Consider the following 72,089-nt stretch of genomic DNA (forward strand, 5'->3'; position numbering starts at 1 on the left):
AGCATGATCAAGTTGGCTTACACCAGAAATGTGGACAAAGAATCCATCCACGACGGTATAATTTACGAACAGCGTTTCACTTATTTTGTATCTTATTCACGTGAAAGCGTCAGCGCATGCATATTTATTTTATCAAGTCGCCTTTTGCTATGCTTCCTAGCTCGAACTTTCATGACGGCACACGGCCGTTAAATCCAGCTCAAATTGAAGTTCTGTTTACTCAAATTCGTAAAAAACGCTGGGCACTCATAGACTGCGTAAATGTTCGACTCGATTTTACGAGTACCTATATTCATAGACTGATTAAAATTTTCTTCATATTTGAGCAGATTTTTTTTAGGAAAGTTTACCCGGTTTGAGTGACTTCCGATGTAGCTTATAATTTAGCAATGAAAAAAGTTTCATTCAGAAACCGACAGTTGATAAATTACTAACTGCATTTCATTTAAGAGATCGCTCTGCAAAGAAGTAGCCCCTACTGTTTGCGGTGGCAAAGTTAAATAGCAAGCTATCCTGCTACGGGACGATAGAACCATCCGATCCAGGATTTTCTGCCCAAGCCAATCACAGCTTGCAGCGTAAAGTTTTCATCCGATTTATGATTTAGTGCGACCATTTCCCGTAAAACTGCGGTGGAATTTATCATCCCACCACCCGAATGATGGATGGAACTGCTGATGAAAGCTTTCCCAGTTGGAAAGGCTAAGTTTCTCGACCCACTCAGGAAATTGAAATTGTAATTTTTATTTCGTGTCTAGTAAACTTTATCTTTTTCCCTCAAGGAAGATGCTTCAGTTTGCTAGTTTAATTTTCAAAGTTTTATTAGCAAAACAATGGAATATGAAAACTGAGTATGAACATTATAGGATACTTTTAATCATGGAATGTGAGCCAAGCCCAAGTTTGTTGCTGTCCATTTATGCTGGCGGAGCATTTTCACTCGTTCTCGATCCAGATATCGGATGTACAATCACCACCAGGGTATCTGAGGGAGAGGTTTAATTTAGTTTTTATGTTGCAATCAATCAAATTAATTACTCATGGCCCACCCACTCACCTCATTTCGTGTGGTAGCGACGGACCATACGGCTCGTTTCCGAAATCAACCAAAAAGTTTTCGTTGATTTTCATGCCACCATTGACCGTGTCAATATCAATTTGTACAATTGTTCCACCCGCTTTCACCATTTCCGGATAGAACTGCTTGTCCCAAGGAGAGAACAAGCTAGACGACACGTACAGGCGCTTACCATCCAGTGACAGTTGCAACATTTGTGGTCCACCCAAAAGCTTTCGGCCCTTAATTAACGTTGGGTCTGGTTGTTTTGTGAGCTCCTTGTCTTCGACGACTTTCACCTTGGAATCACTTAGGATTGCGCCACCAAGGAATACCTGCCCGGTCAGTTTCGGTTTCGAACGGTCTGTTATATCATACTGACGAACATCTCCGTGTAGCCAATTACTAAAGTAAAGGAATCGGTCGTCCAGTGAGATGAGAATGTCAGTCATCATACCATTGATGTATTGCCCATTCCATCCTTCAACCTTCTTTTTTGGAACGTCAATCACTTTTTCAATCGAATATTTATCGGAGCCTTCATCTTTGAAAAATCTGTAAACGTTAGCATACAGAGCACATCCAACGTAGCCCTGATTTTCTCTAGGGTTATGCAAGAATCTTATCTCAAGCGGACATGTCCCGTCGGCATCTAACTCTATGGTTTGGAACAATTCTTGTTCATTCCATTTGTAAAAGTTTAAACGTCGACCGTACTGAACAGTGTCCTCCGCGTCAGAATCTTCATACCCACGTCGGAACAGCTTAGGCGCGCCCCACTCAGAGGACACCATCACATTGAAGCATGGCTGGTACCAATAGTCATAGCCACACATAGCGATTTTTTCCCCTTTGGTCCACGTACCAACGAATTCAAAATTCTTATCAAATATAATAAAATCGCCTTTTGCATTTCCCTCCGCATCGCCCATTATCGAAATCATAATGTTTCCATTTGGCAAACAGTGAGTGGTATGGGGAGCCGTTACGTTGGCATTCTTTAGCACGTCTCCCTCGATGATTTTAGCAAGGCTTGGAGCTCTAGGATCCGTTCCAACATCGACAACGAAGATACGATCGGAATTCAAACACGGAAGAATCAGTCGATCACGCTTTGGAGCTTTTGATTTGTCGTCAATAAAGTGACAACTGGAACAAGTATTCCACCCACTGTGGTGCATCTCGTTGCCCGTACTGTTCGTGAAGGTGCGATAAATGACCTAAATAAAACAGTGCTCAAATTTCGCTAATCTTATCTTTGCAAATAACAAAACAATTACCTGACAGTAGGTTGGACTTTCTGGATCTACATCCACTGTCGACAGATAGTCACCATGGGGCTCGTCTAGATTGGGCTGCACCGTTACCACATATAGGACTTTTTCCCGAGGTCCATTTCGGACAGCATCCATTGGCGTTGCATAGCCTGGACCACAAAAGCATTCTAAACGGGATAAGAACTTATCAATTTAAACAACTCTTAAAAATATACAATTCACACTCACTTGATGCATTCATTCTGTTTTCAAGACGAACAGTAGCTGGCAAGACCGGTTTGAGTTTATACGTGCGACTTGATCGGCTAACGATACGAAGACGAATGAATGAAGTACTGTTCGGGTAGTGTGCCTGCAGATCAGAGCAGTGTTACGTACACGACTTTGTATTGATCAAGCGAACTAACACACATTCAAATCAGTTAAATTCATAGGTGATAGCAGCGTCTGTATAGTTAGGTGCACCCAACCGGGAAATGTAAGTTGTATCACAGATTTGCATGAAAAGTATGCAGAATTTGCAACGTTTCGCGACATGAACAGGATCTGTAATGTGATCACCGGAAGGTTTTTAAAACATTTTTGTATTTTTATGTTAGCTTATTTTTCGAACAAAGTTTGTTTCCCCAAATGCATTGCATCTTGAACATATTTTTTTGTGATTTAATTTATTGCATAAGTTCAATCGAATAAACTTTACCCTGGGCATTGGCATAACCTTGAGGATTGCTTAACTGTTACCAGGTCCCAGGGCTTGTCTGTATCTTTACATTTTGAAAGATGCACACTAGTGATGCCAGTTGTGATGCAGCGGACCAAAGTTTGTTTTGATTTAACTACTAGCCAAAATTAAATAATTATGTAGTTTAGAATTATAGTATAAAATATGAATTGTTTCTTTTAAATAATTGAGTCTAATAGTTACAAAAATGTAAAAAATTAATTTTCATTATTTGGCTCAAAACTTTTGGAATGCTACATCACAGATACTATCTTTGAATTTGGCTTGATCGAGTGGCGATTTTGTTTTTTCTTTTCTTTTATTTAGATCAATACGATGCAGTTTTGAAGAAAACAACGATATCAACTATATTCCTTCTCGGATGAAGACAGCGAAGATGATTTCCTTATGAGCGAATTTGAAGACGACGAGAGCGCAAACAAAACGACTGTTCTACCGCAAATCACTCTTTACTACTACTATTCAATATTACTTCCTTGATTTCTCGTAAAATAGTCAGTCATTCATCGGTTTCATTTATTAGCATTCAGTGGAGTTTTTGCTTTTACTAACAACTTCCCATACTTTTCACCAACCTCGATCATTATTAACAGGTAAATATTCATTTTATTAAATTACTATATTATACTGTCATTACTGTTAACACTATCATTGCAACTAATTCAATTAGGCATATTCAATTGACCTGCATCGGGTTATTATTTTGCATGTAATGATATGGGAAAAGGGGGAACTCACGATTCAGCATGGAGAGTGTATGGGAGCCGTTCTAGGGGTTGGTTGGGGCATGTGGTTCATTTTAGACATTATAGTCTGACGTGAGAACCATGTTCCACTCAAGTTCTGGAATTTGGCCTTGAGACTTGAGATCTGGCTTTCATAAGACCCCCTTCTGTCTCGCAAAATCAAAATCAAAATCAAAATCAAGTTCAATCGAATAAACTTTACAGAGCCAAATTATCATTTGCGTTATACACTATTAGTGTCATAAATCTAAAGTTAAAGGAATTGAACCGAGTACTCGCGGTCGTCTCGACTTGAACATCATCTCGTGAAGGTTTTACATAAAAATATGTATTCTGGAAAAACTTGCATGTACGCTGCAGTCCATTGCAAGAACTGTCATTATATTTATTGTATGAAACATATGTAGAGGATGTAATAAATCTAACTTTACATAGGATGTTAGAGAAATTTGTTCAGGGTGTGCTGATTAGGGTGCTACATTTTGCATAAAAAAAAGTTATATGTTGTCATCCACTTCCAATTAATTCATGAATTATTGCTAATAAAATAATATTACAGAGGAAATGGCTCTAATGTTGGCCTATGGATCTAAGATTGGGCCCGTCACTAAACATCTGCTATTTATCAATTTTATTTGGTTGAACCCATTATTGGGACGGTACTAATGGATATTTTTGGTCGCTATTGAAAATTTAGTCGATTGCTAAATTTATGTATGGGTCCATATTATGTACAAGCATTTAGGCCGGCATTAGATCCATTTCCCCTAAATTTAATATTTCGCTAATATCGCTCTAACTTGGATTCTAACAGTGAATGCTGTAAAATATTTGCAACTAGCATCAACGTTATATTGATACTATTCGTATTTTTTTTTAAATTAAGCATAAAAATAATAATATAATTTATACAAACTTAAAACTTCTGCATAACCCTAAAGCTTAAATCTTATTTTTTTTTCCAAAGGCTCTTATTTTTGGTTCGTTTATCAACCTGCAATGATTGCAAATTTATTTGTTCATGATAAAGCACAATAGAACTGATAACTTATTACGAAGTTGGATGGAGGTAAACATACAAATTTGCCTTTGGATTGCGAGCGCGCTTTAAGGTTCAATTTACTTTGATGCATTTAAAAAAAATTCAAATACAGTTTTTTTCGACGCATCATTTCAGATTGCAAGAAGCTCGCGTCATTCTATTCTTTTTGCTATTTTACACAAAATGATGCGAGCTTTTTGCAATCTGAAATGATGCGGCCAAAAAAACTGCATTCGAATTTTTCGAAAATGCATCAAAGTAAATTGAACCTTAAAACGTTTACCTGAATTGGTGTTTGTTTGTGAGGATAATCATTAAACAAGTTTTAAATGATTACATGATTATTAATACACGCTCTGTCCGTTGCTTTCTAGTTGGATGTGGTTAGGATTTGGGTTCTCGCATTTCTACGCCAAATAGAGAATCGGTTGGACAAGACTCTCTTAGATTTGAATGAAACTTTGCACTTAAGTTGGATGTCATCCAAGGTGGTACTTCCAAGAGTACCAGAGTGAAGATAAGCGTGAAGCCAAGTCTACCTATTGAACTGCCAAACCGGCTACCTATCGTACAAAGTAAACAAACCTTAGGATGCTTCATGAGTGCTTCACGAAAGGTATTTCAATAAAATATGAAATATAATCGAAAAAAATATCATAAACATTAGCTGATCATGGGATATCCGTACGTCTGGTAATTATCAGTAATGAGAATGTGTAATATTTGTTGTAAAGATAATTCGACACAATCACTGATATAATGATTTACTACAGCCACAAATTTGCTTTCTCGCTAGAAATCATTTGAAGTTGATGCAGAAGTCCTCTGTTGCCAAGTGAAAGTGATGTGATGATAATCTTTTGAAACCCGGGATGTGAGTTCCAATATTTTTCTCATGTCGTGACGCTTATACGCAGCCTCTAATATTTCACATGAAATAAATTGAAATGTTTTTTTTTCTTTGATTTGTTTTCCGTCGATCTTGTTTTTCGTACTGAGTACCAATGCTACCGACGCAAGGGATGCAGCTTCCACACCTGGACCCTACACGTAGAGAAACATATTTTAAGCGTAATAATATTTGACGTAAAATAATAAGAATTTCCAGTACCTTTGTTTCTAAGAACCAATGGATTGTTAAATCAAAAAGAAAATCTTTTCGAATTTACAAGAGCTTTCATGGTTTTGACGTTAGCTGTCAAATTTGGCAGCTGGGTCAACAACAAAATATGTATGTTATTAAAAGAGATTTCTTGTTGATTCAATCATATTTATTTTATTAAGGGGAAGTTCACCGCTTCGAAAAAAATAATTACGTTTTGATTTTTCTAAAAATATTGAAAAAAAGTATCAAAAATCTAAAAAAATCATATTTATTCTAATTTTTTAAAGAAAATTCACGTGCAAAAACATGTTTTATAAGTCATTATGGCATAAAGTTGGACTCAAAAAACCACAAAACATCAACTTTTCGGTTTTTCTGAGAGTCCAATTTTTTTCATGATGGGATAGAAAAAAATATTTTTACATGTAATTTTTGACAAAAATCTAAGAAAGAAACTGATTTTCTTGGATTTTTGATAATTTTTCCCAATTTTTTTAGAGAAATAAAAAGGTACCGAAAATATTTTTTTATTTTCGGGCCGGTGAGCTTCCCCTTAAGCCTGAAAATATACGCAGTACAAATAAAAATATGTTTATTGATTCAATAGTAATTTGCGATTATGTTTATGTTTTGTTTTCTTTTTGTAACAAACAGAATTACAATTGAATTTAAAAAAGAAAACCTTTCTGAGGCATAAAACCTCTCCGATTTATGAGTAGATGGGTCGACAGGTAGGGTCCAGGTGTGGGAGCTGCCTTCTTAGCGTCGGGATCATTGGTACTCAGTACGGAAAGCAAGATCGACGGAAAAAAAGATCAAGAAAAAAAAAACGGTTTATATTTAGCAACTGCAGCATACTTACTTACCTCAAGTCTCAAGGTTTTCGGAAATCTTGCACTTGTTTCCCGAAATTCACTATTAAAAACAATATTTACGTCGAACGCGGAAAAGAGCTGAATCAAAGGAGAACAGTTTTGTGTTATTGTTTACATTTTTGTCCGGGAACGAGGGAATGGTTGGTAGTTATTTTTGCGTTCATGGCCCGGGGAACGGACACAACAAATAAATGCTTAATTAAAATTAACTATTGTTGGCTTAATAAAAGAATATTGTAATTTTTACAATAGTTGCAGTTGAAGAGTGGCTTATTAAAACAAAAAGAATCTTATTTTGAATTTATTTGAATAAGTATTATCGAAACAATAAAATGCAAAATAATTTCAACCGGATTTGTTTGTTTAAATACAAATAAAGTTTTTTTTTTGTTCAATGCAAACAATTTTCTGTCCGTGTACCAATCGACCCATCAACTCATGAACCGGAAACCAACGATTTTACTTCCCTTTCGAAGGCGTGATCAGAGATTTTATATCTTAAAAAATCGTGGCAACACCCGACAGGGATTGAACCCAGGTCATTTGGGGTGAGAAGCAATCACGCTTACCACTACACCACCGGCGCTGCTAAATTGAAATATTTTCAGGCTAATTTGTATAAGGAGTTATGTTAAAAATATTAAGTTGAGTATGAGTAAGAAGTTGATGGTAATAAAATAATCTTCATGGTAAAAATATACACTGAGAGAAAATCACTGTTGTTGTTGTTGAAATGATGAAACCTGTGTTTTCTCCATGCTTTGAATTATGGATAGGCTATAAGCGAATAAAAAGCGCTCATTTATACTGGAGTCGCTTTTTACGCGGTTTTTTTTTTCACACGGTGTTTTTTACGCGGATTTCGGAATTTACACAGTTTTTTTTACGCGGATTTCGGAATTTACGCGGTTTTTTTTACGTGGATTTCGGATTTTTTTTAAGCGGATTTCAGAATTTATGCGGTTTATCGTTATACACTGGAGTCGCTGTTTACGCGGTTTTTTTTTACGTGAATTTCGGAATTTACGCGGATTTCGGAATTTACGCGTTTTTTTTACGCGGGACGTATCACCCGCGTAAAAAGCGACTCCACTGTACTTCATACTCTGTTTCGTATGCTTTGTCTGCTGAACGGGAATTAAAGAGAATCTTGGCAAGTGTGTCTGTCCGTTCTATCTTATAAATGAAAAGCTGCGTGTCACATCACCTGGAATCGGTCAGTTGCTTAAGCTTTTCATGCATTATTTTGATTATATCGAAGTAGTCTTGTTTTGGGAGAATTCTACATGAACTTTTGTGTAATGGTGGTAGAACCGTTTAAATGTTATAATCCCTGTATTGATAATTTGTCAGATGTTTGATGACATCAAACAAATTCATCCGAAATTTAACAGATCTTCTTTACAGGGGTGGTCATAAAACATTATCCGTCTTGAAGCGTACCATTAGCGTGTCTATCACATAATACAGGGTGGTTCAAAATATCCCAAGTCTACCTATCGATCGACAAAACAGTCAAAATTTAAGCTTATTTGGATACAAACCCATAATGCACTGACCCTTTGAAGTTTATGTGACAATTATCATGGGAAAAGTGAACTTTTTATTTCCAATGTCTAAGCCCTTCTCTATGATTATTTACGGCAAAACTCGCTATCTTTACTTAAGTGAAATTTTAGCAGTTACAATTTTACTGAAGACCACTTTTTGATTGAAGCAATTGTTTATTAATTGAATTAAAAGCCGATAACTTTCTGATATGATAACCTGATTTCTGGCAACACTGAATCGTGCACTTATGACATACACTGAGGCAAAAGAACGTAAGAATTCCATACGAAATTCTTATAAATTTGAGCCACGAGAAATCGGTATGAATTTCATTCACTTGCCTTATGAAAAATAATGTGATGTGATGTGATGTGATGTGATGTGATGTGATGTGATGTGATGTGATGTGATGTGATGTGATGTGATGTGATGTGATGTGATGTGATGTGATGTGATGTGATGTGAATGGAACCCACCACCAGTGCAAGGATTACCAATGTCTGCAGATACTTTACCGGTTGTAAAGTTCTGCCTGATGGTTTGTTGCAGCAGGGTGAATCAGCTTCATTGAAGACCTTTGGAAGACAAAACGACCAGATGGCCATCTGTAATCACGTGACAAGGGACTGGCAAATCCACGAACCCTCGTCCAGTCAACAAATCCTTTGATTCCCTTAGGCTGACCCCGCAGTATATAATATAGTGTTTTAATATATATGAATTACAGTAATGAATATGCCTCATGACAAATAATGTTGACAAAAACACACGGGTCCATGTATTGACAACTTGTCTGTCAACGCTTGGGAAAATGAAATGGTTAAAGGCATGTAAGAGTTACCTCATGTTAGACGAAAATCATTCATAAGTCACGCTTATGAAATTCATATGTGTCGTTCATAAGTCAAGCCTTATGAAATTCTTAAAGTTATTTGCCTCAAAATAGTACCAACAATCAATACGAAACTAACGATTTTAAATTGGTTCACCACTTTAGTAGCCTATTGGTCCCAAGCAAACGATTAACGTACCCTATTCTAGTTGAAATTCTAGTACTACGCAATGTTTGTTTTGATTCGCTATGAAAGTTTGATAGATAAAATGAGGGGTTATTGGTTTTTCCTATGTTTCGAGGGGTGCATCGATTAGCTTGGGACCGAAGAGAGTACCAGAGCTGAGCCAAAAAGTTGAGCACGTTATTTCGGGACCTTCTAGTCTTAGAGTTACCTCTATGATAGTACCCTGGATTTTTTTACCCTACTTCTAGTGCCAAGTACACTCATATATTTAGTGAGGATGTTTGAAGAACATCAATTTCATAATCAATTAATCACTAATTATCCTATGGTATTCAGTCCCATATAAACTTCAAAGGGCCAGTGCAGTATGAGTTCACATCGAATTGAGCTCCTTTTTGGGAGAATGAACTGATTTGAAATCGATTGAGTTTGGTGGAGATACAACGAAATTTTGAACTACCCTAATACGCATATTATGTATGGCTGCAACCGGGCTGCGTTGAGGAGTCTGGTTTGGTGGAGGTCAAATCTGATGAAATAGGCCTGTCTCTCGGAGAAAGCTCAGTTGAGTAGCGAATGACATACAGTTCTCTTGAACCCTGGTACTGAGGGCAGTGGCAGGTGAAATTTTTAACCGAATGATGGCTTCGGCATGCTGGACAGGAATTAAGGCCCACGCACATTAGATCCAGATCGGATGCGTTGCGGCAAAGTGACAGCTAAATCTATTGTCTAACTGTCAACTAAATCTATTGTCTCACGCAAACGGATCCAATGTGGGTGGGCCTTTATAGACTTCATCATTTTCCAGGATGTTATGATAGAGATGGGTGTGTCTGAATCTCAGTCTAGACATTGGAGGTACATATTGCTTGGTTGGTGGTGCTGGCGAAGAGCTGGTTATTCTTCTCTAGGAAGGTCACTCATATACTTGATCCGGTTGTCTTCTCTAAAATCTGACGGCTCGACAAAAGCGTGTCAGCGTGATGAGTCTGTAGAAGGGGAGGACGCCTCTCTCGACCTATTCAGTCAGGTCCGGGATGGAAGGGGACAAGCTAGATGTTGTGTAGAAGGCCCCTTGGATAAACTGGGGTTAGTTTTTCAACGAGGGTCGTTCGAGCCCAGCAGGTAAGCTCGATCCTGGAAGTGAGTTGTGTGTCCGGGTGACGTCTGGTGATTGAGCGGATGAGGTTGAGTCTTGTCCGGCAGTGGACTTTGACATCGTCAAACTATGCTCTAAACGAGATGCCACTGTCTATTCGTGTTCCCAAGATTTTGATAAAAGATAACTCAGGGTGTGGGGATGGGAGAAGTAGCGCTCCCGACCCACAAAACCTTACCCTGTGCTCTTGGCCTTTGCCCTCCCAGGAACCGCCCGAAAGCATTGCATTATGGGAGGGGGTCTGTTGTGCTATGGCGCATCACAGCTGTGCTCGGCCTTCCTCTTATTGTTCGCTGTTAATTGTTCGCCTGAGTTCTAGAGCAGACGTGATAGCCAGCCAACTGTCCACGGCAGCACAGGACAGATGTGACCGCTTACCAGCTGCGTGTGCTTAGCACTCTAAGAACCCGGTGTCACTCCTGCCTTTGCACAACGAGAGTTTGTGCAGGGCTTATCGACCTCCTGGGACGAGCTGGATGGGGCTACAGCGTCCTTACTCTGCTGTAGTTCGTTTAGCCGCAATATCTCTCGCTTGGGTTCGATAATTAACGTTTCCAGGGCACACCACGAGGAGGCGAACTACTTCATGCCCCATCTAGGCTTGGTTGTGTGCCTTTGATATGTCACCAGTTACAAGTGTTGATTGTTTTCAATGGCATCGTGGAGGGCTTGACCTAGTATCCCGAAGTATGTGTTGGTCCTGTGTCCTGGTCGAAAGGTGTGTTGTCGGTGGTCTAGTAGGTTGCGATCGTTGAAGAAGTAAATGAAGCGACGCGACGTTTTATCATTCTATAATTTTTGAGCTGCAGCACGTAAGGGAGATCGGGTGGAAGTCCTCTGGTGATCTTTCGGGTTTCCCAACCTTTTTTTTTATAGGGGCGTCCAAGCTGTGGCCTCACTGCATCGGAAGGGATTCTTTCAGCTACTTAGTTCAAGCAACTTGATATTTAAGCAACACACTCTGTCTTACTGATAGTACAATCTAAAGATTTCTGAGTGTCCATTCGTATAGAGTTTAAAATTTTTGACGATCTTTTGGGACACTTTGATAAAATTTTAAATAATTTGTTAAGTAGACTAATTAATCCATCCACAATTTTTAACTAACAATTCAGGCAGTTGAAACGTATGCAATGTATACATTCTAAGCATCTTCTGGCGGGGCATGAAGTAGTTCGCGTCCTCGTGGTGTGCCCTGAAAACGTTAATTATCGAACCCAAGGGAGAGATATTGTGGCTAAACGAACTACAGCAGAGTAAGGACGCTGGAGCACCATCCAGCTCGTTCCAGGAGGTCGATAAGCCCTGCACAAACCCTCGTTGTGCAAAGGCAGCAGTGACACCGGATTCTTAGAGTGTAGATGACTCTGACCAAGTCACAGCACACGCAGCTGGTAAGCGGTCACATCTGTCCTGTTCTGCCGTGGACAGTTGGCTGGCTATCACGTCTGCTCTAGAACTCAGGCGAACAATTAACAGTGAACGATAAGAGTAAGGCCCTGCACAGCTGCTCACTGTGAAGTAGCGAGTGTCACGTCTGTGACACACCACTATTGTGATGTGCCATAGCGCAACCGACCCCCTCCCATGATGTAATGCTTTCGGGCGGTTCTGGGGAGGGCAAGGGCCAAGAGCACAGGGTAAGGTTTAGTGGGTCGGGAGCGCTACTTTTCTCATCCCCACACCCTGAGTTATCTTCTCAGGTGTCTGGGAGCAGATTACCTCTGCATAAAAAAAAAACATCTTCTGGCGGAACTTGAATGGCACTTTTAGAAAATAAGTTAAAAAAAACAATTTTATATTTAGTTCGCACTTTTATGATAGTTAATTCTAACGTCAGATCTTTATGAAAGTTATTTCAAAAGCCACATATGGACGTGTATTGGTTTGTCAGTATTAGTAGTAATTTTAGAGTTGTTGGAATAATTAAACCCAGTCCTTCTGCGTGAGAGCCCCACCACGAACCGCTACGCCATCTGAGATATATTAAAGTAAGCTGTTTTCCCGTCTACTGTTCAAGTTTTGAGTGCCAGCTGACTCTTGTGAATACGAAACACAGCACCTTATGAATTTTAAATTGGTGTTTACCCACAGCATGCCGATTACACGGGTTTGAATCCAGGAAATTTCTCTTCTTTTTTTGTGTTTGGAAAGAATATGAATTATGATTTATCATTTAATTTTTAAGTACTTTACTAATAAAGACTTGTGCGGATTGTTTCATGTGCGCTTTGATGGACCTTTTTAGGAACTTTCAAGTTGCTAAGAAGTTCCACGGGGAACTTTAAAGAAACTTTAAAGCTGCTAAGAAGCTTCGCTGGGAACATCTTCGGAACATTGTTGGAGCCATATTTTTACCTTTGTCTGAAGTTCCTAAGAAGTGCTTAGGGATGCTTTTTGAAACTTTTTTTGAACCTCAAGTTGCTAAGAGCACGCATCGGAACTTTGTGGAGCCTTAAGTTCCTCGTGTGCTTTCTACACACTAAGATTTTGTTTTCGTGTTCGGTAAATTTTACCGAAATCAGAACAGCTGCATGTTCGGTAAAACTTTGAGCTTATTGTAAAGTCCATTGAATTAAAAAAAAAATACTTTCAAAACATGTTCAATCTTGTTTAAACGAGCTAATCTTGTCATTTTAATGTAGATTTAGTTTCAAAGTACCTGAAAAGCAATTGAACTAAATTGCATTAATTTTACCGAACAGGTCAGCGGTGCAGATTTCGGTAAAAATTACCGAAGTCGGCGATAATTTCTAAGTGTGTACACACTCACCAACGTTTTCCTTGTTCGGTAAATTTTTTAACCCAAAATAATCGGAAATGAATATTAATACAGATTTGTCGGAAATAATACTTTATCAACATTCGGCAATGTTCTGTCGAAGTGACGGTAATCTGGGTATTATATTGACGAACTCAGTAAAAAATATTATAGTAATAACTGTAAAACGAGGTAAATGCGGAATTCGGTAAAAATACCGAAAAACTGCAAATTACAAACACGTTTACCGAACTTCTGTAACTAATTCAAGGCTGTCAAATCAAAAGACGGTCAAGTGAAGTGTTGTAGTGAAAGTGCCAGTGAAAATCAACCGGAAAATCCAATGAAACAGTGCAGGTATGCTGCCAAATACAGGTGCGTGCATAATGCATCTACTGGAATCGGCATGAAATCAGCCACCTGCAAAAGTGACACTTCTGCGAGAAATGTTCTTACTATCATAATATACGATTACTATTTAATAACATCTCACAAATATTAATGTATAAAAAGCTTTAAATTTTAATCCACCGAAAAAGAAACAAAAAATACAAAAGATCGACGATTTTCATTAATTTCAGTAAAAAATTACTGAATCGTTCGGTAAAAAATTACCAAATTGTTGGTAGTTTTGACAATTGATACTATAGATTCCATAGATAAGCGGAGGCACAAAAAGTTGTTTTGGCGACCATGAAAAATAAATGATCTTACTGGCATCCGTGAAAAAGTTTATGCCATCATAGAGCTCTTCGTCGTGCAGTTTGTTTTGTTTCGCGCGTAAAAGTTCAAAATGAAGTGCAAAGCAAATCTTTGCAACAATGTATCGAGAAATGGTTTGCTTTATCTTTCCTTCTTCCGTTGTCCACAAAATAAATCGGAATGTGGAGTGTGGAAAGCGTTTTGTGTTCATAATATTACAATACTTCTCTCTCCAACAACACCATGATGACGTCATGCTCGTTTGGCTACACTAACTGACAGTTCGTTTGTCTGCATTATACTTTTCCTCTGCTTATCTATGCAATCTATAGTATCTATACCCAACAAACATTGCATGCTGAATAAGAGCTTATTAAGGCAAAAATATGCTTCATCAGCTCAAAAATGGCTTATTCAGCCATTATTCAGCTCAAATTGTTTGTTGGGTAGTTTTGACAGCTCATCAAAAAATCTGTTTACCGATCGTTCGGTAGTCATTTCGTTTACCAAAGTTCAGTTGTTGAAAGTTTGGTAAAACATTACCGAATATGGCTATTATTTCTAAGAGTGTGGCTTCTAAAGTAGTCAGAAAGTTCTGTCGGTAAAATGCCTAAAATCGAATACAACATATCAAGAAGACTGACAACACTTCCATTTTCTCAAACGACCGATATGAGATAAACAACAATCGCGTCATCTGCCGCTCAAAGGTAACTGCGCCGAACGAATTGGATAGCAAAAGTTCCATCCTCAAAAGAAAGATTCGTGTATTCGCTCATTTTTCTATGCGTTGCTTCCACCTTTGCTCAAGCGCAGCGCTGCTATGTTTGTCACTCAGATTCAGTCAAAGTTGTCAGTCTTCTTGGAATGTTGTCTTCGCTAAAATGGTCGTTTTTGTTTAATTTATTCAGTATCTGATATTTATTCACTATTAAATACATCCACTCATCTATGTTAATGGGTCAAACTTCGCAATTGCTTGTTTTAATAAACATAAATTCATTGCTAGAGACAATAAATCTGGAAATGCTTTTTCAATGAAACTTTTACGATTGCTAGCAAAGCAGTAATGTTGAAGTGGTTTTTATGGTGTTCAATCACAGATAAACAGGCGTAGTACTTCATTCAGGATCATAGTTCACGCATTTAATGATTTATTTATTAGGTCTGTTTGTCTGTGTTTCAATATTGTTCACCAATAATTTTGTGCATTCGATTGCATGTAATTGTGCTATGCTTTAAAGAACACTAGTAAGTAAATACAGTGAAAGTGTTTTACCTAGGAAGTTTTCGTTCTAAAATCATGAAATGGGGGGAATTCCTCTATGTCCGGACCCTAGTGATTTTTCGAAAACAAAGAGTGACGTCACTATCTGCAAAGGCAAACAAATGAGAGTTGTCAAAAGTTTCGACCTGTAAAAAAAAATAAACGGGAAGTGTAGTCGCGTGTTTGCCTAGTCTGCCTAGTCTGCCAGAAATCGGACAAATAAGGTTTTATGAGGTGTTCAACGTGCAAAGCCTGGACTCACAAGACTTGCGCAGGAATATTAAAGCGTCCCTTGACTTTTATGAATAATTGGTTTAAGCTTTAATAAAGAAGATCATCGTTTCCGAGCATATGGGACATTTTTTGTTCTGATTTAATTTCCACACTAAATGTTACCCATCATTAATTTGAATTGTTAAACGTTGATTCGTATGTTTTTTTTTACTTATGATATTGTTTTTCTTTGAATAACATGGGAAAATAAACGCCTTATCTCCAATACTTTTTAAGTTACTTTTCTCTATTTGTTTTAAAATTTCGTATTCAAAATGTCCTGATGGTTGAAGATTATTTCAGAAGATTATTTTTATTTGAATTAGCTGAAATGAGTATTTGCAACCTTGTATCAAAGTCTGCTTAGACTTTAGGGGGTAGAGAAGAGAATTCAGAAAAGTCTACTGTAGTCTACGAGGAAGGAAGGAGAGGTTATAAAGTACAATTGTGGTCTACGTAGATTCCCAACTAACATTTTCAGCTTTGTAAGCCAACTTTTCCAGCGTTGTGCTGTAAAATTGCTGAAAAGAAGCTGCAGATACAGCTACAAGCAAAAGCTAGCAAAATAGTTTTGAAGAGCGTTTACTCAACTTTCTCACAACCATTATTCAATTTGTCAGCCGCACTGAATAACATCAGCCAATAAACGCTAATGTCACTTCTATACACACAGTAATCAACTTTCCACTTATAGCTGCAAAACAAAGCTAACAAAGTGAATATATTACTCATTTGATGGCTTCTACACAACCAACAACTCTTGCTGAATAACATAAACTTAAAAAGTGCCTTTTCAACAACTAAACAACCTGTACTCAGCTTATAAACTGTGTTAGAGCAACTTCGGAAGCATTTTCACAGTCAACTAGGTTTATTTTTAGACGTGTGTAGTTTTACAGGTTTTACTCTGCTCTTTTATAACTAGTCGAGAAAAGTGATTCATGTGCACCATTATAAAGCCTCTACTCAGCGATTTTGTTGTAGAAGGGAATGTTGATTTGTTTACATAAGTTCAAAGTGTTGGCGTAGCACAGTTGGTAGTGTCAAGGTTTGCCAATGAGGCCGTCTCGAGTTCGATTCCAGGTTCCGGTGCAGGGTAAATAATTTGGTGATGATTTGTATGTAACTAATTTCGATTAATTTGATTCACAGCAAAATAAACTCAATAAATTCCTTCATAAAAAAGCGTAAACAGTATTTAACCCGGCTTCAAGAGAAAGCTGTGTAGTGATTATTGGACTACCGGGAAAAGGTTGAATAAGCGCCTTTCAAGTTCACACACAACTAAAAAGCAGGATAACAGCTGTATAGAAGCGTTAATGGATATAAAATAAGAGCTTCTCCCGACTGTTCCAACAGCCATAAGTAGCTGACTAAGTTCGCCAGATTTGCGTGTATAGAGGTTGAGTAAAGGTTGCTTCACATCGTATAACATTTGAATACAGCTTGAGATTGTATAAATGAAATGAGCAAAGCGTTTACATTGTGAAAATTGTTAGTTGGGAAGCGTTTACATTGTGAAAATTGTTAGTTGGGTTATGAACGGCCCACAGTAAAAAAAAATTAAACATACCAAATGATATTTGACTTCATCACTGGTACTTGGAATGGTACTATTTCACGCCACGCGTCAGCATACTTACACGCAGCATGCGCAGGATTGATGCCAAAATATTCATTGATGAAAACGCTTTGCTCCTAATATAAATTTCCCGGTGTTGGTAAGATTGTTGATATCGATCGTCAACCGAACAGAACAATGTTGAGCGGGGCGCGTCTATAGCCACTGAAACTGTCTTTCAAAAAACGTTTGTGTACGCAATTTTATCAAAGATCTTACGTCATACTAGGATGGAACTGGCGAAAAGTGTGGAAACTCACAGTAGCTTTACACACGGCACGCATGTATTGGTGTGATTTTAGAAAGTCAACCGGCTTAATTTTCCTCATTTTCTTGTGCCTGCCCAAACCAACGGGTGAGCTCATTCGGTGTGATCGTGCAAAGAGATAGCTTAGAAAGACGTAGTGTGGTCTTTAGAGAAAATAGATTTCATTCCGAAAATGGAATAAATTGAACTGCTTCGGTGGCATAATTCATTTGTTCGTTCACGTGTTCGATAAGAATAAGTACGGATAGGAAATACCATTTTCTTGGGCTGTACCGGCAGAAAAAGCAATAAATCGAAGATTCCCTGAGAGGAAACGGATTCCGTGATATTTTAGTGAAAATCCACCGAGTGGAATAATTCTTAGGTCTGCAATTTTTCTGCCTTGATCATGGTATCGGATGCTGAGGGAGCTTCGGCAAGCCCGTCAAAACCTGCTACGGCTGAGGTGGAAGTTCTTGCCGGGATCTGTCCGGTGTGCAATCAGTCGGCGAAAAAACGCTGCTCCGGTTGTAGCGCAGCGTACTATTGCAGCGTCGAGCATCAAAGGCAGGACTGGAAGAATCATAAAAATGTTTGCCATCCATTCAAAGTATGTTTTGCGGGCACACGGGAAAATTTATTATTATGCTCTGCGTCTCCAGAGTGAAAGGAAAATGCTGGTGCTTCATCTTTGCCGTAGTTCACCAAAATGTAGTTCTTGGAATATAGGGATGATTAATTCATAGATGGAATCATATTGACTTTGCTGTTTGACTTTTAATCTGATTAATAAAACAAGGCATACATTTTCTGTACCTTGTGATTTAATCTCATTTAGCTAAACTGAACATCCCTAGCATACATCACGAGAGTATCGTTCTCGTCCTTTTCCTCATTCGTTTCGGTCGTGATAATTTTATTCTATAGTGAAAAATTTTACGACAGCTCTATCTTTACGAGCACGCTACGGTGGACGACGTTTGGGGACGACGACGACGACGTTTCGCCTCCCATCTTTCGCGCGTGCATTTTTCTTCAATCATGAGCAGCTGTTACTGGTTTGTCGGTCCCGCAAGTACTCATATTTATTTATTTTTGCCGGCAGATCTGTAGTGACGAGCGCTATGGACGATACATGGTGGCGACAAAGGACATCAAAGCCGGAGAAGTCGTACTGAAGGAACCGCCGTTGGTCCAGGGGCCGGCGCAAATTACGGCACCGGTCTGCGTGGGATGCCTGCAAGTAAGTTTCTATTTTGTTTCCGATAAAAAAAAAAAAAGTTGGTGGCTTGCAGCAGAGAAAGTGAATGACTTTTGGGATGGAACAGCTTGTTGCTTTGTGTCCCTGGGCTGCCCCTGTGTTCTGCTGGAAAATGTATATTTGATCAAAACATCAATGAATGAATATTTTTCTACAAAACCTTCACAAGATGATTTTCTAGCCGCAGTGCAGTTGGTGTAACATAACAAGTTCTGTATACTTTTTATGTAAATCTGTAATAGAATCATACTTTTCCCGGTTGGGTGTATCAATCAAATATAATTTCCTTAATATAATACAGTAGATATTTTATCCCGTTTTCGGCAGCACGCTTCTTGTTTTTCATTTGCTAAAACGGAAACGTGCCAAGTAAGGATTTTTTTTGTTTTAATTGGCAGTAGGAAGGACAATGCTTCAAACAATATAACACTAATTTGTGTTAACTTAACTATGTTATTTCACCTTTTATTTTGGGTTTATTTAAGAGAAATTTAACCATAGGCTAGTTCATCTCAGGAAGGAATTCTGTTGAAAAACTTTATAATATTTTATAATATTTACAGAAAATTCATAATTTCGTGTTCGATGGTATTTGAGATCGAGTACAAAATCGAGCTTTTTTTCGATTTGTGCTAAAACGACGCAATATCATTAACAAATACCTAAACTCCCTAGCATGACGAATTTTACGCCAACTCGACTATAGAGTTGGCAGCCTCCTATCAGATTCCAATGAAACATTGTGGATGTAAAGATGTTGTCTACTTAACCAACTTTGCGAACATATTTTCCATAGAAATAAAAATCTAGACTGCCATTTGAACAGGGCGGGACATTTTTTCCAACTTTTTCCCCAAAAAAATATAACTCAAAAATTAGAAGACCTACAAAAATGCTTCCCAAGCGTAATTTGTGGAGAAATATCGGAGCTTTGATAAAAAAAAAAACTATGTCTAAACATTAAAAAGTGTAATTTCTACACTAAACAAACGTTATTTATAAATTTATATTTTTTTAAAGCTTTATTAGCGACATATTTATCTCATTGGCTAGTTCATCTCGTAAAAAATATGAATATTTTTTCTCAAAAATCATACATCCCAAGATGGGCACTTTTAAAGGCACTCATTTAGATGCATTGATTGTACGACTTTTCCCCGAAAACCAGTTCCCCGAAAACACTTTCCTCGAAAGTTTTATCTCCGAAATACGATTCCCCGAATGAACCAGTTCCCCGAAAGGAACGTTTTCCCGAAAACTATTTCCCCGAAAGAACTAGTTCCCCGAAAGAACTAGTTCCCCGAAAGAACTAGTTCCCCGAAAGAACTAGTTCCCCGAAAGATACAATTTACACCGTGCGATCTATTTAAATATGATCCTTGGGTTTGTTACAACTTATCTATATGAAATTGAGAAAAATATCTTTGCTGAATATTGATAAACAGAACAAAGTCGTTCAACAGCCTAGATAAAGTTTGTGGTTATGACTTGTTATGACATTTGGCGGTTTATCAAATTGATATCTGATTGTAGTGAGCATAAAGACTGAGCTTTGATATAAAGAAGGGAAAATTGTGTCAGTTTCATCAAATCTTTCGCTGGTTAACTACTTGTATCGAACAATACCACAATATACATATCAATGTGTGTCGTATTAAAGTGGACTCTACACGACTGTTTGTATTGACAATAATCGTATTGTCAATGCATTTTATATTGACGTCAATACATCGGTATTGACAATATATCTGTATTCACATCATCAATACTTTTAAGTATTGACAATATTTCTTACCGTGTGGGGTTCGCTTAAGACAATAGTTTGACTTTCGTTAAAACTACATGTAAAGGTCACACACTAAGATTATTTCACCGAAATCTGTGAAATTTTACCGAATTCTCAACAGCTGAACGTTTGGTAAACAGTTTAGTGATTTTTCACAGATTTCCTGTAATTTTTTACCGAATATTCTGAAATCGGTGTATGGTGTTTTCTTCTTGCTCCATACAATTTTGGATTCGGCCTATAAGGAGTCGCAAAGTGACTATAGCATGTATTGCATGGGGTCGCATGGTATCTTTTATTTATTAGTATGGAGTTTTTTTAACGTTCGTACCTATCCAACACACACACACACACACACACACACACACACACACACACACACACACACACACACACACACATACATGGTATGCAATTAGCTCCATGGAGCATACCAAGTTATACGTCAAATAAACAACTAAGATAAAAAGAAGGAAAAATTCTTGCAACAAACAAAATTTTCCCTTCTTTGTATCACAGCTCGTTCTTTAACGTTTTGAAGAATAAATATCTTACTAATTTATAAAACTGATATCTAATCGTAATCAAATTAAAAAAAAAAAACGAGCCGTTAGGGGCCATACATTAATTATGTCACGCGAAATTGAGGCAAAATTAATCAATCACAGATTTCTACACGTCCCTCCTTAGGGCGTGACATAATTTGTACATCACCCCTTATACAAAGAAGAAAAATCGTTGTTTGTTTCAGGAAATGTTCCTTCTTTGTAGCACAGCTCGTTTCTTAACGTATCGCATAACATCTACCCTAATAAAAATGTTATGGTTAATTTGCTTAACGACGTGTTCTGGGTATCATCCAAACCATTTGTGGAATAGTTCACACATTTGGGTTATCGTTCGTTTATGGTAATTTTTTATTAGGGTATCTAATTGGTTTTATCAAAGAAATATCATTTTCCTTTCTTTGTATCACGGCTCGTTCTTCAATTTTATTACAATGAGATATCGCTTTGATAAATATCTTACTCTATTCTTCAAAACGTTAAAGAACGAGCTGTGATACAAAGAAGGGAAAATTTTGCTTGTCGCAAGAAATTTTCCTTCTTTGAATCATAGTTCATTCTTTGACGTATAATATGGTATGATCCATGGAGCTAATTGCATACAATGTGTGTGTTTGTTTGATAGGTACGACCGTTAAAAAAAAAATCCATACAAACAAAGAAAAGATATCATGCGTCCCCATGCCATACATATTAGTCACATGGCGACTCCTTATATGGTGAATCTAAAATTGTATGCAGCACGAAGAAATCAATATGTGTTGAATAAAGACAAAAGTTTGACTTTCGGTAAAACTACATGGAAAGGTCAAAAGCTGCTGAAATAGGATTACACCGATTTCAGGAGCTTGACCTTTACATTTTGTTTTAACGAAAGTCAAACTATTGTCTTTATTCGACGCACATTAATATGTTTATTGTGGTATTGTGCGATACAAGTAGTTAACCAGCGAAGATGCGCAGATTCGGGGAAATGGTACATTCGGGGAAATTTATTTATGGATGAAAATGAAAATTTCAGGATAAAATCGATAAGGGATGAGGGATGAGATGAATGCAGATGGATAAGGAGGGATGAGGGTGGATGATGATGTGTCGTTCTCTTTGGAAATAATGTTATTCTAACTAAAACTTATTCGTGTTTGTACTGAATGGAAACTCAGCGGATGAATTTCATCTCAAAGTGGATAAATTTCATCCAGATCCCTTCCTAATAAGAATAAAAAAACGTTGGTACGAAGACTTTTGCTAATTAAGCATGTTATTTTTTCAGTACCGTGTACGTCCGTTAATCTGAACGACACTTCGTGCATACTAACGGGATTAATTTTTAATTTGAACTTCTAGTAACCCTACGACCATCAGAAAAGTGAGTTTCTGGTAGCCCTATTTGTTGTTTTGTTTTGATTCTGCGTTCCATGTCGTATCGTTCCTTTCCGCCTTTCTCCATTCCATGTGCTTAATGACGCTTGAGCAATTTTTCGTTTGCACGGAGTACAGATTAGCGGGGTTCAAACTGCATAGTGTCCAGATTAAGAACGGTCAGATTACTGTGGGTCCACGTTACTGGTATGAAAAATAAAATAATTTTGTGAGACGTGTTTTTCGGTGACCACAAAGCCGAATTAGGCTCAAAAACGTTCAAACGAAACCTGGTATTTTAGATAACTAGTGCTTATTTTTGGAATGGATTTACTTGTTCCGGAAACATGGCTGGTATTATTTAAAGATTTATTTTCACTAAAAGCTCACATAATTCTTTGCAAATCACTATTAGACAACATTTTTGTGGGTCTTATTATTGTTGAGTTATAATTTATTGTAGAAAAAGTTGAAAAAAGCTTTTGTGACAAATGTATGCTACTTGGGTAAGTCTAATATATTTACGTTCTATTTTCTATTTATATATATATATATTCAGGTAAATTCCTTGCGGTAGGAAAATGTGTACCTTTAGAAATCCAGTCATGTTGCTCCTACAACTGCGCGAGGTAGTTCTTTAGGAATATTGGCGGTAGTTCATCACACTATGATACACATAAATAGAGCGTCATATCTATATTCTATGTATGTATATAAAAATGAATTTCTGTCTGTCTGTTTGACCCTTATAGACTCGGAAACTATTGAACCGATCGGCGTAAAAACTGGTATGCAGGGGTTTTTGAGGCCGGGAAAGGTTCTTATGATGGTTCTATACCCCTCCTCCCTCTGTAAGGGGGGCTCCCTACAAATGAAACAGAAATTTCTGCATAACTCGAGAGCAAATGGAACCAAATTTGGCAAGTATAAGGAGATGTTCATAGGGGGTAACCCCTTAGACAAGAGGAGAGGCTTGGTACAATAAAGCATGCTTTTTTTTTTTTATTCGGCGCATATACTCAAGCTTATATTGAATCCCGAGCAAGGACGGGCACTCAGCTAGTATATATATAAAAATGAAATTCTCTGTCTGTCTATCTGTCTGACCCTTATAGACTCGGAAACTTCTCAACCGATCGGCGTAGAAATTTGTATGCAGGGGTTTTTGGGGCCGGGAAAGGTTCTTATGATGGTTCGAGACCCTCCTCTTCTGGGGTGGGGGAGGGGGGCTCCCATACAAATGAAACAGAAATTTCTGCCTAACTCGAGAACTAATCAAATTTGGCATGTGGAGGTACAAGGAGATGGTCATAGGAGGTAGCTCCTTAGCTAAGAGGAGGGGGGGGGGGTACGTATAATATAGCATGCTTTTTTTAAACGGCGCATAAACTCAAGCTAATATTGAATCCCGGGCAAACTCAGCTAGTAACATATAAGTTCACGTTACAGAGCGTGTAAATTTATAAGACATGTCATGAAATATTCCATATATTGGTGCATACCGTCCATCTTGGTAAGCAACATTATTTGCAAGTTACTAGTTTACGTGAAAATGATGTAATGTTTACATCACCAGTTGAATCCAGATTTTTTTAATTTGTAGATTTTGATATATTTTGATTCTATAGGTGTTGATAGGGGCAACTTAGGAACCAGCTTCCCTTTTAATACATTAACAGAAAAAAAAATTAGAATTTAGAAATCCATTGCAAGCAGAATGGGTTTGTCCACATATTAAGTAGGTAGTAATTTTATGGATTTTTTTTTATTGTAGGAACTTTAAACAAACACCAACACCTTCCCCATCCTTTAACTATCAACGTAGTTCATGGATAGCCTCAATCTAAAAGTATTCGCAAGTTTCAAAGTTTTAAATTTTTTTTAGTCCTAGTTTTTAAAGCTCTTCGAAGCTCACGGAGGTGAACCAGCCACAAGGCTGAAAGCCTCCCTAATAAATAAATCATATAATTTCCTCTACAAAGCCCAGCAATAATGTATTTATGATTTAAAGAATCAAACATATAACTATAAAATTGAGGCCTTGAATCCTTGATATCTTAAACTAGGAAAATTGATAAATTTGAGGATTTTTAAGTTCCCAGACATAAGAAAATTTTCAACATCCCGGATACAGAAAAAAAAATCATGATTAAGTGAGTGATCATCTGAGACTTCGAGAGTTTTAAAAATGTTGTTTTTGTTAGAATAGCTTTTGTTGAAAAGAAGTGAAAAAAATGTGATTCGGTCAAATGACATATCATAAAAAAATGCCCATATAAAAACCCAGTTAAGAATGTACAAAGCAGATTAAGACTATTTGCAAAACAGCTCAAAGAATGGAAAAATTATGTTATTTTTCATTTAAATATGAATTATGCCTATTGTCCATTATACCTAATGTTCATTATGTCTACTATCCATTATGCCAATCGTATTTATGCCTATATCAAAATATCGATTTTGCTTCACCAAGCCTAATCGATTTCAAGTCAGGTAATGGTAATTCTTTCAAAATTTGAACTCATTTGGATGTGAACTCATACTGTGCTGTCGTGAGATGACAAAGTGACGTAAACGCCACCATGGTCAATTTTCACTTCTCATCATATTCCGGTTCTGCATCCTTGATGACAGCCAAAAATACTCCACACAGCGTTGCCAGTATTCCAGATTTATCTGGATTTTCCAGATTTTTAGTCGTCTTGCCAGATAGACAGACAGACCACGTATATTTCCAGATTTTTGAAATATGTTCCAGATTAACCCAGATTTTTTAAACATGTTGCTTTAAAAATAGCACTGAAATTGATTTAAACTCTAACAAAAAATAAAAAAAAGCCAAACTTGCCACCTTAATTATTAAAGGCCATCAACGTTGGACATTATTGGAATTTTAAGGTAATTCTGAAAATAGTTCACGGTTAAGTGTGAGGTGAATTCTTTATGAAATCAAAGGAGAATTTCAAGCTTCTACTTCTGAGTAGAATTACATCTCAGGGTCGTGCGGCGTCACCCATCATTTAGGCGTATTGTGAGTGCCACGAAGTGAGGGTTCGATTCCCGCTCCAGCCGGTGCAAATTTTCTCAACCTGAAAATTTCTCTACTGGTCTAATGGGTGTGGTGTGTTGTCCGTTGTCTAGTGTTAAATATTCAGTCTGTGCAACCTCTGGTTGAAGAAGGTGTCAATTGTCTTGTCAACTCTAATGACAGTTGCATGGAGGTTTTGTCAATAAATGAAATACAATCCGGAAGATAAATCATAGAAAATTCTTATGATGAAACTTAAGGAGTATGCTGATACGAATCGTGAGAATAATTTCAAAGGAATTCTGTCCAATGTTCCTATGGAGATTAATTTTAATAAAATTTCTGGGATAATTTCAAAACCATGTTGGCAATACTGAAAAGGATTTCAAACCAATTCTGACCTTACCTACAAAGCAGTTCAAAGGAAGCTATCGGATAGGTCTGAGAAGAGTGTGATGTTCATTCTGAAGAGTGTATCAAGGAAATTGTTAAGAATATTTTAAGAATTTCATAGAGAAAAGGAAACAAGATGGAGCCAATTCTTGCCAGTTTGAGGGAGTTGTGGAATTAGAGAGTGATTTATAAGAGATTACAAGAGGTAATGCTAAGAATTCTTAGAATGTTACTGGTAAAGTTTAGATATTAGAAAAGAAATATGATGGAATTCTAGGATGATTAAAATTTATCTAAAAAAAAAGGTGAAGATATCCTTGAAGAGTTCCAAGTAAATTCAGACTAACGAAGAAATTCATGATCTGGGATGCAGGAAAAATAAAAATTCCGGAATCATTGCAATATCCTGATACACTGAAACCTCCGTTTACGAAGTCTTTTTTTACGCAGTATTCAATTTACGTCCCTCTTTTTACGAAGTAAATCCCAAATAACGAGGTTTTTTTTTACGAAGTAAATCCCAAATAACGAGTTTTCTTTTTACGAAGTAAATTCCAAATAACGAGGTTTTTTTTTGTGATTTTGGGAAACTGGGATATACTGTGAAATACCCCACAATATGGGTATTGTTGGAATCGGAGTGACGTGTAGGGACCGGAAATCGATGTCTGTCGCCATTTTGAAATCCAAGATGGCGGCTTCCGGTTACATAAAAACTTGGACATTCTGCCAAATACCCCACAATATGCGTATTTTTGGAAATGGAGTGACGTCTGCGAACCGGAAAGCTATGTCTGAAGTCATTTTGAAATCCAAGATGGCGGCTTCCGGTTACAGAAAAACATGGAAATTCTGCCCAAAAACCCCACAATATGGGTATTTTTGAAATCGGAGTGACGTTCAGGGACCGGAAATCGATGTCTGACGCCATTTTGAAATCCAAGATGGCGGATTCCGGTAACAGAAAAGCTTGGAAATTCTGTCATACACCCCACAATTTTTGGAAATGGAGTGACGTCTAAGAACCGGAAATCGATGTCTGAAGTCATTTCGCAATCCAAGATTGTGGTTTCCGGTCACAGAAAAATTGGCAAATACCACTACCTCACCCCGATTCTTAAATACCCATGTTGTAGGTTATTTAATATTACTTTTATGTTGTTATGTAACCGGAAGTCGCGATATTGAATTTCAAAATGGCGTCAGACATTGGTTTTCAGTCCTAATAAGTCACTCCGATTCCAAACAACCCATATTGTTGAGTATTTGACAGTATTTCCCAGTGTTTCTGTAACCGGATGTCACCATCTTGGATTTCGAAATGGTGTCAGACATGGATTCTCGGTTCTCATAGGTCACCCCAATTCCAAATATATCCAAATTGTTGTGTATTTAACGGTATTTTTCTGTTTTTCTGTAACCGGAAGCCACCATGTTGGATTTCAAAATGGCGTCAGACATCGATTTCTGGTCCCTACACGTCACCCCGATTCCAAAAATACCCATATTGTGGGGTATTTGACAGAATTTCCATGTTTTCCTGTAACCGGAAGCCGCCATCTTGGATTTCAAAATGGCGTCAGACATCGATTTCCGGTCCCTAAACGTCACTCCGATTTCAAAAATACCCATATTGTGGGGTATTTGGCAGAATTTCCATGTTTTTATGTAACCGGAAGCCGCCATATTGGATTTCGAAATGACTTCAGACATCGATTTCCGGTTCTTAGACGTCACTCCATTTCCAAAAATACCCATATTGTGGGGTGTATGACAGAATTTCCATATTTTTCTGTTTCCGGAAGCCCACATTTTGGATTAAAAAATGGCGTCAGACATCGATTTCTGGTCCCTATACGTCACTCCGATTCCGAAAATACCCATATTGTGGGGTATTTGACAGAATTTCCATGTTTTCCTGTAACCGGAAGCCGCCATCTTGGATTTTAAAATGGCGTCAGACATCGATTTCCGGTCCCTACACGTCACTCTGATTCCAAAAATACCCATATTGTGTGGTATATGACAGAATTTTGAAGTTTTTCTGTAACCGGAAGCCGCCATCTTGGATTTCAAAATGGCGTCAGACATAGATTTCCGGTCCATACACGTCACCCTGATTCCAAAAATACCCATATTGTGGGGTATTTGACAATATTTTCAAAAACCTCTTTTTACGAAGTAAATCCCAAATAACGAGTTTTCGTTTTACGAAGTAAATCCCAAATAACGAGGTTTTTTTTACGCACTAATTCGATTTACGAACCCCCGTTTTGGTTCGTAAATGGAGGTTCCAGTGTACTTCAAAAATGAAGCTATCAGACTTTCATTTTAGTAATATAATAAAATTATTCTTTGGCATAAAATTATTCGTAGTGGTCATGCGAATAGTGGAGGTACCCGTAGTTTAGGTAAACAGTGTAAGAGTTCCACGATGTTAGGCTTTGATTCCCAGTTCAGCCCGGTGAATTTTGCTTCAAAATAAAATTGCCTTCTGGTCTGCTGGGTGTTGTGTGTTGTATGATGTCAAGAATTAAAATGTAAATATGATCAACCTCAGCGTAATATTAGAATTATATAGCACTAATAAAATCTTTAAATTCTGGTACTGCATCAAAAAGTAAGGACTACATCGACTATTGGTTCAAAAAATCCATCCCATCAAATTTCCTTGATTCTTTGCTCAAGTTAATATTTAGAAAACAATTCTTAACATATTTTCTGCAGTATTGTACCCACATTTGACTAAATGCTGCGTAATGGATATTTGAACTGCGTCAATACTTTTCAACTTTTGGATGATTTCAGCAATGCAATTTATTTTGCTTTATATAAATTATTTAATCATGTAATTCATCATCATTCTAGTCAGGCATGGAAAATCATTTACATTCATTTAAGAGATGAACTAGCCTATGGCTAAAAATCTCTATAATGAAAAAAAAAAAAAAAAATTACATTCATTTCATGCATATTCATTTACATTCATTTGCCTCTAACTTTTTTCATCAACAGCAACTTTTGCCCATAACTCAAATCTGTATCTCTTATGCATCACGAATTAGAGTGGGAAGAACTTGTTACTGTTTTTAAGTGTACATTCACTGAAAAACAATAGTGGATTCTATTCGCTCTGGTTCGTCATACATAAGCGATACGGATTTTAGTTGTTAACAAAAGTGGAAGCTAATAACAAAACCTACAAAAGCTCCATACATTATTTTGCGGAATTCTGTTTATGAAAAAAGTTAGGGGCAAATGAATGTAAATGAATGCACGAAATGATTTTCCATGCCTGATTCTAGTACTTTAAATAAATTCCAGATGATCATACTGACCAATTTTTACGGGAGATTGGCACATAACTTTGATTTCAATAGCATTATGTTAAAAACAGGATTTTTTGAAGCATTCCCGATTTTTCCAGATTTTATATTTTAACTGGTTCAGATTTTTCTGAAAATGACCTGGCAACGCTGTCTCCACATTTTGATTTTGAAGCATGGAGACAAAGTGACGCAAGCCATAGCTTTTCGGAGAAACATTTTCACTGTTTCTACACATAGTATAAGTGATGTTCCTCATACATAAGTGCTCAAAAGTTAAAAGCTATTTTAACCATCAATCATCTCACGGCAGTGCGCTGTTCCTCTGAAGTTTACATGGGAATTACTATGGGAAAAGTGAACTTTTTGTTTTCATTGTTCTAGCCCTTCACTGTAATAACCTACGGAAAAGTATGCTATCTGTACTAATGTTAAATTTTCTCAGCTACAACTTTGCTGAATATGCATTTAGATTAAACGTCAGAATAATTAGTTATTAATTAATTAGAAAGATGATTTTCTTCTGCTATGCTCCATAAACAACTCAGCAGGTTTGCTTGGCGCGAATAATAGGGCAAAACATCCAGGCTATTATGCCATAAGCGCAAGATACAATGTTGCCCTGAATGCAGTCGATTAATCATATCAGAAAGTTATCGACTTCGAAATCATTTAGTAACTAATTACCTTGAAGTCAAACCTAAAAGTGGTATTAAGCAAAGTCGTAGCTGCTAAAATTTCACATTAGCTTCACAGATAGCTAGCTTTTTAAGTTATTATGGCGAAGTTCTAGGACGTTGAGGACAAAGTTTTTTCAAAGTAATTCCCATATAAACTGCAGTATGAGATCACAGAACTCTTTGAATGATTTTTTTTTTCTTTGTTCGGGAACTTACACCACCTCGACCAGTAATTTGATCTATTGTATTCACAGTTGCCATTCTTGCATTTATCGCAAGGATCAGACTCTAGTTGTAAGGTCCCGCTATTTATACCCTTCGGAGTATTGAAACTCCCTCCAAAGGCGTGCCCCTTTGTCAGTCAAAATTGGGTTCTTAGCAACAAAATTTAGCAATGACACCGATAATGACCATGCGTCAGAACCCTAGTCTTAACCACTTCAAACTAGGGAACAACGAATAGGAGATTAGGAATAACACAGTTGAAGACTAACTAACTAATTTTTTCCTTGTTTTAAGATCATCCTCGGTCCAAGCAACCCGAGGACTTATCACTATTATCAAGGCATAAAAAGTAACACAGAATAAATTTTCCGGGAATGGTTTCCTAGTCGGTATGATCTATTTATAGTGAAAATGTATATTTAACATGCCTTTTTAGCTGTCTAACTGTCTAACTAACTTTTCTAGTATTGGGAAACGCTATTTCTGGTGACATTAGTGGAAAGTGTTTCCCAGGATGTCATTGGTATTTCAATAACGTAGATTTAACCTCTTCATTTTTACAAACAATTTTAAAATAGGTATAAATAATAACTTTTTAATTATTTTTTTGCCTATTTCAATAAAGAAGAAAACATTTGTTTCTTAAAAATACACAATAATAATTGTTGTGTATGTAAAATGATTTACGATCGAATTATATGACCTCACAAGGTTTGTTTACCAAATAGAGTTTAGGCCTTTTCAATTGTTGGTTTTGTCGTTCCCACCCTGGAAAAAAAAATCCTAGATTTTATTCAGAGCGAACACAAAAAAGTTTTTGTTGAATAACTTTTTTCCTTTAAAACTGCTCATCTTGAGATGTATCAACGAGTTGTAGATAAATGGTATGTCTATATTTAGAAAAAGTTTCAGATTAAATGAAAAATTGTGTTTTTGAGAAATCTAATTTTTATGTTTTAAAAATTATTTTTTTCAGTGTATAAAAAATACTTTATTTTTTTTTATTTTTGTTTTACAAAAGCTCATTTATTTTTCTACAAATCATTTTTGTAGAACTTGACATTATTGAGTTATAATTTTTTTAAGAAAATGATGACAAAAATGTTCTGCTCTTTCCAAATGTTGGTCTAGATTTTTTTAAAGAAAATAAGTATGCAAAGTTGCTTAAATAGACGACATCTATACACTTACACAGTTTCATTGACATCTGAGAGGGTGCTGCCAACCACTTGTCGAGTTAGCGTGAAATTCGTCTATAGCATAGCCTTTTCATCGGATCTCGTTTTATTAATTGTAGTCGGTTAGACTATTATAACCAGACAATAACACGTTTTAAAAGTGTATTCGTCTCCTCTAGAGAGGGTGTAGTATAAGAGAGGAGCGGATTCAAAACAAACGGCTAGGCAACCTATGCCTAGATGGTTTCTAACAACACTGCCAGTGCAATCAAAATAGGCGGTGCTTGATTGGCTCTGGCTTTGACAGTTCGTTTGGCTCGAAACCAGCCAGTCCGCTCCTCTCTTATACTAGACTCTCTCTTGTCTCCTCTACTTCCAAGATCCCAAAATAAGAAACAATAATTACATCATTCCGGCCTCCCTTATACCCGTACAGACTATGGTTTATATCATGTAATATAGGCTGTCTTGCAATGAGCACTCATACATCTAGTTTTCACTGGAAATCCTATACATGAGTGTTCATTGCAAGCCAGCCATGATATAAGCCATAGTCTGTCCGGGATATTAGCTCTGTTGGTAAAGATGCAGGTATAAAGCAAGGCTCTACTGAAGGTAGATGGGTTTGATTCCCGGTCCAGTCTAGGAATTTTTCGGGATACAAAATTCTCTGGGCAATAGAGTATTATTGAACTGACCATACTAATGTAAAAAAGGTACTGGCTTAGAAAGATGAATGGAAGTGTTCTAAAACACTAAGTTGAGAGCCGGCAAAAAGTTCCAATTGGCCGTAATAATGTCAAAGAAGAATAAGAAGGAAATCTGAGTGATTGGTTATTCTGGGTAATAGTTTATCCGGGATAATGAAACTCTGGATAATGAAACTCGGGATATTGGATTTAGTGGTAGTGGCGTTCGGAGTAATGGAACTCTAGGAGCTATGCCATAGAGTCGTAATATCTTGACATTCATACATACACACCAATATGATAAGTACTAGAGTAGGTCATCGTTATGTGGAAAAACGCAAACTTTACCGCACCAATCGAGAACAACACTTTTTTGGTTCCATTTAGAGTCCCAAACAACTGTGCAAAATTTGGGAACGATTGGTTGTAACTCGGCTTTCCGCATTGCGTTTGAAATTTGTATGGAAATTAGTATGGGAAAACCCATTTTTTTGCATTTTTATCCCTAGATACCACAATTTTGCATGAAGTATGGTGCTAGAATGTATCTAAAAAAGTAATAGCTATTCAAATATGTATGGTTTGAATTAAACACCAAGAATACTTTTTTCTGGCAACACTGCCGGTGTTCCAATGAGAGTCAGATTCCAAACTGAATTATTTTCGGAGTTTCTTATCTTGCCGATTTGGTATGTTCAGATGAATTATTCAAAAACAATTGCTCTATCTCATATGTGTAGTTAGGGAGAGAGAAAGGGGGGGGGTAGTAATATGCCTCATCCCCCTCACTTATATTAATAGTTTCAGTTTGAAATAACTTCGCAGTTTCTTATTTTATCGATTTGGTATGTTCAGGATGAATTATTCAAAAATATTTGCTCAATCTTATAAGCGTTGTTGAACAGCGGGGTGGGGGGAGGGGGATGGGCTAACTGTGTGTAGTTTTTAAAACGAAAATTGTTGTAGTGTTAATTTTTAATATCCACTTTTGGGTTCATTTGATACTGAGGAGATGTTGTTTGAATCATTAGCAGCTGGGAAATTTTAAATTTATATACTAAGCTTTTATTTGAAATATTAAACTGCCATTCGGACCACCCGCATATAGAAAACACAGAAGTAGTCGTACGTTTATAACCAAAACAAGAGACAACGAAAACTGTCTTCACCAGTTTCGTCTCAGACACAGGTACAGTCGGATTTCACTTGTTGGGCTAACTTTAAGTGGGCTAAGTTTCAGTTGGGCTCCCAAGCTAAACTTCACTTCTAACCAGGCTTGCAATTGCTCATTACAGCTGATGATGATGATGGTCCCACCTCTTACCCCTACAAAGGTTTGAGCTGGACGAGTTATCTTTAAGATAATTAAATATAAACATTTTAACCAGGTTTGCAAACAAAATCGAGCTGGTTACAATTACAGATATAAATGTCCTGTTAAATATGCTATAGGCATCAACCAAAAACATTCAAAGGTGTAACTAGTTATCAAAAGTCCAAGTATAGTCCTCGACAATACTTCCATTTACACGTGACCTGGGATTTACACGTGACCTGGGATTTAACCGTTTAAGCTTCCACAGTGCCAGGACTATATCCAAGGAAACGACTTCCAGCCAACCCTTTACTAATTCAAGGCTTTTGCCACAATTTCCACGTATTAGTCATTTATACCTGTATTCCGCGCGTGAGGCTCAAACCATTGTAGACTACTCAAAGCTATTTTTACTATTACTACTACAAAATCAAAAAACTAAAAATCCATCATCGCCATCGAGGCAAACAGTGTAGTTTTTTGTATATGCTACACAAATTACTAAAATGTCTTTATGACAGTCTCCATACAAAATAATCCGTTAGAGATAACTTTGTCAAGATACATGATTTATCCATTCATAAAAAATTAACTGCTCAATAAACAGCTTTTACATCAAGCGTGCAACTACACTTACAGAATTCAAGAGACGCTGCATTTCACATGTAAAAGCTGTTTATTGAGCAGTTAAATTTTTATGAATGGATAAATCATGTATCTTGACAAATCGCATCGGCATCGAATTGAAAACATTTATACCTTTGAAAAATAATGAATTTTGTGAAGCATTATTCAAAAGATGTGGTGTTCTTACTTCATCCGCGTTTCTAGTGTTATATCTATGAAAATCACTTCCTCTTTCAATCCGATCACACAAATATCGAGGCAGCAAACCGTTAACTACTTTAAAAATGAACACCATAGTCAAAAACACAATTCTTTGCTTCACTGACAGCCATTGCAAAGCGTCCAGCATAAAAGTTGAGGAAGTGAATCTATTACATCTTAAAATCAAACGCCTTACTTTATTCTGCAAACGCTGTAATCTCGATATTTGTGGTTCATTGGCCAAAAATAAAATGGAAGGGCAAAAGTCTAGATGAGGGGAGATGATTGATTTGTATAGCTGTATTTTACTACCAATAGTTAAATCGTTTTTCAAGCGACATAGAATTCCATACTTCTTGGCAATTTTCTTGATGACATTGTCAATATGAGAATTGAACTTGAGTTTGTCATCAATAATCACGCCAAGATATTTAATTTCCTGAACGCGATCAATCGTCTCATCATCAATAACAACAGAGACATCATCATCTACACGATTCCGCGAAATTACCATGAATTTAGTTTTACTTATATTCAATTTCAATTGTTTATACTTCAACCATATTCAATGCGTTCTCTAACGCAAATCTTTATTCAAGCGTGAAACGGCTTATTCTAAATCTTTAGCTGCAATGAATAACACAGTATCGTCAGCAAAAAGATTAATATCACAAAACCGTAAAACTCGCCGCATGTCATTAATATACATAATAAATAAAAGGGGCCCTAATACACTCCCCTGAGGCACTCCAAGGTCATTGTTAACGGGACAAGATACAAAATCATTAAAAACAGTTCTTTGTGTTCTGTCAGATAAATAGCTTCCAAACCATTTGTATGCAGAACCCGAAATTCCAAAGCGCTTGATTGTTCTCAACAATAACTGCCTAGAAATTGTCTCAAAAGCGCGTTTTAGATCCAAAAACACAGCAACAATCGTATCTTTATGCTCCAAATTTTCTTTCCATTTAGCTAACACTAAGTTTAACGCGGTTTCACAAGAATGGCCTTCCCGGTATCCCGATTGTTCCGATATCAACAAACAGTTACAAACTTTACCACCTCTTCTTGCATCTTACAATTAAAAATTATCATTATAGTATCTCATTGTTTCATAATTACGAAAAATAGCATTTTAGCTGTAATAAGCAATTGCACGCCTGCTTCTAACAGTGCTGATTCCTTTTCAAAATTTCGACCGGCTTCATGCACAAACCGGCAAACGAGTGCAGTAATGATAAAGATTATTTCAATGCGATAAAACGAGTTGCTTCCTTGATGGTTGTCAACGATATGGTTGAATGAGGGGTGAAGCTAATAATATTTGCTTCAAGGGATAGAACGGCATCGAAAAGAGTACCCTGAGATATCGTAAAATATATTAAAATGAAGTATAATCATTACAATCCAATGACATTTGTGTGAATATATCTGACATTGTATATTGCACCAAAATAGTAGGGAAGATAATGGTTGTACTCGCTTTACAACTGCTCTAATGAGTTAAGGGGGTATTCCCGATCATTTTTTTTCAAAAAATCAAATTTTTTTTTCACGTTTTTTTTGTACTTTAGACTATATACTTTCATCCCCCCAAGCCGTTTTCCGATCAGTGAATTCGGTGTCCAGGCATAGCTGACTAATGGTAAGAACCCCCAAATGGTTTTAACTAAAGTCAAAACTTTAAACGCGTTTTTCTCAAAACCACATTTTTTTTATCGGGCGAAGATTTTTCTCAGAAACTATAAGAGATATTGACTTGAATCTTTGCGCATTTTGTTCCTTATTAAATTCTTTGGAGCTTCTCCCACTTTCAGCCAAAAATATTAACATTTAACATTGTTTGAAGCACCTTAAAGCTGCAAAAAAGCGGGCTAAAAATCGCCTGTTTTTTCATATGGCCGCCATTTTGTTAATTTGCAAGATTTTTTGCTGCCAACGGGAGAAGCTCCAGAGAATCTTATGCAGATTATTAATTGCATCACGAAATCTGTTTCAGATGAAGCCGTTCCAGAGAAAAGTCTTCGCCCGTCCAGGCGTTTGCGGCGAACAGGGGTCTGTTTGCCGCCATTTTGTGACGTCAATAATGTCTTTTTTTATGTCGTAAAAAATTTATTTGTAAACTTTAATGTTCAATAAACAAGAATTCCAAAGAGTTAGGCGCATTACTATTCATTTTCCTTGAAAAAAAAATTAATTGAAAAACAGGCCGAAAAAAGGCAAAAGATTGGGAATACCCCCTTAAGCAAATGTTTTTGAATAAACCATCCGAACAACTCGAGAGATGGGAAACTCCGAAGTTATTTTAGTCTTTATCTTTACTTTCATTGATATAAGTGAGGGCCGGAAAGCATACAGTAAGCTCCTCCATATCTAACTACGCCTATTAAATGGAGCACATGTTTTTGAATACATCTGAACACACCAACTTGACAAGATCAGAAACACGAAGTTATTGCAGTTTGAAGCCTTACCTCCATTTATATGGGTGAGGGGGCGGGGTATAGCTAGCCCCTTCTCATCTTTTAATATGCCTATGAAATTGAAAAATTGTTTTTGAATAATTCATCTGAACATACCAAATCGATAAGATAAGAAACTCCGAAGTTGTTTCAGTTTGAAACTTTACTTCTATTGATATGAGTGACCCCCCCATCCCCCCTCTGACTACGCATTTGAGATAGATCTATTGCTTTTGAATATTTCATCTGAACATACCAAAACGATACAATAATTAACTTCGAATTTGGAGTCTGACTTTCATTGGTACATCGGCAGTGTTGACAGAAAAAGGAATTTTTGGCATTTAATTCGAAACATTGATCTTTGAATAGCTATAACTTTTTTATGGGCATTCTAGCACAATACATTATTCAGCAAAGTTTTTAGACACTTTCTGGGCTATACTTTAACGTATTTAGATGCGTGGTTTGTGCAAAATGGTGGTCCCTAGTAATAAAGATGCAAAAAAGTAGGTTTTCCCATACTAATTTCCATTCAAATTTCAAATGCAATGCGGAAAGCCGGGCTACAACCAATCGACCCCAAATTTTGCGCAGTTGTTTGGAACCCCAAATGGAACCAAAAAAACATGGTTCTTAAAAAAATAATCATGATGACTCATCCTAAAAAATACATACCAACGACTAGTTTGCTTGTATTGTGGACAAGTACCTGCAGATATTTGAAATGTAATTTTAAAATAGTTTATCACCGGTGCGGTGGAAGCTTGTTTGTATTAAGAACCAATCAAATGATTTAATTCGCCACTTCTCTTGTTTCAGGGCCTAACGGAGAATGAGTTTTTACCGTGCGAGAGATGCGGCTGGCCAGTCTGCAAAAGGGAATGCCAAGAACATCCGGGCCATAAAGCTGAATGCAAATTTACCATCGCTCGCGGAAGCAAGGTTAGTGGACCGTAGCGAGAAGCAGCTCCTAGCATCGTGAGAGCACTATGATTGTCTTGATTGCTATTCCACCGGAAAGCATGTTATTCACAGTCCATCAACAGTAATCCCCGCAAGTCAAAGTTGGAATGCAAATTTGTGGTTGAGCCAATAGGTACAACCACTCTGCACTGACTGGCGGAGAACATTAGAATTGTGCATCGACATAGTTACGATCATGGTGTCACTATCGCAAATTGTTGCTGTAGTTGCTTCTGTCCACAGTTAATATTCAAGACCCGCTAGTTGAGTGCAGTGTGTAATAATGTTGCATCCGCTTGTGTAAACTTTCAGATGTCGCTGCAGCACTTCTACGTCCCGCATCCGGTCTATCAGTGTTTGATTCCGTTGCGCTGTCTACTGCTGGCCGAGCGTGATCCTGCCAAATGGCAAACATTAATCAAATTAGAATCGCACGAGGAGCAACGCCGGGGCTCAGAACAGTGGCGTAACGATCGGGAAGGTGTTGCTAAGCTGATTCCACGGTATGTTACACAGTAGTGTTTGCTTCTGAATGAATGAATTCCTGGAATTAATGAAGTTTGTACTGATGGAAATGTATCTTGAGCAGTGCATAATTTATTGATGCTAAAAACGAACTATTGATTTCTTGACTTCAAATTATCCAGTAATATAGCAAAACTTGACAAAGCAATTAACTATTTAAAAAGATATGAGCCCGGGTCGTAAAATCTGCGCACGCTAATGACTTGAGATGCAATTGACAAAGGATAAACTTTGCTATCGATTGCTACATGTTAGTGCCATCTTTGTAGGTATGTGTAATTTGCATATATTTTCTCTTTGCATGCTCTATCTTGACATCCTCCTGTGCAATCATCGTGGATTCTATTGTACACACATGGACATCTGGTGGTCTTGGGTGTTGACAATATAAATTATTCTCCGATACCGAACGTAACCACGTGGCGACCGACTCGGAAGGTTCTTCAAGTGTGAAAACAAATGGAGTGAGGATGAAATATTGAAAATAATTGGAATACTGCAAGTGAATGGCCACGAGATTCCTTTGACGGAACCACCATCCGTTGCAATCTACAACAACGCCTCGATGCTGGAACATTCGTGTCGTCCAAATTTGTCGAAAAGTTTCACTTGCAAGAGGGAGATAGTCTTCTGGGCACCGAATCCGATCAAAAACGGAGAACGATTGAGCATTTGCTACTCAGATGTCCTTTGGGGAACGGCTAATCGTCAGGATCATCTGAAACAGACGAAACTATTCCACTGTGCGTGTGCTCGTTGCCTTGACCCAACCGAATTCGGTACCTACGTGAGTGCCTTGAGATGTTCTGGGTTCAAAAAGGATTCCAATTGCTCTGGTTTGCTGTTGCCGGAAAACGTGAAGAATTGGTATGGTGGTTACATATGTAACAAATGCCGTGGATTGGTAGAAGCCGTAGAAATAACGAAAATCTTGGATCGTGCACGTGTAGATCACGAGGCAATGCAAAAGACCAATGAAAAACACTGCAGCATGTATATAGCACACTATGGGCGTTGGTTGGGACCAAACCACCATTTGATAGTGGATGTTAAAATTTGTCTTTCACAAATCATGGGAGGTGGATCCCCGGAAGCAATCCAGAAAATATCGGATGAGGACTTGATGACCAAAATTAAAATTTGCCAGGAGCTCATCAATCTGTTTGAGAAGATTTGTCCCGGTAAGTGTAGAAACGAAAGTGAGGGGTATCTAATTGTTTGCTTTGAATGTCATTTCCTTTAGCTGAAGCTCGTGTCATTGGAACCACACGTTTTGAATTGCATGCTGCTCTGGCTGAGTTTGGACGACGAGGAGTGGAGTCGAAAAATCCTGCCGTTAGAAGCGCTCTTGAGGACTCATTGTACAATGCAGCAGAGTGTGTCCGGATGCTTTCGCACGAGCCAGATGAATTGCCGGAGAGTAAAATTTGCGAGCAAGCCAGGATAAATGTGAACTCGTTGAGGGTGCTGCTCGGTTTGCAGGAAGGATGATATCTGCTACCGTCACGGTGGTGCCATCGATAGGTCTATTGGAAAAGACATGACAGTTTGTTTGATTATCAATGCACATCATGATGCTAAGGTACCATGTTTTTTTTTCTCATTTTCACAATTAATTGTTTTCTATGAATGGTAAATGTTGGGTTTTATTTTACTTCCGAAATTCCAAGGTTTCAACGAATGATGCAAGGTCATGGGAACTCTGGGCAAATAGATCCAAACGTTCTGAGCTTAAGGTGAACGTTCATGGAATCCCTCCATTTCGCGATTTCACTTGCAATGATTTTGCCACACATAAGTCATACAGAAGTCAAAATTAAATGAGATGCTTGCTTCTCTGTAGCAGACAGGCAGATTCATGTTGAGCTTTGTCCATTAAGTAGATCGCCAGATGTGTCCCCGTGAAAATGCCAAGTGGTAAAACAAATTATATGGAAAATGGATTCCGTTAATAGTGCCCTCAAGGGGAAGATTACCGCCCCGAAAAAAAAAAATATTTTCGACACGTTTTTATTTTTCTAAAAACATTGGAAAAAATATATCAAAAATCCAAGAAAATCAGTTTCTTCCTTAGATTCTTGAGAAAATTAACATGTAGAAATAGTTTTTCTATCTCATCGTGAAAAAATATTGGACTCTCAGCAAAACCGAAAAGTTGATGTTTTGTGGTTTTTTGAGTCCAGCTTTATGCCATGATAAATAATAAAAAATATGTTTGCACGTGATTTTTTTTTAATAAGAAAAAATGTGATTTTTTTACATTTTTGATATATTTTCCCAATACTTTTAGAAAAATCGAAACTCATTTTTTTTTCGGAGCGGTATGCTTCCCCTTAATCACATAAATAATTTGTCAATAATTTCCCATCGTATCGATATATTGATGCGTGCGGGGTCTACTTTAGTCAGATAAGCATGAACTAGAATGTGACGTTCCGTGGGAAAACAGATATAATTACGCATCTAGCATGCTGTGTTGCCAGTTCAACTGGCCTTTTTTATATTTACTATTAAAAAATAATTTGAATGAATAAAACAAAATGTGTCTTTATCCAGCTTTCCATGCTCGTTAATGGCGGCTTGTTTGTATGAATAAATGTATCCTTCACTGTGCTATCTGGAGGTTTGGATTTTGACCCCTCTTTTATACTCTCCCAGGAACAGAAGAAAATGAAACAACATACGCCTATAGTCGCTATATTCATAGTCTGGCGGATAGAATTTCGATTTATCAAAAAGCGGAACCATTTCAATATATTATAGACCAACAATTGAAAAAGGTACTATCAACTTTTATAAACAAAACGTTGATTATTCTTGAATCGCCAATCGAAGGTAAATTACCAGCATCATCGGTTAGGGGAAACTTTCCACAACCAAAAGATGGCGTTAGTATGTGTAGGCGAGCCTTGAGTCACGAGAAAACGGTTTCCGAAATTTTGTTCGCAATAGCTGATGTGCTCTTTTCTGTTGTTGGTCGTGATTTGCTCGATTGGTTCCACTATTTGACAGCTCAATTGGTTCCCGAGATTCTATCCGCCAGACTATGAATAAAGCGACTATACATACGCCCTCCAGTTAGTGTCAAAAAGTACAGTGGAGGATACATTTATTCATACAAACAGGCCGCCATTACCGAGCATGGAAAGCTGGATAGGGGTAATCATGTTCTGCATGTAATTGAGAAACATGACCCGATTTTGCCAACCCCATTTTTGAAAAGCTTATTGCACCAAAGTAAAGTGCACAGGGGCGAGTTGAAACGGTTTTTTAAAAGTTGAACTTTGACGGTCTCTGAAAAAATCATAAAGTAACATAAACTGGATTTTCAGAGTTGGTTGGAAATGCTATCTAACATGCAGCTTTAGTATGATAACTTATTAGTTAGATAATGGTCTTGAACAGGGTAGGTAGATAGTTCCGGTAGAGATCGGCAGTATGATAATTGAATTGAAGTTGAAAATGAGCGAAGGGCCATTAATTCGACAGCACTAGTCAAACGCACACTTCTTTACCTTACTCATACATGAATGGATGTCTTTTGCCTGTAGATTTGAAAAATACTTCATATATCGTATATTTCAACAATAGGAAAGTAATAAAATACATCGAACAGGATCTCTAACCGATAAATTATTACTGCAGAACAGCTTTTACAGCCAAATATAAATGTTTAGAGAACTTAAAAAAATCTGAAGTATAGAAGAAGTCCCAAGAAATTAACGGAAGTCCAGAGAATTTCAGAGCAGTTTTAAGACACCATCAGGAGAAAAGTTATGCGAGGCTCCAATATCTTCAGGTAAGCTTGTAGAGCTTCAGAGCAGCACAATTAACTTTAAGAAAATTGTAGGAACCTAATAGACGTTACGAGGATTGAAAGTAATTTCCGAGAATTTCAGATAAGTTTCATCAACAGACTAATGGGAAGTTCAGAAATCTTCTGCAATACACTGGAGTCGCTTTTTACTCGGGGGATACGAGTCGTGTAAATAAACCCGTGTAAATTCCAAACTCTGCGTAAATTCAGAAAAACGCGTAAATTCCGAATTCCTTGTAAATTCTAAAATTCACCTAGATTGCAACCAATCGAGATTTTTACAAATTTGTGTAAAAACCAATGCACACTGGGCCAGAAATGCAATCTAGCGGAGCAAAATTAATAACTCCGAAACTAAGCATTTCCGCGACTTGGTGTCTTGGGCAAAGTTTCTCATCATAATAAGGACCATCTATTGACATAAACAAAGAGTTCAAAACTCTTCGGCAAGGATGGCGCCACAATCTTATTTAATTCTCTAGCGTTTTGGAGACTTTATGTTTTCCACAACTCTTTTGAAGATGTAAAATTTTCACAGCCTACTGGTTCCGAGTTATATGATGTTGAAGAAATTTTTTCGAAACTATGGTTTTTTCTTTCTGTTTCGTTTTTTGCTTAAAAACATATAATTTTATATTTTTCTCTTATGAAAATGCATTAAATTAATAACTTTTGTGAAGAAACATACTGGTTTAAGCTTCAATTCTTAAAGATATTGTTGAACAAAACGAAAAACAGCAATTTTTTAACTTTATTATCTCCCAAAGCACAAAAAATCGCAACCTGACATTTTCAGCAAAAATAAGCAATACTCGATAAACAAAACATAAAAATTTGAGAGATGTATATTTTGGTGTTTTTAAGATTTCTTAATTTTATTGGAACATGTTTTTTTTTCTTTTTTTTTCTATTTTTTTTTCTAATGCATTGAAATTTGAAGCTTTAACCAGTATGTTTCTTCACAAAAGTTATTCATTTAGATAAAAATAAAACATATGGTTGTAAGCAAAAAAACCGAAACAGAATGAAAAGGCCATATTTTCGACATTTTTTTTCTTTAACTTCATATAACTCAAAACCAGTAGGCTGAAAATTTTACGTTTTTATAAGAGTTGTTTATTTTGTCAAGATAAACAACTTTGCGGAAAACATCAAGTCTCCAAAACGTCAGAGAAAGAATTTAGATTGTGGCGCCATCTTTGCGGAAGAGTTTTGAACTATTTGTTGTCAAAATTTGGTCCTTATTATGATGAGAAACTTTGCCGAAGACACTAAGGCGCGGTTCGGAGTTATTAATTTTGCTCTGCTAGATTGAATTCCTGGCCCAGAGAAGGAAGTGAGGTAGAAACCGGGTTTCATTTCAATTAAGTAAGAGGTTTGTTTTTGTGGTGTCGGAACACGTTAGTTGTACCAACTAATGATTTTTAGATTAGTAAATGGGTTCATTGCTTGTTCAACGTTATCGTACTCCTTTAACCTTTAAGCAATTTCGATTACTCTTCTCTAGGCATCCAACCACTGAAACTCAATTCAACAACGCAGGAAGTGCAAAGAATGCCAAACTCATGACTAATTTCAAAGTAAGTGATAGAATTTCGACCAAAAACAATTGGGAAACACATGTGCGACAGCACAAGCAAAAAGGGGCTCAACTCGCGAAAAAAAAATAGGCCATGGCCAAGGAATTGTCACTCTGCAGGGTGCCGATAGAACCGGAGAACTTCCAGCACCATCCCTCTCCAAAGGGGGAGTTTGGTAAAGAGAGATGAAAAAACCGATTTGTATCTTCCTTTAAAGTTGTCCTAGCTCGCTATCTACTATCGATATGCAATTTTCACACTGCCGTACTCTAACGGAACTATCAACTCTATACTTTCATCTCCTCCATCTATCGTATAAAAATTACCACTTTAGTCTGTTATTTGAAATTAGCATCTTCAACTAAGTATTTTCAGTTTTTCTCTAACCGGAAGCCACCATCTTGGATATCAAAATGGCGTCAGATATGGATTCTCGGTGCCTACACGTCACCCCGTTTATAAAAATACCCATATTGAGGGGTAATTAGCAGTATTTTTCTGTAACCGGAAGCCACCATCTTGGATTTCAAAATGGCGTCAGACATCGATTTCTGGTCCCTACACATCCTTCCGATTCCAAAAATACCCTATTGTTGAGTATTTGACAGTATTTCCCAGTTTTTCTCTAACCCGATGCTGCCATCTTGGAATTTAGATTTGCGTCAGAAATGGATTTCAGGTTCCTGCAGGCACTTCGATTCCAAAAAGACCAATATTGTGGGGTATTCGACAAATAAATTCCGAAATCCGCGTGAAAAAAACCGCGTAAATTCCAAAATCCGTGTAAAAAGCGACTTCAGTACTTCAGGAACCAGCAATTTTATTAATTTCAAAGAAAATGCAGGGACATTCAAGACGTTCTGAGAATTTCAGGGATATTTAAAGAATTTAAAGAAAGTCCAGACAACTCCACATAAGTCCACACAATTTGTGGAACTTTAAAAAAAAAGTTCCAAGAGTTTTAGGAAGCTTACAGATCTTTATAGGTCAGTTCCGATAGCTTCAAGGAAATTTCGAGAACTTTAGGAAAGTCCAGACTTTTGACAGTTGAGAATGTTAGAAAACTTCAGAATTCTAATAGAAGACCAGGAAACGAGTACACTCGTAGCTGTTGACACAAACAGCTGTGTGTTTTTGTCGGTGCGAGTCACGCGATAGTCTGTTTTTCGATAACAACTCATTGTTTTAAGTTTGTTCGCATTTGCTGTTACCCCGTTGGAAGCAAACAACTAGTGAAGATGTCGGTGGAAATAAAACTGACGATAATATTCAGCTTCCCACATACAAATTCTCTGCTTGAACGTCAAGCAGTACAGTTCGGTCTTTGCTCGCTCTGTCGAGTTGTTCGATAAACCTATAGTTTGTTACAAACGTTCGCAGATATACTGCACGTCGCGGCGTCAGTAGTGTCGGTCACATCGCGTGATGGGAAGACAGCGCTTCCGGAGCAGACTTCGTGATCAAGCGGAGAAGAAAAACAGCGGTGAGGGTAGCTCGGGACCTACCTCAAATAGGTAAGCTACTCTTCCCACTAAGGTGATGCTCCGGACGAAACCGGAATATGAAATCGCCGTCAAATTCCTGAAGGATTCCAATGCGGAATACTTCACGCACGACATCCCCGGTGAAAAGCCCTTCAAGGTAGTCATCAGGGGTCTACCGGATGTTGATCCCAAGGCGATCGAAGAAGAACTCAAGGACCGGTACAAGCTGGCCCCAATCGCTGTCTTTCGGATGACGAGGAGAGATGAAAACGTGAAGACGTACCCGGATTATCTTTTCCTGGTGCACTTCCAGAAAGGGACGGTGACGCTCAATGCGCTGCAAGCCATCCGATCGATCTACTCCATCATCGTACGATGGGAGCCATACCGTGGCGGCCATCGTGACGCAACGCAGTGCCAGAAGTGCCTCAATTTTGGACACGGTACCCGCAACTGCAACATCAAGCCACGCTGCAGCAACTGCGCTCAAGAACACGCCACTTCCAACTGTCCTGCGGAGCCGTGGCGTTAAAATGCGGCAACAGGTGGCAACTAACAACCAACCAGGACGCAAGAAGGACAAAGTCCCGGCATTTCGGACGGAGGATTTTCCGCCGCTTCGTGCTCCTCAGCAAAGGCAAGCGAATTCGCGGGTGCATCCCGCTCAAGCAACTTCCAGTGATTCTGCTGGCCAAAGCTCTCCATCCCCCCTGGATTCTGGAGACAACCAACAGCGCAAAACAACAACCCCGATCTGTTCTCAGCGGATGAACTGATGGAAATTTTCGTCAACCTGTCCGGTGCTCTTCGTAAGTGCCGCAATAAGCCCGAACAGATCCAAGTGCTCGGTAAGTTCATCATCCAGTATGGCGTCTAAACAGCTAACTATCGTCACCTGGAATGCTTGCTCTGTAAGAGCAAAAGAGATTGAGCTTGCTGACTTCCTCCGCAAGCACAGCATCCACGTAGGCCTTCTAACCGAGACCCATCTAAAGTCCGGCGACAGCTTCTGGTTGCCTGACCACACAATTATTCGGCTTGATCGCACCAGTTGCGGTCGTCGTCAAGAAAGGAATAAAATACCACACTCTGCACACTCTGACAGTGTGCCGCCAGCAGCGGACTAGCGGCTAAATTCAAGAAAGACCTGTCCACCATCACCCGTACCGGTTCCCGCTTCGTTGTTGGAGGAGATCTGAATGCTCGCCATGAGGCCTGGTGGAACTACCAGCAGAACCAGAACGGTCGTCTGCTGTTCGACCATTCGCAGCATGGGCTGTACTCCGTTTGGTTCTCGGACGAGCCAACACTCATCTCACCGGCAGGCAACCCATCGACGCTAGACCTGTTTCTTTCAAATACCGGCTTGTCCAAGCCGGTAGCCTTAAACGAACTCAGCTCCGACCATAAACCGATGGTGGATGAACTGGGATACAACGTAGCTCCTGCTCCAAGTCTGCGCAAGGACTACCATCGCGTAAACTGGGCCCAGTTTGGACGCGTGGTAGACAGGCACATCATCGACAACCCGCCGCTTGACTCCGTGGAGGACATCGACCGAGCGTTGGAGGGACTCCACCAAGCCATAACCGTGGCTGACGAGGCGTGCGTCCGACGAGTTCCTGTGAGGGGTAAGTTTATTCCCATTGATTCCCACACCCAACTCTTAATTCGCCTGAGAAATGTTCGTAGACGCCAGTTTCAGAGGACTGGAGATCTAGCGAGGAAACGTGAAAGGGCCAATCTGAACAAGGAGATTGCTTCCAGAATGGTCTCACTCCGGAACGAAAGTTTCGGGCGGCTTGTCCAGAATCTGGACGACCGCTCCAGACCATTCTGGAAAGTTGCCAAGGTCTTAAAGACGCACCCTAAACCCATTCCACCACTCAAATATGAAAATGATGACGATCTGCTCATAATCACCCCTCAGGAGAAAGCAAATGCGATTGGTGAGCATATTGCCAAATCGCACTTGCTTGGCTCCAACATCCAAAGTCCGCTCGAAGTTCAGGTTGAGCAATGCGTACTCAACCTTGATTCCTCCCCTTGTGCCATCCCTCCGGAGGATAGAATCACAGTGGAACAGATTTGCTCAGCGCTGAAATGCACCAAAAACATGAAGGCCCCCGGGTTTGACGGAATAATCAACCTAGTGTTGAAAAATCTCAGCAGAAGGTTCACTCTATGCTGGCTGCTGTCTTCAACAGATGCTTGGAACTGCACTACTTTCCAAGTATCTGGAAGACAGCGAAAATCATACCTATCCGCAAACCCGGAAAGGATCCAACATTGCCTTCAAGCTACAGACCAATCAGCCTCCTTTCAGCGCTGAGCAAATTGTTCGAGAAACTCATTCTCAATCGTTTGCTCAAGTTTGTCGAGGAAAATAACATTCTCCTTCCGGAACAGTTTGGGTTCAGAAAGGGGCACTCCACCAATCACCAGCTAGTGCGAAGTAACAAAGCTGTATCCAAGTCCACAGCCATGGCCTTGTTAGACGTTGAAAAGGCGTTTGACAATGTTTGGCATGATGGACTTGTGTACAAGCTTTGTAACTTCAACTTTCCTTTACATCTTATTAAAATCACGCGTAGCTACCTCCAGCAAAGGTCGTTTAAGGTATTGTTGAATGGTTGTCTTTCCGACACGTTTTCCATCCCAGCAGGAGTCCCGCAAGGCAGTCTGCTGGGCCCCTTGCTTTACAGCATTTACACTTCCGACATTCCTCCCCTTGGAGACGGTTGCGTGTTTTTCCTGTTCGCAGATGATACCGCAATAGCCGTCAAAGGAAGGATGCCTCGTGAAATAACGAACAAACTTCAACGATGACTTAACGCCTTTGCTGATTATGCCACCACGTGGAAAATCAAAATCAATGCTTCCAAAACACAAACAATCATGTTCCTCCATCGGCAATCACCCAAACTAAAACCGGACTTTTGTAATGCATTAATTAAAAAACTTTTGTGAAGAAACATACTGGTTTAAGGTTCAAATTTTAAATATCTTGTTGAAAAACCGAAAAAATAACAATTTTTGAACTTTAATATCTCCCAAAGTGCAAAAAATCACAACCTGACATTTTCGGCTCGATAAACAAAATATCAAAATTTGAGAGAGGTATATTTTGGTGTTTTTGAGATTTCATCATTTTAGTGGAGCATGTATTTTTTTTAAACTTTTTTTAATGCATTGAAATGGCGTTTTGAAGACTTGACGACTTGGTAAAATAAACAACTTTTCTGAAGAAGTCAAAACTCCGCAGCCCACTGTTTTCGAGTTATATGGAATTACAGAAAAAAAAAAAATGAAAATAAGTGTTATAATTTTAAATATATTGTTAAATGCATATAACTCGAAAACTTAGTTTTGGGTAGAATTCTAGTGGAAAATTCCATACGAATTGCACACAAGTAAAGGAAAACTACTTCGACCGGTTTTAACTACGTTTGGGTTCCTGCACTATAGTGCCGAGATGAGTGAAATGAACTTAATTTTGGGTACTTTTCTCTTACCGTGAAAAGTTATGGACGATGCTTCAAAAAGTGATCCGAACAGTTAATAGTCATTCGCATCCAACATTATTTGGTATTAATAGAGAACCGCTGGACTGCACAAACTTTTTGCTTTTAAGCAATCATTCCTTCTTTTTCATTAGGATTTTGCTTAGTTCGATATCAAGAGCACATTGCTCTCCACACCTTGTGTTCTCAATCCCTACCCTGCCATCCATTTGTAACAATTTAACGTTTGATTTTTTTTTGACGTACTTCTTTGAAAAAAAAAAACAGTCAAAATCAGAATCAACAAAAAAGAAAACTTAATCTTTCCAATCGATTGCATCTTCTTCTGCACAGAATTAGCACACATTGAAGGCTTTCACCAAATGCCCCTCTAGCAAAGTGCAATTTCTTCATCCTATCATTTCTGCTTCAATTACTCATAATTGAAACTCACCGAACCGTGCATAATTTCTATTTGCTCCGTTTATTGCTGCTAGTTGGTAGAGTTTCTGAGGGCAGCAGAATTTGAGCTAAAAAAAAGCTTACAGAAGTTTAATTTTCCTTTCATCGTACCAAATGGAATTTTTATGCTTTAAAGATACTCTGGGTCTTTGATTGTTGCTATTTATCACCACGATTTGTGATAGTAAGAGCAAAAAAAAACTTTCTAAGTCATTGTTTATAGCTAATCAAAAACTATTTTTCCAACCTGTAAATGCTTTTCATTTTGACTTGTCGGCAACTAGATCACAGCTAGATTACTCACTTTAACCATGTTTTGAATAATGGGAAAGCTTTAACGTGTACCGATAATCTATCAACATGTTACATCCATCACTGAGCATGTTATGGTACATTCTGAATTTCTGTGTTGATTGAAGTTCGAAATTAAGCAATTAATCATGCAAACTATCACAAATGCTTACCAAGTACAGCTTCGAATAAATTTGCATACCTGTGTTTCCAGTTCGATTGATGCGGGTCGAGCTTGTGCAAACAGAATTGACCTAGCTGCAATAACTGTTCAAATTGTGAAAAAATGATAATCAGGTGTGTTTACTTTTCTTAATTGCAGAGCATTAAGGTTGTAATAATTTATTGTTGAACTTTAGCTCATTGAAAAGAAAATAACTATGCATTATTTAGGAAGAATTATTATCATCACGTTCCGTATAGCCCTCTGAACAAATGTTAAACACGAAAATCAAGCAAATTTATCGGTAGAAGAAGAAGAAGAATAAGAATTATGATCGACATAAAATATTGCTGTCTGGAGCAGAAATTCGACCTTTTCCAATCTTGTGCGGTACATCCGACGAACGGCATTTTCGTTCCTTATCGCGCGTTTACCAACCACAGGACGACAAGCATGATCTATGAACAAAACCAAAACCTGAAATTGAAAACGGTGAAAAATGGATAGGAATTCCCACGTGAGTGTGCACCAAGGTCCATGTGAGATGCACAACAGCATACGATACGGTGAAGCCTGCTCGTAGGTTCTTTTGAATTGTCTGTTTGAACACCGTCGAATAAGGGAAGATTTTGGACGATATCTAATTTCATGACCAGGAAAAACCCCCGGCCATGGTACGGCAGTATTAGCAAACAAAAATGAACCACCTTGCATTGTGGATAGGAACTAGAGTACACCTGCACACGTGGGTGTGGGTACTGCTCCAGGCTCTGAGTATTGGTTTTACTGTCCATCGTAAAATTATGATGTCCATATTTTGCTTCGACCATAAACGTTGCAGGCTATTCAGCGACTCTTTATTTATGATGACTTTGATAAACGATGCTTCTCTGCTTTCTAGTTTCGTACGGTTCATTTGCATTTTTAGAGACAGCTTGTTTGGCCATCTCGAGGATTTCAACTCAGTTTATGTGGAACAAACTTATGTTATTTTAGCAAAGTAAAATGTAATCCTTCAAATGGTGTCACCTGAATTGGATTCATGTATTTGACCTACATTTCAAAAGTGGATTCGGGCACACAATTCAAATGATAACTAAGGGTGTTATATAAAGTTTTTATATATATATATCTTTTTATTTTGTCGAACGGAATCCATTATGAAGAGCTTTTGAAAGGGGTTGAGGTAATTTATTCTAATTCCTTTATGATTGCTTATCTTTTGATAGATATGCGTATTTCGGCCACTAATTGTAGACTTCCTCAGTGCCAAGTATTGTGCTTCTACTAACATTTCCTGATTTTCCCACTCCATCACTTAGTTGTGCACGTTATGTATAGTTGAACATGTATCAAAACTTTTGTTAATCAAGTACCCAACTAACAATTTTCGCAATGTAAACGCTTTACTCAGTTCATTTATACAGCCTCAAGCTGTATTCAAATGTTATACGATGTGAAGCAACCTTTACTCAACCTCTATTCAAGCAAATCTGGCGAACTTAGTCAGCTACTTATGGCTGTTGTGACGGTTGTGACAAGCTCTTATTGCATATCTATTTACGCTTCTATATAGTTGTGTGTGAACTTGAAAGGCGCTTAAAGGGTGTCCACGATGAAATTGCCACACTATGAAATTGCTCTAACTTTTTAACCGTTGGGTAGAATTTAATGAAAATTTGGGTGGATTTAGCTCATAGTGCATTATTTACATCCTGCAAGTTTTAAAGTCCTGGAAATGGAGTCGAAAGAACAGCTCGTGCGTGATAAAATCTTGCGCATTCATCACGAGAACAAGGATCTCTCGCATCGTTCCATCGCTAAAACGTTGGGAATCGCGAATTCCACGGTGTCGCGAGTGATTAAGCGGTTCGAGGAACGGTTGACCACCGATCGGAAGCCCAGAAGTAAAGGAAAAAGTATTCCGTACTACACCAAAAATCACAACCGCGTAGTTGGGGCCTTCAACCGAAATCCGAACGCCTCCGTTAGGGATGTGGCTAAGAAGCTGCACCTAAGCCGAAGTTTTGTCCAGAAGGCCAAAACTAAGGCTGGGCTTCGAACGTTCAAGGTACAAAAGGCCCCTAATCGCGACGAGAAGCAGAACAAGTCCGCCAAAACCCGTGCCAGGAAGTTGTACCTCAACATGCTGACGAAAGTTGAATGCTGCATCATGGACGACGAAACATATGTGAAGGCCGACTTCAAACAGATCCCCGGCAACCTGTTTTTCACGGCCAAGGATAAGTTCAGCGTTCCGGAGCTTGTCCGCACTCAGAAAATGTCCAAATTTGCGAAGAAATTCCTGGTTTGGCAAGCCATCTGCACGTGCGGGAAGCGGAGTGCACCTTTCGTGACCCAGGACACGATGAACGGACAGGTGTACATAAAAGAGTGCCTTCAGAAGCGGCTGCTTCCTCTCCTGAAGGCCCACAACGTCCCAACAATTTTCTGGCCGGATTTGGCCTCATGCCACTACTCCAAGGACGTGCTGAAGTGGTATGCGGACAATAAGGTCAATTTTGTGCCAAAAAGGTTCAACCCTCCCAACACTCCGGAGCTCCGCCCCATCGAGAAGTACTGGGCGATTATGAAGCAGCACCTTCTTAAACGACCTAAGGTAGTGAAGACAGTCGAGGAACTGAAGAAAGTATGGGTTTACATGCAAAAAACGGTTGATTCACAGGTTGTGCAGAATCTTATGGCCGGGGTTAAGGCCAAGATGCGGGCATTTCCGTATGGACTGTAAATAAAATACGAGTAAGATGGTAAAATGAAGTTTAATAGTTATTTCTCAATCCCTGAAAATTTGATGGCAATCGGATGAAAACTCGAATTTTGCGAATTAATTTTGTGTGTTTCATTTCATCGTGGACACCCTTTACTCAACCTTTACCCTTATCCAATAATCACTACACAGCTTTCTCTTGACGCCAGGTTAAATAATGTTTACGTTTTTATTTTTATGTTGGAGGAATTTATCATGTTTATTTTACTGCAAATCAAATTTATCGAAATTAGTTATAAGCAACACCACCAAATTATTTACACTGTACTGGAACCTGGAATCGAACTCGAGGCGAACCTTGATACTACCAAATTTGCTACACCAACACTTGGAGCTGACGTAAACAAATTTACATGCCCTTCTACAACAAGATTGCTCAGTAGAGTCTTTATAATAGTGCACATGAATCACTTTTCTAACTAGTCGAGAAAGTAAAGAAGCAGAGTAAAAGCTGTAAAACTGCACAAGTCTAAAAATAAACCTAGTTGACTGTAGAATAGCTTCCAAATTAGCGCTAACACAGTTTATAAGTTGAGTACAGGTTGTTTAGTTGTTGCAAAAGAGCAATTCTCTACAGAATGACGATTTTTAATTTTTTTTTTAATTTGTCGGCTCCGATTTTGATGAAAATATGCACAGTTGTTCTTTTTTAGTAAAGATGCCAATTTGTGTTATCAGTTCTTCAAATTGAGTCACGACTATTTTTCTAACAGGGCCTGTGTTAAAATAGTACTAATGAGTTTAAAAATATTTATTGCTGAATTGGTTTATTGGATTGATTTGGTGTCTTGAGCAAAGTTGTAGATATTATTTTGGCAATAATGTTAAAAATATACACTGTAAAAAACTTCGTTTGGTTCAATGAAAAAAATTATATGTGTCATTAAAAAAGTTAATTTCTCAAAAAGTGCATTTTTGAAAATTTTCTTTTTAAACCTTATTGAAGCTCATAATGTTTGCTACAAACTGTCAAAGCTTGGTGATGGTAAACTCAAAAACAAAAAAGTTATGATTTTTTGAAAATTTCACGATTTTTACATTTTTATTAAGAACACATGTTTTTCAACCGTGTATATTTTGTCAAAAATTGCATTTTAATTTTGCACAACTTTTTCCAAGACACCATAGCAATCAAGCAAGCCGTTTTTGCAATGTATTAAAATGTTTATTTTATAAGCGCTTTTCTACACAGGCCCTATTGGAAAAGTAGTCGGGGTTCGCTACCCCGAAAAGAGGCACCGTGAAATCAACGAAGGTATTAGAAAGAATCTTTTCAACTTCGAGCCTGAGGCTGACGAAGTGAATGAACTCAAAGAAGTTTTAGAAAACATGAAGGAAAAGTTTTTCAATGCATCCACTGCACTGCAAGAAGTGAAAAATTATTAATTTTATCGTTATTGCCTTATTCATGGTCAACACAAATAGTTATGGATCAATTTAATGCTAGTAGATATATTCCAACAGGTGCTAAGTTGATAAAGGAAGGTAATTCGTCAAAAACCACAAAATATGGCACAGCCTTAAGTGATGAAACAAAATTGGCAGTCATAAATTTTTTTGAAGATGATGATATAAGCCGGGCAATGCCTGTTCAAAAAGATTATGTGTCTGTGCAGAAAGAAGAAAAACGACAAGCCATTCAAAAAAGATTTCTAATGATGACTTTGAGAGAAGCTTATAAACGATTCAATGAAATTCACTGCAATGTAAAAATTGGATTCTCTTCATTTGCAAAACTCCGCACTAAGCAATGTAAACTTTTACCCAGCTCTGGAACCCACAATGTTTGCGTGTGCATAACGCATGAAAACATCAATCTAATTTTACACAGTTTGAAAAAACTTAACCGTTTAAATGATGTAAAAACGTTCACTGACAGCCTACTTTGTGAAAACAAGACAACATATTGCTATCTACGGTGTTGTGAAGATTGTCCAGACTTTTCCGCATTAGAAAACATTTTATTAAAACAATTAGAGGAAAAATGCATTAATCAGCTTTCATTTGAACAGTGTGTTACCACGGATAGATGTGATTTAGAAACTATTGTAAAGCCTGCAGACGAGTTTGTTTCATTTTTCTGCTTGAAATTGACAAGTTTGATACCACATGATTTCATAAAAAGATAGCAATCTAATTTTTTGAAAACTACATTAAATAATTAGCAAGAAGGTGAATTTTTAGTTACTTGCGATTTTTCCGAAAACTACAGCTTTGTGTTACAGGATGAAGTTCAGTCTCATCACTGGTATGTCTAACAAGCTACCATTCATCCATTTGTTATATATTTTAGAGAAAATATGCAAGTTAAACATTTAAGTTTTATTATAATTTCTGAAGAGTTAAGCCATGACTCAGTGGCTGTTAACTTATTTATTTCTAAAATGATGAGTTTTTTTACGCATTAACCAAAGTAAAAATATCAACAAGATTTATTTCATGTCCGATGGAGCCGCGTCACAGTACAAGAATCGGAAAAATTTTGCTAGCCTTTGTAAATTTAAATCAAAGTATGGAATTGAAGCCGAATGGCATAATAATGCAAAAATAATTCAAGGAACTCAAAAGTTTAATTTTTCGTTCCTTGTTTCAGAAAATAAAATGAAAGTCAAACGTTACTCAAACTGTAATGATAATGATGCCAAAATATTCGATGTATTTAAGAAGTGATGTAAATAAAAATAGAAAGTAAGTGTATTACAATGAAAAAAAAATATCATCGGTCCATAAGGTTTCCGAATAAAAAAAATGTTAAAAAAGACCAGAAAAATGTATTTTGTGGATTTAAGTTGAAATTTGAAAATAAAAAAGTAGTCGGGATTCGCTATTACAAATTGTAATAGCGAATCCCGACTGCTTTTCCAATAGGGCCTGTGTAGAAAAGCGCTTATAAAATAAACATTTTAATACATTGCAAAAACGGCTTGCTTGATTGCTATGATGTCTTCGGAAAAGTTGTACAAAGTTAAAATGCGATTCTTGAAAAAATATACACGGTTAAAAAACATGTGTTTTTAATGATAATGTAAAAATCGTGAAATTTTCAAAAAACCATAGTTACCATCACCAAACTTTGTCAGTTAGTAGCAAACATTATGAGCTTCAATGAGGCTTAAAACAAAAATTCAATCAAAAATGCACTTTTTAAGAAATTAACTTTTTTAATAATAAATATATTTTTTTCATTGAAACAAACGGAATTTTTCACAGTGTATATTTTTTACACAATTGCCAAAATAATATCTACAACTTTGCTGAGAACACCAAATCAATCGAACGAAGCGTTTCGGCAATATATATTTTTATTTTTTAACTGTGGAAGTGCATCTGGAACATTAAGTTGAGCGCTGGTAAAACGCTCGCTACAGAAGCGTAAAAAATCCTAGAAAAATAATAATAATTAATAATGATGTTTTTTTTTTTTTTATAATTACTTTATTTGTACAGGCTCAATCGAATAAACTTTACAGAGCCGAGTTATCCTTTGCGTTATACATTATTACTGTCTTAAATTTAAAGTTAAAGGAACTGGACCGAGTACTCGCGGTTGTCTCGAGGTTAGTGGAGATTTACAATTTTTTGGATGGGAAAAGGGAAGAAGGAGGTTTGAAATGTGGTTTACGATACAACTATTTAATTAATCCTAAAGCATGAAATTATTTCTATTCATCTTGAAAACAAACATTGAAAAAAAAAACCACACGTATAAAATACAAACTAAACACAAGGTTAATCAAACTTACAATCTAAGGTTAATATCCTTAAAGTAAACATATATGAGTTTCATAAACTCCAGATCGCGTCTAGCCAAAATATCCCGAACTGGAACATTAGGTTGTCTACCTCGAGCCCGAAGGGAATCATAAAAATGTGATCTGACTCCACGATACTCCGCACAAGACCAAAGGATGTGATCAGCGTCCTGGTAACCTTGTCCACATTCACAGAGATTGCTGTCTCCCAACCCCACACGGAACAAGTGAGCGTTTAGACAATAGTGATTGGACATGAGACGAGACATCACGCGTATGAAGTCTCGACTCAAGTCCAACCCTTTGAACCATGCAAACTTTGACACCTTAGGGATAATTGAATGTAGCCATCGTCCCAAGCTCCCTTCACTCCATTGATGTTGCCAGCTAACGAGCGACTGCTGACGATAAATAGAGAAAAATTCACTATAGGCGATCTGTCGATCATAAATGTCGCCTTCCATAGCGCCCACCTTCGCAAGTGAATCCGCCTTCTCATTGCCCAAAATTGAGCAATGCGAAGGGACCCACGCGAAGGTGATGATGAAAGAGCGCACGGATAAAGTACTAAGCAGTTCTCGTATTTTCAAGAGAAAATACGAGAAGTGCTTTACCGGCCTAATGGAACGGATAGCCTCGACAGAACTGAGACTATCCGTAAAAATAAAGTAGTGGTCTGGAAGAAGTGAAGCAATAGTTTCCAAGGTGTAGTGAATTGCTGCCAGTTCAGCCACATACACAGAACAAGGAGCTTCAAGTTTTCGAGAGGCGCTATGAAATTCATTAAATACACCAAAACCAGCGGACTCCTCTATTAGAGATCCATCTGTGAAAAACGTTCTTGCAGAATCAACATGGCCAAACTTTGCAGCGTATAATGACGGAGCAATCATAGGACGATGATGCTCTGGAATTCCGCGGATTTCCTGCGTCATAGATAAATCAAAAATCACTGAATTGCCGAAATCGGAGAAGATTACACTATTGGGAATATTTCTTGAAGGGCTGACATCCTGTGTTAAAAATAGGTAGTACAAAGTCATAAAACATGTTTGAGGATTTAGCTCCAGAAGCTTCTCAAAATTTACGATCACCAGTGGGTTCATTACTTCGCAACGGGTGAGGAGCCTAAGAGATAACTCTGAAAAACGGACGGATAGTGGCAACATGCCCACCAGCACTTCGAGACTCATAGTATGAGTCGAGTGCATGCATCCTAACGCGATACGAAGACAACGATACTGGATCCGTTCCAGCTTGATGATGTGCGTTTTAGCTGCCGACTGGAAGCAAAAACTACCGTACTCTAAAACCGATAAAATCGTTGTCCGGTACAACGTCAGAAGATCTTGTGGATGGGCTCCCCACCACGTTCCGGTAATTGATCGAAGGAAATTGATCCTTAGTTGGCATTTTCGTCTCAGATACTCAATGTGGGATCTCCAGGTGCATTTGGAATCGAACCAGACCCCAAGATATTTGAAGGACATGGAATGAGTGATCGGTTTACCCAAAAGTTGAAGCTTCGGTTGTGCTGGGCTATGCTTCCTAGAAAAAACGACCAACTCAGTTTTCTCCGTGGAGAATTCGATACCTAGCTGGATAGCCCAAGTAGACAAATTGTCCAAGGTATCCTGTAAGGGTCCTTGCAGGTTAACCTCTTTTGGCCCTGTGATAGACACTACGCCATCATCTGCAAGTTGTCTCAACGTGCAATTGTCACTAAGACAATTGTCAATTTCTCTAACGTAGAAATTGTACAAAAGGGGGCTTAAACATGAGCCTTGGGGGAGACCCATGTAGCTAAATCGAAAAGCTGTAGAGTTTCCATGAGAAAAGCTCATATGTTTTTCTGACAGCAAATTGTACAAAAAATTATTAATTAATGGAGACAATCCACAAACGTGGAGTTTCTCTGAAAGAACTTCAACGGATACTGAATCAAAAGCCCCCTTGATATCCAAGAACACAGAAGCCATTTGCTCTTTCTTAGCAAAAGCTAACTGAATTTCCGAGGAAAGCAACGCGAGACAGTCGTTCGTTCCCTTACCCCTACGGAAACCAAATTGAGTATCTGAAAGAAGGTGGTTCGTCTCAACCCATTTGTCGAGGCGAAAAAGGATCATTTTCTCCATCAATTTCCGAATACACGACAGCATCGCGATGGGCCGATACGAATTGTGATCCGACGCGGGTTTATCAGGCTTTTTAATGGCTATCACCCTTACTCGTCTCCAATCGTCGGGAACAATATTGAGCTCCAAGAACTGATTGTACAAGTTCAACATGCGCCTCTTAGCGACGTCTGGGAGGTTTTTCAGCAAGTTGAACTTGATTCTATCAGATCCCGGGGCAGAATTGCCACACGAAAGGAGAGCGAGCGAAAGTTCCACCATTGAAAAAGGCTGACTGATTTCGTCTACCGAATTCGCGGTTTCGCGAGGAATCAACTGCGACGGCACGGAATCCGGACACACTTTTCGCGCGAATTTAAGAATCCATTGATCCGAGCATTCCTCGCTTTCGTTGTTAGTAGACCGGTTACGCATTCTTCGCGCCGTACTCCAAAGCGTATTCATAGACGTTTCGCGCGACAATCCGTCTACAAACTGCCGCCAGTAAACCCGTTTTTTGGCCTTGATGAGGCTCTTGAGTTCGCGTTCAAGAGATGTGTATGCGTCGAAATGCTCGCGTGTTCCGCGTTTCCTAAAAAGTTTAAACGCGTCGGACTTTTTACGGTAAACCTCCGTGCATTGTTGATCCCACCAGAGCGATGGTGTTTTCTTACGAATAGACGATCGCGGCACCGGTCGTGTTTGAGCTTGAAGTGCGCTGTCGACGATGAGATTAGAGAGGAAATTATATTCCTCCAACGGCGGAAGCTCTTCCACTGACGATACTGTATCGTCTATCGCGGATTGGAACTTAGTCCAATCAATGTTACGGGTTAGATCATACGCGACGTTAACGGATTCTGACGAGTTGAACCCACTGGCAATCGAAATTTTGATCGGCAGATGATCACTACCGTGCGGATCCTGGATTACATGCCAAGTGCAATCCAACGATAGTGAATTGGAGCAAAAGGTGAGGTCTAATCTGCTACTATTCGAGGATGGACCAGCCAAACGTGTTACTTCTCCATTGTTAAGGATTGTCATGTTGAAGTTGTCGCAGAGATCATAAATCAAAGTAGAACGGTTATCATCGTACAGCTCCCCCCAGCCTGTACCGTGGGAGTTAAAATCTCCCATGATCAACCATGGAGCGGGAAGTACCGCACATATGTCGAAAAGTTGTTTGCGATTAACAGAGACTCTAGGAGCAATATATACAGAAGCAATACAAAGGCTCTTACCTTTAATGGTAGCCTGACATGCGACAACTTCAATACCGGGGAATTCGGGAAGATTCACTCTATAGAAGGAATGGCACTTTTTGATCCCCAAAAGTACCCCTCCTCCACGTGAATCCTCACGATCCAATCGAATAATGTTAAAATCAAAAAAAGGAAGATCAATTTCTGAAGAGAGCCATGTTTCACAGAGGGCAAATGCATCGCAATTATTGTTATGGACTAAATACTTGAACGAATCTAATTTCGGAATAAGACTTCGACAATTCCACTGTAGAACAGTGATCAAATCCCCGACCTCGTTTGGAAAATTATCCATCGAAGGAGATGATAGCTGCAAGAAGGGGCCATTTTGAAGTCAATTGCTTCAAGAAGGATTTCACAGTCGGAAGCAATGTGAGGACAATGCTTTTCAGAGGATCAGAAATGTTGAGGTATTTGAGAATACCGTCCACAATGTCATCAAATGAGAACAGCCCAGATGAAGAAGGGGTTTCTGTTCTTGAAATTGGAGCATCAGGGGTTTTGGATGTCCCCGGAAGAGGTGGAAAATCCTGGGTATAATCAGTTCTGCGGAATCCAGGAGGAGTAGAAGTCTCCTTTTTTCCACCACTCCTTGATTTGGGCAAGCTGATTTGGGGTTCTTGATCTGCAACTTTCCGCGAACGGATGCGTTTTCGTTTCCGGGCAGAACCTTCCGGAAAACTGAAAGAAACTCCCTCCTCAGCCAAGTCAGAGCCAGACTCGTCATCTGACAAAAGAGCGAAGGGATTTGTTTCGTTGGTCGATGGCTTGGCTGTCTTAAGCATTTCTGCAAAAGACCGCCTGGAACGTTCCTTAAGGGAGCGTTTCATTTTGTCCCCGAGCTGTTTGTACGCCGGGCACGACGAGAGAGCATGAGGAGGAGTTCCATTGCAGTACACGCATTTTGGTGCAGTAGCTGCGCAGGCGCCATCCTCATGCTTCTCCCCGCATGTGGAGCAGCGTGCCTTGTTGCCGCAGTGGGAGGCCGTATGTCCCAACCGCTTACAATTCTGGCAGTTCATGACTCGAGGTACAAACAACCGCACAGGAAGACGAAGTTTTCCCAGCTCGATGTATTGAGGAAGGGCAGATCCAGAAAAGGTCACCCGAAACGAGTCTGTGGGGGTAAAACTCTTTTTACCCTCGCTGTGCGATACTGACTTCATTCTATGAACGGCCAGTATCTTTACCGGAGGAAGCAAGGGGTTCTTGAATCGGCCAACCGCTTGCTTCTCCAGTATCTCGGGGTTCAGGCTCGCCTCAGTGACCACGCCTTAGATCTCCACATCAGAAGCTGGAATGTACACCCTATATTCCAGTGTGAAAAACTGGGAAACAGCAATTTCATTGGCCTGTTTCAGGTTAGCGACGGTCACACGAAGTTTGTTGTGCCTAACCTTCGTTATTTCGGTCACGGCAGAGAATCGCTTTGTCAGATCATCAGATATCTGAACAACATTCAAGGGTTTGTTTTTGGGCTGAAAATAGACAACCCATGGGCCAGTCGAGTCATTCGGGTAGGCCCGCAATCTGGTGCTTTTCTCATCCTGCCCATTGACAGACTGAGACGACGAACCAGGGATGACATCATCATTATTCTGAGATGAATGGTCATCCATGTCGTCTTCTGACAAAACATCCATTTTGTTCAACTAGTGGGAGCGCAAAACGCTCTCCCACTGAACGCACAGACACAATACACAGAAAACACTACAAACACAGAAATACAAAATGAAAATTTAACTAATGGAGGAGGAAAAGAAACAAAAAAAAAACAAAAACTTATCTGATAATTCTATACTACCACCGAGCGTTATATGTGTAGGCGTTTACACAGATGGCTGGAAGAGACGCGCTGCGTGGATGACCTTCGTTGTGGTGCACTTGATCGAGGCTCGGTACTCAGCGCACACAGGCGCACGATGATTGATGAACGATGTAGATGTAGAAACGGGTGCTCACACTCGATGATGATGATACGTAAGCGGGTATGCGTGAGCGCGTATGCGTGACCACGCAACGATGATACCCAAATTGGTTTGCGAATTACCAATAGCACGGATTAATCGTTCCGAAAATGACACTTTCTACTAAAAAAAAACTCACTTTTCGATCAATTTACCGGGAACTATGCCAGGAGTCACTTAGTGAGAAAAAAACTGATAATTTATATCAAGCGAATACCGAGAAAACTTCCAAAACAACGGAGCGCGAAACAAGTCAACCGTACTTCTTGCTAGGACGCAGTGAGAGATGAAATAATGATGTTATCAGATACATGTTCCCATAAAGGGTGATACGGTCAAAATTTGGTCAATATCAACTTGACGTATTTCTTTCAATTTTCCATTTAAAAAACCTGAACACCCCTCATTTTGAAGGTGTGTGTGTGTAGAATGTTGCTGCTATTTTGATTTTGGAATTCACTCTTCAGTTGTCAAAATGCCGTCCAAGCAAGAAGAGCAGCGTATCAAAATTTTGCTCGCGCATCGCGAAAATCCGAGCTACTCGCACGCAAAGTTGGCAAAATCGCTAAAAGTTGCCAAATCAACCGTTACAAATGTAATTAAAGTGTTTGGGGAACGTTTGTCGAAAGCCAGGAAGTCTGGATCGGGGGGAAATCGAAAACCGGAAGCCGCTGAGACGACAAAGAGAGTTGCCAGTAGTTTCAAGCGAAACCCTAACCTCTCTCTCCGAGATGCCGCAAATAAGCTGGGTGTATCGTCTACAACCGTGCATCGAGCCAAAAAACGAGCCGGACTATCGACTTACAAGAAGGTAGTGACTCCAAATCGCGATGATAAACAAAATACGACGGCCAAAGCGCGATCCCGGAGGCTGTACACGACGATGCTGACGAAGTTTGACTGCGTGGTAATGGACGACGAAACCTACGTCAAAGCCGACTACAAGCAGCTTCCGGGACAGGAGTTTTATACGGCAAAAGGAAGGGGAAAGGTAGCAGATGTTTTCAAGCACATGAAACTGTCAAAGTTCGCAAAGAAATATCTGGTTTGGCAAGCCATCTGTACCTGTGGCTTGAAAAGCAGCATTTTCATAGCTTCCGGGACTGTCAACCAAGAAATTTACGTGAAAGAGTGTTTGAATAAACGTCTGCTGCCTTTCCTGAAGAAACACGGTTGTTCCGTACTGTTTTGGCCGGATTTGGCATCTTGCCATTACGGTAAAAAGGCCATGGAGTGGTACGCCACCAACAACGTGCAGGTGGTTCACAAGGACAAGAACCCTCCCAACACGCCAGAGCTCCGCCCAATTGAGAAATACTGGGCTATTGTCAAGCGGAACCTAAAGAAGACCAAAAAAACTGCTAAGGGCGAGCAGCAGTTCAAGGCAAACTGGCTTTCTGCGGCGAAGAAGGTGGACAAGGTGGCTGTACAAAATCTGATGGCAGGGGTCAAGCGTAAGGCCCGGCAATTCGGATTTGGAAAAGCGGAAGCCTAACTGAATATTTTTCCTGAATTTTATACTAATTGAACTTGAAAAAGAAATTTAATTTGATTTTTTAAATAAACGATTTCACCGATTTACACGCGTTTTCCCTTGACCAAATTTTGACCGTATCACCCTTTACAGTGGCAGTCATGTTGCCATTTTGAAACATGCAAGAGCAGTGGAAATAATGTTGTACCTTATTTTCAAAAAGTCTCTTTAATACACATCCAAATAACATAGTTTTCAGTGCGTATCTCTGGATGCTGGCTGTTATTCTGAATTTGGATCCTGGACTCCTTAATGGCGGTAGCCCTCGACACACAGCATTAACTTGCCGAGCTCATTCCGTACATCTTGGGGCCACACCCTTGGATTAAAATTCATCTTCATAGTGATCGATCTTCCATATTGAATTAAGGGTTTCTTCTTTCTAGGAGTGACACCAGTGGTGTAGTGGCAAGCGTGACTGTCTTTCACTCCGAAGGGCCTGGGTTCAATCCCAGTCAGTGCCATCGGGATTTTCTGAGCCATAAAATCTTTGCTCACGCCTTTCTTCGGAAAGGAAGTAAAGCCATTGGTCCCTGGTCCATGAGTTGATGGGTCGATAGGTAGGGTTCAGGTGTGTGAGCTGCATCCCTGGCGTCGGTAGCATTGGTACTCACTATGGAAAACAAAGTCAACTGAAAACAAATCATGAAAAAAAAAATAAATAACGCAGATAATGCATACTGGCTGAGGTGAATGTCAAGGGTTGGGTTTTACTTAATTACGTTGCATTTAAAGCAAGGTTGCAAATACTCATTTCAGCTAAAATAATATTTTTCGGAATAATAAAACCAAAAGATGGTATGATGGCATGTTTTACTTGTAACTTACAAGAAGAGGTTACAAAGTATGCGTTTGAAACATACAACCTGTAAATTTTGCTTTCTATGAGTCACAATCAGCGATTTTCTAATCGCTGAGTGAGTGAGTGAGTGAGTGAGTGAGTGAGTTTGTAAAAAAATCGCTGATTGTGACTATCATGAAGTGAAATAAACAGGTTTAATATGTCAAACACATTCTTTGCAACATCTTCTTGTATCCTACCAAATAAAAATATGATCATGGCATCTAATTATTTCATAATTAAAAAAAAAACATTGTTTTAGCTGAAATGAGAATTTGCAACCTTGATTAAAAGCCGTTAGGCTATGCAAACAGGAACGGTTCTACTTATAGATCAAGTTGAATAGAGTTTCCGTCATACAATAGTTTTTCTGTAAAACCATTTGCTACCTGGCGGCAGATGAGTCTTCATGTTTCATGTCATGTCATGGTATTTTGGACCAGCCTAACCGATCATCCGTTTCAACAAAGCTCTTAAGTGATCTTGCTTTACTTAATAGCTGCAATTTCCAAACCTACGACTGGATGCTTTCCTTCAGATGACAACTTGAGTGCGGTACAATCGATAGAACTGTTTCAAACACATCTTCGGTATATGAGCGAGTCGGTGATCATCTCTTTTTGCCAGTGGTGACGAGGGGTAGGGGGGTTGGTTTATATATCCCTCTCCAACGGAGTAGTTTGGTAAAGAGAGATGATCAAACCGATTTGTACCTTCCTAAAAAGTTTTCCTAGACTCTCTAAATACAATTTTCACACTGCCGTACTCTAACGGCATCTTCAACTATGTAAATCGTTTACTTCAGCAGAACTAATACAAACAAAAATAGCTAAAGAAATGCTCTTAAGATTTAAAAAATTCAACAAGGTCTAAAACTGCAACTCGTTTTTCGCATTTTTTTTTGTATTTCAATATTGCATTTAACAATGTAAAACCTAGTTAAGTATGATATGAAGTTTAATTTAAATTCAATGTGAATTAAATAGACACATTTTTACTAATTCAAAAACCAATGCAGGTTTGTAGAATAAACTTGAAAAGATGAAGATGTTATCTGCTATTGAAACCAACTGTTTTTTTTTAATTTATTTAAACTCATGAATGAGAATTCAAGTACCATGTGGTTTATATTCAATATAAAGCTTGAATTTCATCTTAGTACTAATTAAGCTTCCTTATATTCTGTTGAAGGTGCGACACTTGCAATGTCATGCTTGATGAATCTTATTACGCCATTGAGTATCCACGTTGCTAAAACATAGAATGCTGCAAATAAGTTGAAAATTAAATGCTGAATTACTGTTAAATTAAAATTTCTCTTTATCACTTACCTGAAATAAATACAGTGGCAATGATGAATAATACGGAGCATACAATAATATCTAAAGTACTAAATCCAGATTCCAAACCGACATTGGGAGCAATCTCTACTCCCACCAAAATGCACAAAACAATATACGATAATACATACATTTGTGTTGTGGATTCGAGGTAATTTTCGACATATTTTATGCGCCGCTGAAGAAGACAAAAATATCAATTTTAAACGCACACCACTGCATTAAGCAAGAAATCTTACCAAGTAAATTCCCGAAATTAGGTACGCATTAAGTATTATACCAACCGTCCAACCGATACCATTCGTTAAATCTGCAATGATAAACTAGTTTATTATGTAATAATAGAACTGTCAAAGTAATTAGTAGCAATAAACTAAGGATTCCTGTTATGGCTTTACAAACGTTTACAGACTCAAATTTCAAGGAATTTTAAGCAATTAATATTTGTTTTTTTCAATGGTTTAATTGATTTATAATCCATGAACTACGCTTTGCTACACATCTAACCTGTAAAGCAAAAGCTAACAAAAGATTGCATACTTTGGGTCTAGAAATTATCTGTTATCGCAAGCTTATCATTAAAACGATCTTAATTTTAAATCAAATAACCTCGAAAATATTCAAATGCTGTGAAAAATAACTGTTTTCATGCATGAACAATACTCACGCCCTCGATTCGATTGATCAATTTTCCAACATTGGACGGAATTGATCAACCAAAGGACAGAAAAATACAGACAAATTCCTCCGTAGAGGTATCCCAGCAGCCGGAAGGAATTGAGCGACACCATTCCGTTGCTTTTTTAAATCTTTAGATATCGCCCACGGAAGGAACACTTATAATCCTTTACTCTGGACACTCACGCTGAGACTGAGCTGATTTTGTGATTTGAAAATAAATGCTGGAAACTGTGCGTCATCTGCACATCGATGGTCAGTGAAAACAGCACGCTTTTGCTGACTCCGGCAGAACATAAGTAGAAGAAACATGGCTGGTATAAACAAATGCCTTTTCTGTTGATGACGATATTTTGTTGAAGTGACAAGTCAAATTGATTCGAGTAAATGGGGGCAATGTGAAGAAAGAATGATTGGTTTGCTTGACAACATAGTGGATTACATGAAATCTTTGAATATAAACATTAGACTGGTCTAGGACATTGTAATAACTCGCATTATTACAATCACACAGCAGTTTTCGTTATCATGAGTTTGGAGAAATATATCAACTTAAAATGTAGAGTGCAAATTTGAAGAAAACGATATTATCAAGCCTATCTTTTCACACGTTAATAAGGAGGAGTAGAGCGCTATTTGGTTGTAAACGGTTATTTCCATTCTTTCGAGTAGAAAACATCAATAATATCAGTGATTTCACCGTGCACAAATCAATAATATTTTTCCGATTATTGTTGTAGCTTACACAAAACCTGTAAGAGCGCATGGTATGAATATTTGCCTCCTTCGTCACAAAACAAAAGAAGCACTCCTACCCGAGCAAGAACCGATAACAGATCGATGACATATGAATATTTTAATTCGGTTTAATATTTTTTTCCTTGATTTGTTTTTCCGTCGATCTTGTTTTCCGTGCTGAGCACCAATACTACCGACGCCAGGGAGGCAGCTCCCACACCTGGATCCTACCTATCCACCCATCAACTAAACGGGAACCAACGGATTTACTTCCCTTCCGAAGGAAGGCGTGATCAGAGATGTTATGCCTCAGAACATCCCGGTGACGCCGACTGTGATTGAACCCAGGCCTGCGCTGGAGTGATAGGTAATCACGCTTACCACTACACCACCGGCGCCAATAAAGGTTAAATATCTTCTTTTGGTATGCTTGTGGTATAAGACCTTGTTTTGATATTACTCAGCTATCGACATATTTTGTAAAATATTAGATAAATACCAAAATAACAAAACTTTTTAAACAGCAAATAATCTGGCTTGTAAAAAGACATTTGTCAGTTATTAGTTATAAGTACGTTATTCGTTATAAGTATCCATATCAATAGTAAACTATGATCCTAATCTATCAATTACTTTAAAGAAAAACAAATTTCAACAACTGAGTGAAAAGTTATTAACAAATGAGCAGTTCGTGTGTACAACTGTGTATGCCAAGCATGCAGATTACCATGGTCTTCCGGATGGTGTTCATGTTAGTTCAGAACTCTCTCACCACGTGGAGCTAGTGTGCATGTGAACTTCCTGAACATTCTATGTCTCGAAGCCCTGCTCATCTAGGATGTTGATCGGTAATGTGAGTATTTCCGGAACAGGGGGGCCATGTTTAATCCAAGATGGCGGCCATCTGTTTTAGAAATACTTTCAAATATCCTAAAATGTGGATATTTTCTGCACGACGACGACGACGACGACGACTTATAGAGGTCGTTTTGAAATCCAATATGGCGGCCATCGGTTTTTTAAATTATGTCAAATACCCAACAATTTGGGTACTTTCGGAACGAGGATGACGTTTAGATGTGCAAATGCGATTTACACTGTCATTTCGGAATTAAATATGGAGGCCATATGTTTTATAAATACTATCAAATACCCTACAATATGGTTATTTTCCAAACGGGCACGACAAGTAGTGGTCAAAAATTGATTCAAGACGCCATTTTGGAATCCAATATGGCGACCATTGGTTCTAGAAACACTGTCAAATACCCTACAATATGGGTATTTTCGGAAAGAGACCGGCATGTAGATTTCTTCTTTTTTTTAAAGAGACTTTCAGCCTTGTGCTAGTTTGTCTCTGGATCATGTAGATTTCATTATTCGATGTCCGCCACCATTTTAGAATCAAATTTGATGGTATTTCCGAAACAGTGACGATATGCAGACGTCAAAAATCATTGTTGGACACATTGTGAAATCCAAGATGGCAGCCATCCGTTTTAGAAAAACACTGACAAATACCCAACAATATAGGTATTTTTGAAACGAGGACGACGTGATATCAAAATTCGACGTCCCCTGTCAGTTTAGAACCCAATATGGGGTACATTGATTTTTGAAGAAAAAAACTTTCAAATACCTTATAATATGGACATTTTTGCAACGGGACGACGTGTACAGGTCGAAAATCCATGTCCGCTGCCAATTTGGAATCTAAGATGGCGGTCATCGATTTAAGAAAAAAAAAAAAAGAACAGGGTTGGGAGGAAATGCTATACCTGTCGGACTTGATTACCAGAAGGTTCGATTATCCGGAGCCATACTTTTTGAGGCATAAAATCTCTGTCCCCGGACCACGAGTTGATGGGTCGATAGGTAGGGTACAGGTGTGGGAACTGCCTTCCTGGCGTCGGTAGCATTGGTGCTCAGCACGGAAAACAAGATCGACGGAAAACAAATCAAGGAAGAAGAAAAAACCACGTTGGAAGATCAAAGTTCTCCATCAAATTGACACATTGCTAAACCTTGAATCAGGTGTATCAAGTACTATACAACAATTGAAATCTCTATGCTTAAATATTCTTCCATGCTATCAGAAACTTTTCCAGGTACCGTAAAACGGGGTAACTTTAATTGTTTTTTTTTAAGTATATTCTAAATATTTTTTACAACAACGAATGTTTTTCAAATTTTTTTTATCAAGTACTGATGATCCTAGAGTCAATCCGTTAGTAATATGTTAAACGGGAATTATTGCCTTTGCACTATTTCTTTTGTCTTGTGACTGAACATCAGTCATTTTGTTTTGAAGTTACTTTGATAATACTCGATGAATGTAGGAACCCATGCGTGAATCTCATACAATTTAGATCAAGACATAAGAAACTTTGAATGAGTATATAATCAGAAACATCATAATCAATAAGAAAACAATGTTGAATTTGTAATGACTTTATCGGAAATAAATTTAATATGTGGTTGTTTGAGCGGCTTTTCAATCAGGTGAAAAACAAGATAATTATTTTCTTCACATATTTAGAAAATATGTAAAACATACTACAACATTTCTATACTATATCAAAGGTAATAGACTAAATTACAAAATGGAACTAATGTTACCAATTCGGAAATAGTGCAGAGCGTGAATTTAATAATTATATTCTACTATCAAAGTTACCCGCATTATCAAAGATACCCCGTTTTACGGTAATCAATTATCTTTGTAATGCCCGCTAGATTTCTTTTTTTTATATTCTTAAGATTTATAGTTAATCATGTTTAATTCTAGCGGCACCGGTGGTGTAGTGGTAAGCGTGATTACCTCTCACCCCAGCAGACCAGGGTTCAATCCCAGTCGGCGCCGCCGGGATGTTCTGAGGCATAACATCTCTGATCACGCCTTCCTTCGGAAGGGAAGTAAAGCCGTTCATGAGTTGTTGGGTCAATAGGTAGGGTCCAGGTGTGGGAGCTGCCTCTCTGGCGTCGGTAGCATTGGTGCACAGCACGGAAAACAAGATCGACAGAAAATAAATCAAGGAAAAAAAATGTTTAATTCTGAAAATCATAAATTGTCCAAATCTGTAGAGTCAAAATAAGTAATCAAACATTTCAACAACGGCCTCTGGATATAGGGTAGAGCGCTCATTTTGAGCCTATCAAGCAGAAAACATCAAATAAATCCATGATTTCGGTGTTAACAGGTAAATTATGCGTTTGGTACGATACTTTAGGTCAAACGCTACCGAACAAAGTCAATAAGAACGCGCGATATGAATGTTTGCACCCAATATTCTCAAATACAAATGAAGCGCTCGGACCGAATCAATCTTTATCTTCATCTGATAGGCTGAAGTGAATTCATTGGCGTTTCAATGGCGTTTCAATGCGTTAGGCCAAGTTTAGAATCCGTAGGCCGAATTTGGCGCCAAGAAGCAGTGTTAGACTTTTAACAATATCTCAACAATTTGTTTCTCTTTATCAAATCTTACCGTACGCACGGAAAGGTAAATAAATTTGGAAGAAATCAGTATTATTAACATTAACGGCGCCCGTGGTGTAGTGGTAAGCGTGATTACCTCTCACCCCAGCAGGCCTGGGTTCAATCCCAGTCGGCGCCGCTGGGATGTTCTGAGGCATAACATCTCTGAACACGCCTTCCTTCGGATGGGAAGTAAAGCCGTTGGTCCCCGGTTCATGAGTTGATGGGTCGATAGGTAGGGTCCAGGTGTGGGAGCTGCCTTCCTGGCACGTCGGTAGCATTGGTGCTTAGATCGACGGAAAAAAACAAACCAAAGAAAAAAAAAAGTATTAATAACATTCCGTTTGGTGATACACTACGTTAGATTAAGAAAAACTAAGTGCGGGTTGTGCTTAATATGCTGGAAATGGGTAGTTAACCCTACCGTGAACTTTTATTGAATTGATTTCTCCCTAACTGGATGGCAGTTCACGCTACTTGGACCATTCTCCCCATAAAAAATTTACAAATTTACCTCCCTATCTCGATATCCTCCTTAACTCAATGGTCACTTCAATAACGAATTAGGAACAAGTAGCTGAATAAGATTAGCATTAAGCCCTCTAGATGTTTGTTTACGACTTATTTTTCCTGCACGGGTAGCGAATCAATTTTTCCTGCCTTCATCCAATGGCGTTTTAATACGCATATTTTAAAGAAATTAAAAACAATTTGAATTTTTTTTTATCAAATCGGTCTAACGGTACATATGGAAAGGAAAATACATTCAGAAGTCATCTTTAGAAGAAATATTCAATTGTTTTGTTCAAATCCGTTCGCAAAAGAGAGGTAAAGTGCGGGTTGTGATAAGCAGGACGGAAATTAGATTAAAAACCCTAAACGTCAGATTAAATCATAACGACTCGATCATAGATTAACGCCGATGCGTCTCCCATCAATGAATGGAGAAAAAAAACTCATTTTCTACCAAAATGATTCTCATTCCACAGCAGTTAGATCCAAGTTAATAACCTGCCATTGTTCGAAGTTTATGATGGTACTCGTACGTTTCGAAAGAGCCCTTTGAAGGATTCTGCCACTCAAAATAGATTGACTTTGCTGATTGTTGGTGTATATCTTTCCCAGCATCTGGCACGACCAAGAGGCGGTCTCTTTCGTTCGTTTTCTAACTACTTATGCTGTTAGGATTGCGATTGGGCTGATTCAAGATGGAATTTCCAAAACGTACGCTTCGCTGGCAAACAGAACAGACAGACAGCCCATGTGCCGCGCCCTACCTGAATGTCCACTCTAGCGCGGAATGGATTTTCTGCTTCATTTTCTATCCCTCTCTTTTATGTTTGCATTGGAAGTTAGCCATTCTGGAAATCGAATCGAGTGAACCAATATTTTTCCATCTGATAACGGATCGCTGATGAGAGAGCCATCAAAGTTTCGCTATGAGGTGGGGTGTAGTGAAAGTTGGGATTTCAACGATACTCTTATGTAGACTTTATGAGAAATCCGTTAAACTCGATTTTTTAGGATCACAAACAACTCTTCAACAACTTTGCCAGGAGTATGTGAGTCTAAAACCTAGACGAAGGGTTATACAGACAATTTTGGTTCTTATAAGTATCCAACTTCCATCTCCACGGGTTATCTGATGACATAATACTGCCAGTAGCAGGTGCTAACCTGGACAATGCCACCACAATAAACTTGGATCCAAATCATGATAATAGCGAAATGAGGATGTACGACTTACGAGCGTCTGTCCAACATGCCGAGAGGGAGGCCAAAATAGCCTGTTTTGAGTTATATCTACAGTTCTGGTCATTAAAAGAGTCCTAAATACTGTTACTTTTAAGTATCTGCATGAACATTTTGGCATCTTGTTCATTAAGTATTCAGAATTCTTTAGTCAAATTTAAGACTAAGCAGTCAAGTCTGTGCAAAGTTAGAGCAATTTTAGTAAATCGATTCTAATTTGACTACCAATTTTGAATCTGTTATTTCTTGAACAGCGTAATATCGATATCCCCTCCGCTTAGGTTTGGACAACTTCACGGCTCTTTCCATCATTGTCCGAATTGCATCCCACGTAGATTTCCCTTTCCGGAATCCAAAGTACATCTTCGATAATCCATGCCCACTCTCCATACATTTTGATAGCCTGTTGAGGATAATTCTTCCAAGAGTTTTCCCCTATAAAGGGTTAAATCTCACTAAAGGTGTTTACATTAAAGTACCATTAGTTGGACAATGTCCTTTTATG

At 38.4% G+C, this 72,089-nt stretch overlaps 2 protein-coding genes across 2 annotated transcripts; one reads left to right on the forward strand and one right to left on the reverse strand.

Annotated features, from left to right (window-relative positions):
* Nucleotides 1-795: 795 nt before the first annotated feature.
* On the reverse strand, nucleotides 796-2,639 carry LOC135707052 (methanethiol oxidase). Its single transcript, XM_065228773.1, has 4 exons — nucleotides 2,563-2,639; nucleotides 2,338-2,501; nucleotides 1,058-2,277; nucleotides 796-985 (listed from the first exon to the last, which is right to left on the reverse strand). Exons 1-4 carry the CDS (start codon nucleotides 2,573-2,575, stop codon nucleotides 937-939), a joined length of 1,446 nt encoding a protein of 481 aa, XP_065084845.1. The 5' UTR covers nucleotides 2,576-2,639; the 3' UTR covers nucleotides 796-936.
* Nucleotides 2,640-17,548: 14,909 nt separating this feature from the next.
* On the forward strand, nucleotides 17,549-39,630 carry SmydA-1 (SET and MYND domain containing, arthropod-specific, member 1). Its single transcript, XM_065228757.1, has 6 exons — nucleotides 17,549-18,057; nucleotides 18,553-18,690; nucleotides 37,369-37,491; nucleotides 37,825-38,015; nucleotides 38,476-39,218; nucleotides 39,281-39,630. The coding sequence occupies exons 1-6, from the start codon at nucleotides 17,857-17,859 to the stop codon at nucleotides 39,526-39,528; spliced, it is 1,644 nt and encodes a 547-aa protein (XP_065084829.1). The 5' UTR covers nucleotides 17,549-17,856; the 3' UTR covers nucleotides 39,529-39,630.
* The last annotated feature ends 32,459 nt before the right edge of the window (nucleotides 39,631-72,089 follow it).

The sequence above is a fragment of the Ochlerotatus camptorhynchus genome, unplaced genomic scaffold (genome assembly GCF_037179485.1).
Source record: "Ochlerotatus camptorhynchus isolate MF236.1 unplaced genomic scaffold, CSIRO-AGI_Acam_v1.1 ptg000302l, whole genome shotgun sequence".
In the NCBI taxonomy this organism is placed as follows: Eukaryota; Metazoa; Arthropoda; class Insecta; order Diptera; family Culicidae; genus Ochlerotatus; species Ochlerotatus camptorhynchus.

Bases quoted from the DNA above. Each gene is read 5' to 3' on its own strand.
- LOC135707052 (XM_065228773.1), bottom strand. The intron at 2,278-2,337 runs GTAATTGTTTTG...TGTTTTATTTAG, and splicing joins AAAGTCCAACCTACTGTCAG to GTCATTTATCGCACCTTCAC. The intron at 986-1,057 runs GTGAGTGGGTGG...CCTCTCCCTCAG, and splicing joins TCGCTACCACACGAAATGAG to ATACCCTGGTGGTGATTGTA.
- SmydA-1 (XM_065228757.1), top strand. From the start codon at position 17,857: ATGGTATCGGATGCTGAGGGAGCTTCGGCAAGCCCGTCAAAACCTGCT. The intron at 18,058-18,552 runs GTATGTTTTGCG...TTTTGCCGGCAG, and splicing joins ATGTTTGCCATCCATTCAAA to ATCTGTAGTGACGAGCGCTA. The intron at 38,016-38,475 runs GTATGTTACACA...CCGACTCGGAAG, and splicing joins GTTGCTAAGCTGATTCCACG to GTTCTTCAAGTGTGAAAACA.